Source organism: Spermophilus citellus, assembly GCF_964194105.1.
Source record: "Spermophilus citellus genome assembly, chromosome: 17".
NCBI lineage: Eukaryota > Metazoa > Chordata > Mammalia > Rodentia > Sciuridae > Spermophilus > Spermophilus citellus.
In genome coordinates this window covers 78,709,139-78,770,086 of record NC_138199.1, presented here as the reverse complement: position 1 = coordinate 78,770,086, position 60,948 = coordinate 78,709,139, and the positions used below count along the sequence as shown (strand labels likewise).

Below are 60,948 nucleotides of genomic sequence, written 5' to 3'. Positions count from 1 at the left end.
AGCAGGGTGAGGGGGCATTCACAAGTATAGTATAAATGTCATATTAGTATTAAAGGCCTACAGGGCAGCTATCATATTAGTTTTACAAGATGTAGTAGGATAGTATACTAGAATAAAAGGCCACAAGGCAGTTGTTATTTCTGTTTCAAGGCCACATTATTAATATTATATTAATATTAAACACACAGAACACCTATTATATTAGCTTTAGTTGCTATAGTATGGATATTACAGTCATATTAAAGATCACAGGGCAAGTATTATACTGGTTTTGGATGCTATAGTATTAACATCATCTTAGTATTTAAGGTCACAGGGCTGCTATTGTATTAGTGTTAGATACTATAGCATGATATTAATGTTAAAGGCCACAGGGAAGCTCTTATATAAGTTTTAAATACTATAGTATGGATATCACATTAGTATTCATTTCCACAGGGCAGCTATTATATTAGTTTCAGATGGAGTGCTACGGATATAATATTAGTGTTAAAAGCCATGATCAGCTTTTATATTAGTTTTAGATGGCATGTTTGAATATCATAATAGTATTGGAGGCCAAGGGCATATATTACATTAGTTTAAGATGTAATAATATGATATCTCTTCCTCTCCAGCTCATGGCCTGGTTGGTGGGGTCCCAAAGGCTCAACATGCATATCAATAAGTGTTATTTCTGTTCAGGGCCCATCTACCCTGTCCATGGCATGATGCTCATATTCAGTTATTGCAAGATATTCAGATCCTGTAAATCCAAATGTCCTAAGAACTTTTAAAAGAAGCATAATCCTCACAAGGCCAGGTGGACTAAAGCATTCAGGAAAGCAGTAAGTCAAGAGCTTACAGTGGATAATTCATTTGAATTTGAAAAATGTAGAAATTAACCTGTCAAATGCCAGTGAGAACTATGGAATAAAAGTATTGATGCAATGAAGAGAGTTGAAGAGATCAAACAGAAATGCCAAGCTAAATTTATAGTGAACAGATTGAAGAAAAATAGAGCTACAGAAAGTTCAGGACATTAAAGAAGTCAAGCAAAACTTCCATCTTATCTGAACCCCTCTTTCAGGCAAAGGAAAGAAGCTGGAATAAAAAAAAATAGTACAGCAGTTACAACAGGATGTAGACATGTGGACATGTTTCTTAAAAATCTTGCTCTCTGTAACCATTTCTTTTTTTTTTTTTTAAAGAGAGAGTGAGAGAGGGAGGGGGAGAGAGAGAGAGAGAGAGAGAGAGAGAGAGAGAGAGAGAGAGAGAGAGAGAGAATTTTAATATTTATTTTTTAGTTCTCGGCGGACACAACATCTTTGTTTGTATATGGTGCTGAGGATCGAACCCAGGCCGCACGCATGCCAGGCGAGCACGCTACCGCTTGAGCCACAGCCCCAGCCCTCTGTAACCATTTCTATATGTACATTTGAAAATCTCCTTTGGAAACTGAGAATTTAATTCTAAATTATTGATTTTTATATAAGGTCACTGAAGCAAAAGATGATTACAAATAATTTTCTCCTGCATTGCTATCTGCAAAGCATCAGATTATGGATATTAGATTGCACCTCACTGTAACACCTTCACTGATAGAAGTGCTTATGTAAATCATGAAAATTCTGTTTATAAATGCACAAGTGGATTGTGGGCAGAATAATGGCACTAGGCAGCATTTACGTAATAACCAATTACAAAAATTTATGGCTAGTGATATATAAAATAAAATGTTTTTGCAGTTAAAAAAAAGAAGATACAGGAGCTGGGGTTGTAGCTCAATGGTACAGTGCTTGCCTAGCATGTGTGAGGCATTAGGTTTGATTCTCAGCACTGCATATAAATAGATAAAATAAAGGTTCACTAACAACTAAAAAAATTTTTTTAAAAGATGCAATAATATAAATATTACATTAGGTTAAAGGCAAAGGGAATATTCTTATTATTTTTAGATGCTAAAGTATGGATATTAAATTAATATTAAAGAGATGATAAAAGACCATAGAAAGCCTCTATTTTATTAGTTAAGGTACTATATTATGAATATTACATTAGCATTAAAGGCCACAGTGCAGTTTTTATATTAGCTTGAGATGGTGTAGTATGAATATCATATTACTCCAAAAAGCTACCGGGAGTTATCATATTAATTTTGGATAATATAATTTGGATATTATATTAATGTTAAATGCAACAGGGCAGCTATTATGTTATTTTAGGTGCCATAGCATGGATATCACAGAAATATTAAAGGCCACAGAAAAGTTACTATGTTTATTTTAGATGCTCTTATAGAGCTATTAAGTTAATATAAAAGGTCACAAGGCAACTAAAGTATTAAATTTAGATGCTATGCTATGGATATTTTGTTACTATTAAAGGCCACAGGGTAGGTATTACATCAGTTTTTAGATGCTATATTTTGGAAATTATATTAGTAAAAAAGTGACAGGGCAGTGCAGTACTATAATTTACAGTACTTTAATTTATGTACAGTAGTATAATATTATATTAGTATTGATATCCACATGGCAGTTGTTTATTAGTTTTATATGCCATAAGATAGATATCCTGTTAGTATAAAGCCACATGGCAGCTATTATATTAATATTAGGTGGTACAATATGAATATCACAATAATACTAAAGGTCATAGAATATATAATAGTTATATATGCCATAGCATGGATAGTACACAGAACAGTTTTTATTAGTTTTAGATGTGGTTCTATGGATGTCACAATAACATTAAAGTCCACTGGCTGCTATTCTATTTTATTTGAGTGCTATATTATGAATGTCATATTAGTATTAATTGCCCCAGGGAAAGTATTATATTAGTTTCAGATGCTATAGTTTTGAGATCTCATTAGTATTAAAGGTCACAGGGCACCTATTTATTTAAACATCATGCTATGGGGGCTGGGATTGTGGCTCAGTAGTAGAACGCTTGCCTAGCACGTGCGAGGCCCTGGGTTCAATCCTCAGCACCACATAAAAATAAATAAATAAAATAAAGGTATTAGGTCCAACTACAACTAAAAAATAAATTTAAAAAAAAGATATCATGCTATGGATATTATAATAGTTTTAAAGACCACAGTGCGGGCTGGGGATGTGGCTCAAGCCGTAGCGCGCTCGCCTTGCATGCGTGCGGCCTGGGTTCGATCCTCAGCACCACATACCAACAAAGATGTTGTGTCCGCCGAGAACTAAAAAATAATAAATATTAAAAATTTTTCTCTCTCTCTCTCTCCTCTTTCACTCTCTCTTTAAAAAAAAAAAGACCACAGTGCAGCTATTGTATTAGTTTTAGATGCTGTATGCAGATATCATATTAGCATGAAAAGTGAAATTAAAGCAATTACATTAGTTCTGGAGGCCACACTATGGGTATTATATTAATGTTAGAGCTCACAGGATAGGTATTGTTAATATAATACAAAGGGGGCTGAGAAAGGAGGTGGTAGAGGAATATACAGGAGATTAGAACAGTTGGTGAAGGAAAACATGGGAGTTGAGAGGTGTTGAGTTGAGAGGCCTGTTTTATAGGCCACAGTATGGATATTGTATTAATAATAACAGGGCAGTTATATAAATTTTTGTTACTATAATATCTCCATCATATTAATATTAAAGATGTTATATCAGTATAAAAGACACAGGGCATTAATATATCAGTTTTCTTTTTGCTACTGTACGGATATTGTATTAGTATTAAATGTCATAAGGCAGCTATTCTATTTGTTTTAGATGCTATAGTATGGATATTATATTAAAATCAAAGGCCTCAAAGCACTATCACATTAGTTGTAGATTGTACAGTATGGACATTATAATCGTGTTTAAGGCTACAGGGCACAACTGCATTAGTTTTAGAATCTCTAATATGGGGAATATATTAATTATAATTACCAGAGTGCAGCTATTACATTAATTTTAGATACCACATTATGGATGTCGGATTAGTACTAAAGGAACAGAGCAACGACTATATCAGTTTTAGATAATATAAGATAGATATCATATTAGTTATAAAGGTCACTAGGCAGCTTTTGTTTGTCGGTTTGTTTAGAAGCTATAGTGTTGATATGAATATTAAAGGCCACAGGCAACTATTATATCAGTCTCAGATGCGCTAATGTGGATTCACATCAGTATTTAAGGTCATAGGGCACCTATTACATTAGTTTTAGATGCAGAAGTGTTACTAGTAAAGGCCACAGGGCTGCTATTGTATTAATTTTACATGCTATAGTATGACTATTATATTAGTGATGAAGTCCACAGTCAGCTGTTTCAGATGCAATAATATGGATATTATACTAATGTTCAGGGACACAGGATAGCTATTACATGAGTATTAGAAATTCACTATAAATATTATGTTAGAATTAAAGACCACAGGGAAGTTATCAGTTTTAGATACTAAACTACAGATTTTGATTATTAAAGCCACCGAGCATCTATTATATTAGTATTAGATAGTACAGTATGGAATTCATATTAGCATTAAAGGCCAGACTGTAGCTATTGTATTAGTTTTATACATTATAATATGGATATTATGTGGGTTAAAAGTGAAGCTTTATACTAGTGTTAGACACTATAGCATAGTTATTATTAAATTTACACTGAAGGCCACAGGGCAGTTACTGAATTAATGTAAGATAGTATGGATATTACATCAGTGATGAAGGCAAAACAAAGTTCAGCTGTTATTTTAGTTTTAGAAGCTATAGTATGATATCATAGTAATATTAAAGTCCATAGGACAGCTATTGTATTAGTATTAGATGATATACTAATAATGATATATTAATATTAAAAGCCACAGGGAATTAATATATCAGTTTCCAATTCTATCATATGGATGTCATGTTAGTTAAATGTCACAGGTCAGCTATTATGTTAGTGTTAGGTGCAATAATATGGTATTGTGGGCTGGGGATGTGGCTCAAGTGGTAGCACGCTCGCCTGGTATGCGTGCGGCCCGGGTTCGATCCTCAACATCATGTACAAACAAAGATGTTGTGTCTGCCGAAAACTAAAATAAATAAATAAGTAAATATTTTAAAATATATATATGGTATTGTATTAAAATTAAAGGCCACGGGGTACCTATTACATTAGTTTTAGAAAAAAATATATATATATATATATAATTTATTTATTTATTTTTTGGTACCAGGGGTACCTAACCACTGAGCAACATCCCCAGTTCTTTTTTATATTTTATTTAGAAATGGGGTCTTGCTGAGTTGCTAAGTGCCTCACTAAGTTGCTGTGGCTGGCTTGAACTCATGATTCTCCTGCCTCAGCCTTATGAGTTGCTGGGATTACAGGCATGCACCACTGCACTTGGCTAGAATCTATATTACTGATATTATATCAATTATAAATGCCACAGGGCAACCATTATATTAGTATTGGAAGCTATAATATAAATATCATGTCAGTATTAAAGGGCACAGGGCACATATTATATTAGTTTTATTATTAAAGGCCACAAGACAAATATTATATCAGTTTGAGATGCTATATTTTGGCTATTATATTAATATAAATGGCCACAGGGCAGCTATTCTTTTAGTTTTAGATGCTATAGAATGGATATTATATTAGTAATAAAGGATACATGGAAGCTATTACACTAGTTTTAGAGTACACAGTAGGGATATCATATTAATATTAAAGACCACATTATATTAGTTTTAAATGTGCAGTATGAATATCATCATGTTAGTATTAAATACCTCAGTACCGCTTTGATACCAATTTTCAATTTATGGTCTATAAATCATATTAATATTGAAGGCCACAGCTATTATCACATATCCATGCTCTAAAATAAATATCATATTAGTAATAAAGGCCACAAGGGCTACTCTGATATTTTAGAGGTCACAGTATAAATATTATAAACTATTATATTAGGATTTGAGGCCAGAGTATGGATATTACATAAATATCAAAGGCCACAGGGGAGATATTTTATTAATTTTAGGTGCTATAATATGGATATCAGATTAATATTAAAAGCCAAAAGTCAGTTATTATATCAGTTTAAGATGTGTTGGTCTGATTTTACATTAATAATAAAGGTCACAAGGCAATTATCACATTACTTTTAGATGCTATAGTATGAATATTATAATAATATTAAAGGCCACAGGGTAGCTATTATATTAATTTTAGGTTGCATAGCATAAATATCTTATTAGTATTAGAGATCACAAGCCAAATATTATTTTAATTTTAGATGCTAACATTTGGATATCATATTAGAATTAAACAGCCTCAGGGCCATTGTGATTTCAGTTTTGAAGGCCACAATACTGATATTATATTAATATTTAAGCTGCAGAGCAATTGCTATACTATGTGTGTATGGTACAGTACAGATATCCTATTAGTGCTACAGGCCAGCGACACAGCTTCCCAGCTGCCAAGCCATGCAGCTGGCACACTGGTCTCTGTTGAGAAGCAGCAGCCAAGCAGCAGAGCAAAGCAGAGGAGCAACAACCTGGGCAGACTGGAGCACAGGTGCCAAGCATGGGCCACAGCCTCAAAGAGTCTGCCAAGCTGGCATTGGGAGCCTGAGGTGGGGTGGATCACTGCCACAAGCAGGCCATCGCTGAGGGCCACAGCCGCCCTCAACAGGCCATGGTGCACTGACCTGTCATTCCAGAGGAGCAGGGAGATAAAGGAAGTAGGGCAAACCTGAATGGAATTCAGGGCTAACAAATAGTGTTAGTGCATTTCCAAACCTTAATTAGCATAATGTTTGGACCAACAGCATTGGTACTTTTTTCAAATGCTGATTAGCATAAGTTTGGACCCATAGTGTGGACCCAAGTGCTGTATAAACCTAGACTGGCACAATCAGATGGCAACCCTTTTTAGGGCTCCTCTTGCACTGCTCACACTACAGGAGTCCTGTTTCTATGCTCATGTGAATAAATCCTGCTCTCACACTCACGCATCCTGGTCTGTGATTTCATTCTTCAAATTCACAAGACAAGAACCCAGAAAGAAGAAGAAACTGACAGTGAGCTGCTGGGGTCTGCTGTGTCACTGGAGGGCATGGCCACCATTGAGAGCTGCAACACTTCTCAGCTTCAGAAGGCTGCAGCTTGTGCAGACCCCTCTGCCAGTAGAAGCAAGAAACAAGGCAGTAATTATATTAGTTTTAGATGCAATCGTGTGGATACTATATTAAATGCTACAGTGCAGCTATTATATTAATTTTAGATGCTATATTATGGATATCACATTAGCAATAAATGCTACATAGCCACTATTATATTAGTTTAACAGTTTATAGTATTAATATTACATTGATGTTAAGTGCCACAGAACAGCTATAACATTAGCTTTAGAGCTACAGTATGGATATCATATTAGTGTTAAAGGCCTCAAGGAATCTCTTATATTAGTATTGATGCTAAAATATGGATCTCATTTTAGTAATAAAGGCCATAGGACACATATTACATTACTTTAATGTGCTTTAATATGTATATTACATTATATTAAATAATGCAGGGCAAATTTTATATTAGTTTTAGTATAGAATGCATATTACACTAACATTAAAGGCCACGGAGCATATATTATATGTTTAAGGTGATATATGTTAAAGGTGATATAACTAGTAATAAAGGCCACAGTGCAATTATCATATTAACTTGAGATGCTATAGTATAGATATCATTTTACTACAAAAGGCCATAGGACAGTTATTATATTAGTTTTGAATGATAATAGCTACAAAGCCACTATTATATTAATATTAGATACTATCATATGGATATCATGATAGTATTAAAGACTCAGGAAGCATTATATTAGGTTTAGATGCCATAATACAAATATTACATGCATATAAATGGCCACAGCACAACTATTATATTTAGATATGAGTATCAAAGGTCACAGGACAACTGTCATGTCAGTTTTATAAGCTATACTACATATATTAGCAGTAAAAGCCACAGGGCAGATGCTGCACTTTGTATATTTCATTAGTAAAGAAGGCACAGGAAAGCTATTGTGTTAGTTTTAGATACTAAAGTATGGATATTACATTAATATTAAAGACCAAGGGGAAGTTCTTTTGTTATATTTAGGTGGTATAGTAAGGACATCATGTTAGTATTAAAGGCTACAGGGCAGCCATTATATTTATTTTAGATGCTAAATATGGATATTACATTAACATTAAAGGCCATAGGGCAGCTTATATATTACTTTTAGATTATATAACATGAAATATTATATTCATATTAAAGGCCATAGGACAGCTAATATGCTAGTCTCAGATGCTACAGTAAGGACAGCCCATCCATTACAGGTAAAAGTGCAGCTATTATTTGCTTCTAATGTTCTAGTAGAATATCACAGTAATATTAAAGTCCATAGGAGAAGTATGATGTTAGCTTTACATATCATATTGTGGACATCATATCAGTATTAATTGACACAGGGCAAGTATTATATTAGTTTCAGATGCTATATTATTGAAATCTCATTAGTATTAAAGGCTACAGCATGCTTTTTTAAAAAAAAATATTTATTTATTTATTTTGGTATCAGGGATTGGGCATGGGGTGGTTAACCACTAAGTCACATTCCCAGCCCTTTTTATTATTTTTTAATATGTATTTTTTAGTTGTAGGTGGATATAATACCTCTATTTTATTTTTATGTGGTGCTGAGGATCAAACCCAGTTCCTTACATGTGCCAGGTGAGCATGCTACCACTGAGCCTCAGCCCCAGCCCTTTATTTTTATTTTAAGTCAGGGTCTTGCTAAGTTGCTTAGGGCCTTGCTAAGTTGTTGAGTCTGGCTTTTAGTTTGTGATGCTCCTGCCTTATCCTCCCAAGTCACTGAGATGACAATTGTGTGTCTCTGCACCCAACTATTTATTTAATTTGAGATGTCATGCTATGAATACTATAATATTTTAAAGGCAACAGGAAAGCTATTGTATTATTTTAGATACTATATTACAGACATCATATTATCATGAAAGGCAATATTTAAGCTATTACTAGTTTCAGAGGCCACACTACATTACAAAAATGTTAAAGGCCACAGGATATGTATTACTTTTCCAGGCTACACTACTGATATTATTAATAATAAAGGAAACAGGGCTGTTATTGTATTAATTTTCATTGCTACAATATCAATATAATATTAACATTTAAGGACACAGGGCAGTAGTATATCTGTATTATATTCTGTATTAATGATGTTATATTAACAGTAAAAGATGAAGGGCACTAATATATTGATTTTCAATGCTTTTGTACAGATATCATGTTAATATTAAAGGTCAGGTATTATATTACTTTTAGGTGCTATAGTATGGATATTATATGGAAATTAAAGGTCAAAGAGTACCTATAATGTTAATTTTAAAATCTATAATGCTGATACTATATTAATCATAAACATCACAGAGCAGCTATAATATTAGTATGGGATGCTATAGCATAAATATTTTATTAAAATTAAATGCCACAGAGAACATATTATATTAGTTTTAGATGCTATCACAGGATATTATATTAATATTAAAGGGCAGAGGGAAGCTATAGGATGGATATAATATCAGTATTGGAATGCCACAGGACAAGCTTTTTATTAATTTCAAGGGCCATGGTTTTTTAATATTTATTTTTTTAGTTTTAGGTGGACACAACATCTTTACTTTATTTTTATATGGTGCTGAGGATTAAACCCAATGCCTCATGCATACAAGACAAGCGCTCTACCACTTGAGCCACAACCCCAGCCCAGGGTGGGACCATAGTTTTTATATTAAATTTATGTTAAAGGCCACAGCATAGGGGCTGGGGTTCTGGCTCAGTGGTAGAGTACTTGCCTGGTGTGCATGAGGGAGTGGGTTCAATCCTCAGTTCCACATAAAAATAAATAAATAAAATAAAGGTATTGAGTCCATCTATAACTTAAGAAAATATTTTAAAAAGGCCATTGGGCAGTATTAGATTTAGATGATAAATTATGGATATTATGTTAATATTAAAGGTCACAGGCACTTATTGTATTTACTTTATTTTAAATGCTATACTATAGATATCATTAGTATTAAAGACCACAGGGCAGATATTATAAAATTTTAGGTACCAGAATTTATAATATGTCAGTATTGAAGGCCACAGGAAGCTATTATATTAGAGTCCATAGTATGGATATTATGTTAGTATGAAAGGCCACAGTGCCAATATAATATCAGTTTTTGATGCTGTATTATGGATTTTATATTACAATTAAAGGCCACAGGGCAACTATTATATCAATTTTAGAGGCTGTAGTATAGACATCACATTTGAATTAAAGAGCACAGGTCAGCAATTATATTAGCATTAGGTGCTATAGTATGGACATCATTTTAGTAATAGAGGCAAAGGTACAAGTACATTAATATTAAGACACAGGAGAGCTATTATATTAGATGAGACAGTATGTATGTTACATACTAGTATGAAAGACTACCAGACAGCTATTATGTTAGATTGGGATGTTTTGCTATGGATATCATATTACTGTAAAAGACCAAAAAGCAGTTATTATATTAGTATTAGATGTTATATTGTGCATCTAATTATTATGTCCAAATTATATTAGTATTAGAGACCAAAGGTCAGCTATTACATTTGTTTTAGATGTACTTTGGATATAATATCAATATGAAAGACCACAAGACTGCTAATATCTTAGTATAAGATGGTATACTATGGGTGTTACATTGCTATTAAAGGTTTCAGGGCAACTACTATATGTTTTAGGTGCTTGAGTATGAAAATTACATAAGTATTAAAGGCCACAGCTTAGGTATTACATTATTTTTAGATGCAACAGTATCGATATTATGGGGAGCCACTCCAAATGCCCACACCTTTAAGTCTGATGCACCATGGGGATCTGAAAGATCACTGTAGTCTAGCGCAATAGTGCCATGTGACTCAGGCGTTTCCCTCACTGGGATAATAAGGTGTGGCCCTGGAAGTGGCCCTAGCAGTAGGCAGCACCCAGAGGGGTTGGGCTACACTCTCCTGTTCCCTTGTAATCCTACTCCTTGCCTCATTTGAAGAGTTCCTTCCCAATAAAAGGGTTCAGCATGTGCTCCTATCCCTCTCCCTCCCTCCTTCCCTCCTCCCTCCCCTCTCTCTCTCTCTCTCTCTCTCTCTCTCTCTCCCCCTCCCTCCCTCTCTCCCTTCCTCCCTCCCTCTTTCTCTTTACACAGACCTCTAAGGTCAGAGAAGTCATCACAGGACCCCCCAAAAAGATCTTTCTCTGTCTCTGTGTGATTATTTCATGCCAGCCCAGTTCACCTGGAGTGACCCTGAGTGTTTAGTCATGAAACATGACAGTAAAGGGTGAAGGCAGAATGATCTATGACATAATGGATCAGAATCCACTGACTGCGATAAACTCATGTTTATCTTAGTACAAACACAGATGGTTCCACATAAACATAATTATAATTAGGGGGTATAGATTAGAGCACACACACACTTATTTGCATTGTCTTTTGTGAGGGTAAAGATGTCATGGGCACATTTAGCTACCAGATGAAAGTTTTAATACCACTCTAATACAAGGAGCCAGAGCTCTATGAAGAAGTGGCTGATACTAGGACCAAGATAGTAAATATATGAGTCAGGATAATCTTTAAGTATTAGAAGGAAAGAACTTTAGAACAAAACCAGAAAACACGTTAAAGGACAACAGGAGATAATGGAAAGAGCTCCTGAAAGAAAGAACTCCAATGGCTAAAGCAGAAATGGATTGAGCAACAAGACACTATAGAATTAGATAACAAAGAGCAGCTCAAAGTAACTATCCAATGTCCACACTTGTACAAATAAAAGAATGAATACATAAACATTTGGGGTCAAATAGAAACCTCTAGTGTAGAAAAATTCCAGATAACTGAGGCAGACACGGTCATCAAGGAGGGAGCTAACTCCTTGCTCCTTAAGTGTGGGCTCTGCCTAGTGAGTTCCTCCAAAAGAACACAGACAATGTGGACATGCAGAGAACAGTAACTTCACAGTGAGAAACCTGAAAGGTGCTACCAGGGGTGAAGGCAAAATGAGCCTTCAGCCAGGTGAGCACAGTCAGTACTAACATGACAATTTACCTCGAGGGCCTGAGATGACAGAGCAGCTCTCTACCTGTTACCTGCCTCCCCAAGACTCACAGCCCCAGGCTAAGTAAGAGAAAAACCAGGAAACCTGAAAGGCACTGCCTCAGCCAGGTGAGCACAGTCAGTACTAACATGACATTCACCTTGAGGGCCTGACAGTACAGGCCTCCACCTGTGTGACCTGCTTCCCCCAGACCCATAGCCCCAGTCTAAATATGAGAAAAAAAAAACAAGTAAACCCCAAAGAAGAATAATCTATAAAATACCTGACAGGTCCTCCTCACAGTGTAGAGGTCATTGGAACAAGAAAGGTCAGAGAAACTGTCACCCCCAAAGGAGTCTATGGATACATGATGACTGGATGTCATTTGGGGTCCTGGATGGGGTCCTGGAACAGGATGAGGGAGAACAGAGAATACAAAGGAAACCGAACTTCAGTTAATTATAGCACACCAGTATCTGCTCTCCATGATAAATGGTCTAAGATATTGACACATCTGAGACGGTGCACACAAATCATACATAACAAAGGAAAAACCAGGTCGAGGCTACCTGAGAAATCTCTGAACTTTCTTTGCAATTTCTGTATAAAGATAAAACTACTCATATAAAACCTTAAACAGGCTATTTTTTCAGAAACCCTGCTTACTAGTTATTTATACAGTTAATTATTGGTTATGTAAACTCTTAGCTATTCTATATTTATTATGAACACAAACTTTCTTATGACAGAAAAATCAAGTAATTCAAGCTAATATTTAATTCAAGATAAGTGCCTCTTTCATATGTTCTATGTTGAAGTAAAAACACACATGTAAACTTTTTATGCTGTTATGAGGTCCTGGGTTTGCCTTCTAAAAACTTCATCACTTTAGACGAGAGGAAAAACGACATTTTAGAGACTCTATTTCAACTCTTATCTGAACTATCTCAAAAGCATGGCTTTGTAAAAATATATGAGTCAGGATATGTTCCAATAGCAAATTGACTCACTTTGACTTTGGATCACTTATCCCAAAGAATTCTTGCCTTGATTTTGTTTCTAGGCATATTCTTTAGCAGTAATAGAATTAAAATATTTGCCCTGGACAAATAGTCAAAGAAAAGAAAAAGGTAACAGAATTGGTGACCATGACGAGTGATGCCTTCTGGGCGAAAGAGTGTAAAAGGACACCAGCATCCACATTCTCCGTGGTGCTCTGCAGGAAGTGGTGAGCTGAGAGAAAGACAAATGGCCGTCAGTCCAGGAGTTGACCTTAGATGCTGCTGTGTTGTGAGAAAACACTCTAACTTTTAGAAATCACAAAGAATTACTGGATGCCCAAACTCTTGAATGGTTCCAAATTCAGTAGCACTTCTACATATTTCATTATCCCTCTAGCTAGTCATGAAGCTAATGATAACTACAGGATCTATGGAGCTGGCAATGCAGCTCAGTGGAAGAGCACTTGCCCAGCATACAGGAGGCCATGGGTTCAACCCCCAGCACCACAGAAGGGAAAAAAAAAGAATTTGTGTCTTATTCATGTAATCAAATAGAAAATGAGTAATCACTGCTCCTAGGAAAATATGCTGGACCTGAAACACAACTTGGACTCTCAGAATCAAAATGCTCTCCTTACAGTGCATTGCGTAAGTAGGCTATCATGAACAGCAGTGTCACATCATAGAGCATGTTCATGCTAAGCATAAAACAACAAAAAGGTTTTACTGCTGAGAAGAAAAATGAACATGATATATCTTAGGAAATTATTAACACATAGGAAATATGTGATACTGACATCAAAATCCTCCAGCTATTTGGGAGGCTGAGGCAAGAGGATCATAAATTTGAGCCTACCTGGGCAATATAGCAAGACCCTGTATCAAACAAAATTTTAAAAGGGCTGGGGTGTACGTAGCTAAGTGTTTGCTGAGCACATACAAGGCTCTGAGTTCAATCCCCAGTGGGAAAATATTCTCCAGGCCAGACAACCAACCATAGCAGAAGCAGAACAGAGAGAAATCATTATGTCAACCTCCCAAAAAAGATTAAACTAAACCTGCACTTTGTCCAGCTCACAAGACTAACATGTCTAACCTCTGTTTCTACTAATTCAAGTATGATAAGCTTTCAAATATAATAAAAAGTGGGCTGGGGACATAGCTCAAATGGTAGAGTGCTCGCCTTGCATGCATAAGGCCCTGGATTCAATCCCCAGCACCCCCCCCACACACACACACACACACATACACATGCACAAAGTGTATATACTTTTCTAATGAATCCAATAGATATAAGATATACTGAACTCTACTCTAAAAGCCACCTTATAAGCACATAGGGGGTGCCAACATTAAGATAAAATGTCATTATGGACTTCACATGAAATAACCCTCAATACTAACAAATTCACAATCTCAAAAGAAGAAATTCAAGTTTCTGAACTCAAAATTACAATGGTATATGTTTAAGTGATACTTTGAACAGATGCAAAACACTAATAGAGGTCTCTAACAAGAATTCCTGGTAATATATAAGGCATCATGCTCATCAGAAAGCCCAATCCCTTGCTTGCAAGAAATAAGAGAACTAACTTTCTATGAATGTAGAACATTAATAAGACATAGGTATGTGCTTTCCAAAATGATAAGTACAAAAGAAAATGTCTGTCTAAAAAAGTTTATTTTTAGTAAACGTATCTGAATTATAAAAAGCAGCTACTGATTTTCTTGCACATTGTAATGATTTGAGTTAAGTTTCATCTACAGCAGTTTAAATATCATGCAAGACAATAGTTAACATCAAAATGTACTCCTACAATAATTTCATACAAATCTGGAACAGGTATACTGTGACATATGTGTATATGTGTAAATACATGATTTTTTAAAACATATCTCTGGACACCTCTGATGCTTGAGTCCTGTCAAAGACATCTGTATGTGTGGGTGGTACTGGGATGGAATCCCAGGGTCTCTAGCATGCTAGGCAAGTGCTCTTCCACCAGGCTGCACACCCAGGCCCCAAAGACATCTTAATAAGCAGAAATTAATTAAAATCATTTAAGATTATCATGAGAATTTTCAAACAAGACAATTCTCTCAATCAAAAATAAAGCAAGCTAAAAGTATATTTTTAAAATATTGCTGATGAAAAACAGCAGAAGTTCACAAGATTAAGAATTCTGTAGAAAACTAGAAAAATAAGAAATTAAAAATTGAATAGGAGAAACCTACTACACAGAATTGGCAACCTAGAGGACATGGGGCATTTCCTAGTAAATACAGACATTGCAAAGTAACTCTAAAATAAGAAAACTAAATCAAACTACTTTTCCAACAAGGGATTAATATCCAGGATATATAAAGAACTCAAAACACTAATGACAGAAAAATGAATAGCTCAATCAAAAATGGGGGAAGGAATTAAATAGACATTTCTCAAAAGAAGAAATACAAATGGCTAACAAATACATGGTATAAAAAAAGTGCAACATTCCTGGCAATCAGAGAAATGCAAATCAAAACTACATTAAGGTTTCATCTCCAGTTAGAATAACAAACATCAAGAATATGAAAAATAACAAACTTTGGCAAGGATGTGGAGAAAGGTACATATTTTGGTGGGACTGCAGGCTAGTACAACCATTCTGAAAAACAACATGGAGATTCCTCAAGAAAAAAAAACTAGAAATAAATCCATCATACGATCCAGCTGTCCCACTCCCTGGTATTTATCCAAAAGAACAATAATCACCATGATATAAAGGCATATCAATGTTTAAAGGAACACAATTCACAATTCACAGTAGCCAAGCTATGGAACAGGTGTTCATCAACAGACGAACAGATAAAGAAAACATGGTATATACGCACAACAGTGTTTTACTTATCCATAAAGAAGAATGAAGTTACAGCATCTGCTGGTAACTGCATGAAACAACATGCTAAGTGAAATAAGCCAGATTCAGAAAACCAGGGTCAAATGCTTTATCTTATATGCAGAAACTAGAGCTAAATAAAGGAATAAAAAAAAGGGGGTGATCCCATGAAGATGGAAGGCAGGTCAATGGAATAGAATGAGATATAGAGTGAGAGAGCAGGAATGGAAAAAGGGGAGGAACTGCAGAATGAAATTGACCAAATGATGTATATACATATATAAATACACCACAGTGAATCCCACCTTGATGTTTATCTATAAACCACCAATTTGACAAAACAATGAATCAATAGAAGGAAGACCAGTAGAGGACAGGGAGGAGGGGGAGCGAAGAAGGAAGAAAAAGTAGAAGTGCTGGGGTGAAATGGATCAAATCATATTCCATGCATGTCTGCATACGTCAAAATGGACCCCACTAGTATGTATAACTAAAATGCACTAATAAAAACATTTTCAAAAGAGGGAAAATACACATAAACTGACAATTAACCTGGAACCTTCTCAACCAAAAAAAAAAAAAAGTGTGGTTTAGTTTAGTTTAGTTCTATGAAAGCCCTGGAATAAATTTTTAATAAATACATTGGTTAGAAATATCAAAACTTAAATGTACTTTTCCATTTTTCAATATTTTTTCTACTACTTTAACATTGTAAGAAAAATAACAATTAAAACAACAAGGAAAGCAAGTAATGGAGCGCACTGGGGCCCCATGCCCCCTGGGCTCAGGATCCTCCCTCAGTGTTCCTCCTTCATCCCTGCCAGGTTCCACCCAGGGTCACTGTGTTAAGATGATGCGGGTCACAGCCTCAGGAGGAGCACAGTTACACAGCCTGTGAAATCGTGACGGAGAGAGCAGGGCTCTCAGCCAGGCTCAGGCCCAGGATGGGGCTTGTTCCTCACCCTCCTACTTTCCCCTCACCCTCCCTACTTTCCCCTCACCTGCTGCCAGTCCTTCCAGAAGATTCTGAGGCTGCTCCAAGGAGAAGGGAACCCCAGGCGTCCCCGAGTCAGACAACTCTCTCTGGCTGCTCTGAGGAGGGGGTTCCAGACATCCCTAAGAACATGACCCAGAGTTGGGGTTGTGGCTCAGTGGTAGGGTGCTTGCCTAGCAAGTGTGAGGCCCTGGGTTTGAGGTGCTGAGGAGCACAACATAAAAATAAAAAAAAATAAATATAAATATATGTATCCATCCACAGTTAAAAAAAAATGACCAACAGTGTCCCCAACTCAGGTGTCTCCCTGATGCTGCACTGAGAGTCCATAGAAACTTGACCCAAAAGAGTCCCTAAACCAGGCATTCCCTCAAGCTGCCCTGAGGATAAGAGCACTCCAGGCATCCCTAGAACGTGGCGCATGGTATCCCCAAGCCAGGCATCTCCCTCAGGCAGCTCTGAGGAGAAGGGAGCTCCCGGCCTCCCTAGAGACATGACCCAAGAGGGTCCCCACGCCAGGTGTCTCCCTCAGGCAGCTCTGAGGAGAAGGGAGCTCCCGGCCTCCCTAGAGACAGGACCCAAGAGGGTCCCCACGCCAGGTGTCTCCCTCAGGCAGCTCTGAGGAGAAGGGAGCTCCCGGCCTCCCTAGAGACATGACCCAAGAGGGTCCCCACGCCAGGTGTCTCCCTCAGGCAGCTCTGAGGAGAAGGGAGCTCCCGGCCTCCCTAGAGACAGGACCCAAGAGGGTCCCCACGCCAGGTGTCTCCCTCAGGCAGCTCTGAGAAGGGAGCTCCAGGCGTCCCTAGAGACATGACCCACGAGGGTCCCCACGCCAGGTGTCTCCCTCAGGCAGCTCTGAGGAGAAGGGAGCTCCCGGCCTCCCTAGAGACATGACCCAAGAGGGTCCCCACGCCAGGTGTCTCCCTCAGGCAGCTCTGAGGAGAAGGGAGCTCCCGGCCTCCCTAGAGACAGGACCCATGAGGGTCCTCACGCCAGGTGTCTCCCTCAGGCAGCTCTGAGGAGAAGGGAGCTCCCGGCCTCCCTAGAGACAGGACCCATGAGGGTCCCCAAGCCAGGTGTCTCCCTCAGGCAGCTCTGAGAAGGGAGCTCCAGGCGTCCCTAGAGACAGGACCCAAAGGGTCCCCAAGTCATGCGTACCCTCAGGCAGCTGAAGAGACAGGAGCTCCAGGCATCCCCAGAGTCATGACCCATGAAGTTATCCAAGTCAGAAGTCTCCCTCAGGCTGCTCTGAGCAGAAGGGAGTCTAGAGACATGACCCCAGAGGTCTCAAGCCAGGTGCCTCCCTCAGAGAGCTCAAGGCCACTCCAGAGACATGATTCATGAGATTCTCCAAGCAAGGCATCTGCCTGAGGCTGCTCTGAGGAGAAGGGAGCTCCAGGCCTGCCCAGAGACATGACCCACGAGGGTCCCCACGCCAGGTGTCTCCCTCAGTCTGCCCTGAGAAGGGAGCTCCAGGCCTCCCTAGAGACAGGACCCACGAGGGTCCCCACGCCAGGTGTCTCCCTCAGGCAGCTCTGAGAAGGGAGCTCCCGGCGTCCCTAGAGACAGGACCCACGAGGGTCCCCACGCCAGGTGTCGCCCTCAGTCTGCCCTGAGAAGGGAGCTCCAGGCGTCCCTAGAGACAGGACCCACGAGGGTCCCCACGCCAGGTGTCTCCCTCAGGCAGCTCTGAGAAGGGAGCTCCCGGCCTCCCTAGAGACAGGACCCACGAGGGTCCCCACGCCAGGTGTCTCCCTCAGGCAGCTCTGAGGAGAAGGGAGTTCCAGGCCTCCCTAGAGACAGGACCCATGAGGGTCCCCAAGCCAGGTGTCTCCCTCAGGCAGCTCTGAGGAGAAGGGAGTTCCAGGCCTCCCTAGAGACAGCACCCGTGAGGGTCCCCACGCCAGGTGTCTCCCTCAGGCAGCTCTGAGGAGAAGGGAGCTCCCGGCCTCCCTAGAGACAGGACCCACGAGGGTCCCCACGCCAGGTGTCTCCCTCAGGCAGCTCTGAGGAGAAGGGAGTTCCAGGCCTCCCTAGAGACAGCACCCGTGAGGGTCCCCACGCCAGGTGTCTCCCTCAGGCAGCTCTGAGGAGAAGGGAGCTCCCGGCCTCCCTAGAGACAGGACCCATGAGGGTCCCCACGCCAGGTGTCTCCCTCAGGCAGCTCTGAGGAGAAGGGAGCTCCCGGCCTCCCTAGAGACAGGACCCACGAGGGTCCCCACGCCAGGTGTCTCCCTCAGGCAGCTCTGAGGAGAAGGGAGTTCCAGGCCTCCCTAGAGACAGGACCCATGAGGGTCCCCAAGCCAGGTGTCTCCCTCAGGCAGCTCTGAGGAGAAGGGAGTTCCAGGCCTCCCTAGAGACAGCACCCGTGAGGGTCCCCACGCCAGGTGTCTCCCTCAGGCAGCTCTGAGGAGAAGGGAGTTCCAGGCCTCCCTAGAGACAGGACCCATGAGGGTCCCCACGCCAGGTGTCTCCCTCAGGCAGCTCTGAGAAGGGAGCTCCCGGCCTCCCTAGAGACATGACCCCAAAGGGTCCCCAAGTCATGCGTACCCTCAGGCAGCTGAAGAGACAGGAGCTCCAGGCATCCCCAGAGTCATGACCCATGAAGTTATCCAAGTCAGAAGTCTCCCTCAGGCTGCTCTGAGCAGAAGGGAGTCTAGAGACATGACCCCAGAGGTCTCAAGCCAGGTGCCTCCCTCAGAGAGCTCAAGGCCACTCCAGAGACATGATTCATGAGATTCTCCAAGCAAGGCATCTGCCTGAGGCTGCTCTGAGGAGAAGGGAGCTCCAGGTCTGCCCAGAGACATGACCCACGAGGGTCCCCACGCCAGGTGTCTCCCTCAGGCAGCTCTGAGAAGGGAGCTCCAGGCCTGCCCAGAGACATGACCCACGAGGGTCCCCACGCCAGGTGTCTCCCTCAGTCTGCCCTGAGAAGGGAGCTCCCGGCGTCCCTAGAGACAGGACCCACGAGGGTCCCCACGCCAGGTGTCGCCCTCAGTCTGCCCTGAGAAGGGAGCTCCAGGCGTCCCTAGAGACAGGACCCACGAGGGTCCCCACGCCAGGTGTCGCCCTCAGTCTGCCCTGAGAAGGGAGCTCCAGGCGTCCCTAGAGACAGGACCCACGAGGGTCCCCACGCCAGGTGTCTCCCTCAGGCAGCTCTGAGAAGGGAGCTCCCGGCCTCCCTAGAGACAGGACCCACGAGGGTCCCCACGCCAGGTGTCTCCCTCAGGCAGCTCTGAGGAGAAGGGAGTTCCAGGCCTCCCTAGAGACAGCACCCGTGAGGGTCCCCACGCCAGGTGTCTCCCTCAGGCAGCTCTGAGGAGAAGGGAGTTCCAGGCCTCCCTAGAGACAGGACCCATGAGGGTCCCCACGCCAGGTGTCTCCCTCAGGCAGCTCTGAGGAGAAGGGAGTTCCAGGCCTCCCTAGAGACAGCACCCGTGAGGGTCCCCACGCCAGGTGTCTCCCTCAGGCAGCTCTGAGGAGAAGGGAGTTCCAGGCCTCCCTAGAGACAGCACCCGTGAGGGTCCCCACGCCAGGTGTCTCCCTCAGGCAGCTCTGAGGAGAAGGGAGCTCCCGGCCTCCCTAGAGACAGGACCCATGAGGGTCCCCACGCCAGGTGTCTCCCTCAGGCAGCTCTGAGAAGGGAGCTCCAGGCGTCCCTAGAGACATGACCCATGAGGGTCCCCAAGACAGGTGTCTCCCTCAGGCAGCTCTGAGGAGAAGGGAGCTCCCGGCCTCCCTAGAGACAGGACCCAAGAGGGTCCCCACGCCAGGTGTCTCCCTCAGGCAGCTCTGAGAAGGGAGCTCCAGGCGTCCCTAGAGACATGACCCATGAGGGTCCCCACGCCAGGTGTCGCCCTCAGGCAGCTCTGAGGAGAAGGGAGCTCCCGGCCTCCCTAGAGACAGGACCCATGAGGGTCCCCAAGCCAGGTGTCTCCCTCAGGCAGCTCTGAGAAGGGAGCTCCAGGCGTCCCTAGAGACATGACCCACGAGGGTCCCCACGCCAGGTGTCTCCCTCAGGCAGCTCTGAGGAGAAGGGAGCTCCCGGCCTCCCTAGAGACAGGACCCATGAGGGTCCCCACGCCAGGTGTCTCCCTCAGGCAGCTCTGAGGAGAAGGGAGCTCCCGGCCTCCCTAGAGACAGGACCCATGAGGGTCCCCAAGCCAGGTGTCTCCCTCAGGCAGCTCTGAGGAGAAGGGAGCTCCCGGCCTCCCTAGAGACAGGACCCATGAGGGTCCCCACGCCAGGTGTCTCCCTCAGGCAGCTCTGAGGAGAAGGGAGCTCCCGGCCTCCCTAGAGACAGGACCCGTGAGGGTCCCCACGCCAGGTGTCTCCCTCAGGCAGCTCTGAGGAGAAGGGAGCTCCAGGCGTCCCTAGAGACATGACCCATGAGGGTCCCCACGCCAGGTGTCTCCCTCAGGCAGCTCTGAGGAGAAGGGAGCTCCCGGCCTCCCTAGAGACATGACCCACGAGGGTCCCCACGCCAGGTGTCTCCCTCAGGCAGCTCTGAGGAGAAGGGAGCTCCCGGCCTCCCTAGAGACAGGACCCGTGAGGGTCCCCACGCCAGGTGTCGCCCTCAGGCAGCTCTGAGGAGAAGGGAGCTCCAGGCGTCCCTAGAGACAGGACCCAGGAGAGTCACCAAGCCAGGTGTCCCCTCAGGCTGCTCTGATAACGCAGCTCTGCCCCTCCCTGCGGGTGATGCACAGTGTCCTGCAGCCAACCTCTCCCCAGGGTCCTGAGAAGAAAGCTCATGTCCACACCCTGAAGGAGGCGGGACTGTAAGGAAGATGGCGTCACAAGGCCCCGCCCCTTCTGGCCACGCCCAGCAGAGGAGGCTGCGCAAAGCTCAGAGGTGGTGCTACTCCTGACTTCCTTCTGGGTGCGTCTCAGCCCTTCTTCCTCCACCTTCAGCTGTTACTGAATAAAATCTGCTCCCACGCTGTAACTAGGTTTGGCTGTGTTACCTGTGGCATTATGGAGTGGAATCTCAGGAGAGGAGAAAAGGGAGTCCAGGATACCCTGTCCCTGCACCCCTGCCCTGCCCTCTGCCAGGCCAAGTGCTGCAGCAGCCAGAGGCCAGGCAAGCAGATGGGGCAGACATACAGTAGCTGCGGGGAGCCCCTGCACACTTTACTCATGTGACCAGCAGCAGAAGGCCAGAAACAGGCCACTACAGAGATCTCTGGGAAGTGTGGTCTTCGAGACAGAGTGACTTAGCCAGAGACTGCCTCATTTTAGGATCATGGGTTTTAAGAAAAGCAGTTAAGGCTGGGCGCAGTGGTGCCTGTAGTCCCAGTGGCTCTGGAGGATGAGGCAGGAAGATCAGAAGTTCAAGGCCAGCCTCAGCAATTTAGTAAGACCCTAAGAAACTTAGCAAGACCCTGTCTCAAAATAAAAAATAAAATAAAAAGAGCTGGGATGTATCCCTCTCCTCGGTCTATACCCAAAGGACTTAAAAACAGCATACTACAGGGACACAGCCACATCAGTGTTTATAACATCACATTCACAGTAGCTAAACTGTGGAACCAACCTAGATGCCCTTCAGTAGATTAATGGCTTAAAAATGTGGCATATATACACAATAGAATATTACTTAGCAATAAAAGAGAATAAAATCATGGCATTTGCAGGTAAATGGATGCAGTTGGAGAAGATAATGCTAAGTGAAGTTAGCCAATACCAAAAAACAAATGGCAAATGTTTTCTTTGATGTAAGGTGACTGACTCATAATGGGGTAGGGAGAGGGAGCATGGGAAGAATAGACAAATTCTAGATAGGACAGAGGAGTGGGAAGGGAGGGGCAGGGTTTAGCAATGATGGTGGAATGTGATGGATATCATTATCCAAAGTACATGTATGAAGACATGAATTGGTGCAAACATACTTTACATATAAACAGAGATATGAAAAATTGTGTTCTATATGTGTAATAAGAATTGGGATGCATTCTGCTGTCATGTATTTAAAAAATAAAAGCAATTAAAAAAAATAAAGATAAAAAAAGGAAAAAAAGAGCTGGGGATGTGTCTCAGTAAGTACCCTTGTGTTCAATCCCTGGTGCAAAAAAAAAAAAAAAAGTGAAATCCCAGCCTATGGTTGCCACTGTCAAGTTGAGGAGAACCTAACTGCCTGAGGCTGGCCAAAACCTGTGGTGGCCTCTGAGAGCTGCCAGCCTCACCCCGCTGCCCTGGGGCATTCTAGATAATTCAGATAATTCTTTCTAGATAATTAAGCTCTCACCTTGGATGCCTCTGGAGCTGCAGGCTAACATTCAATCAGAATTCCCAGGGATTCTGGACTGTGTAATCTGGTGTCCTGGTCATGCAGGACCCTGGGGGCTGGGTGCCACAAGCTGGCCCAGGCACCCTGGGGGACTCAGTGTAGTCTCACATTCTGCCATGCAGCGCTCACCCCAGGAGCCTATGGAGGCTGGGCGATGCCGTCCAGCATTCTGCCCACAAGACTCTCAATGTATGGCCCAGAGGGGCTGCAGGACACATGCTGCCCTGGTCCCCCAGGAGACTATCCCTACTGCCATCGTGACTGTGGCCCCTGAGACTTGCCAGAGGCCCCACCCCCACTGTGAACAGACTCACACAGCAAACCTCAGCATCGTCAGATTTCCTCTAAAACATTGTAGTCATAATGGAAAGAACTCTTTAATACAATTGAAAATAATCATGAAAATTTCTTAATATCAAATTCCCAATTAATATACAGATTTCTCCAGGTATTTCAACTAAATTTTATAGTTAGACAAAAGCAAATCAGGTTCAAATTAGGAGGATTCATTGCATTTGACGAATATGTCCTAAGTCTTCCTTTTTGGGTCACCTACTTAATGACAAAAGTAATTAATTTATGCGATAGGATCTCCCAAGTCTGTATTTTGCTTGTTTGTTTTGTTTTCTCTTGCAGTGCCTGGAATTGATCCCAGGTCCTCACCGGTGCTAGGCACCACTCCACCTAATCCCACCCACAAGGTTCTTCTTGTAACAGACACAAACACAATATTCATACTTAAACTAACTTTGAGTTTTAACACATCAACTTCTCAATAATTCTAAAATACTTTAACACTATGAGAAAATGAATCATTAAAACATGAATAAAAGCAAGCAATGAGGTGCACAGTAACACTTCCCCTCAGGCCCCAGTGAGACTCCAGGTGCTGAGCCCTCCCTGTACCATCTAGAAATAGCCACAGAAGAGATGTGGCCTGCATGCAGATTCTCCATGTGGAGTCTCCCAGGATCTACAGACCACACACGCACCCTAAGGTATGGTAAATAAGCATACAACAACACTGGGCATGGTGGCACACGCCTGTAATCCCAGCGACTCGAGAGGCTGAGGCAGGAGGATCACAAGTCCAAAGCCAGCCTCAGCAATGGCAAGGCACTAAGCAACTCAGTGAGACCCCTTCTCTAAATAAAATACAAAATAGGGATGGGGATGTGTCTCAGTGGTCGAATGCCCCGAGTTCCATTGCTGGTACAAAAGGAGGAGGAGGAGGAGGAGGAGGAGGAGGAGGAGGAGGAGGAGGAGGAGGAGGAGAAAACACATAAGTAAGAGCAGACTAAAAGAATAAAAGGACAGTCATGCACTGCATAACCATATTCTGGTTAATGATAGACGACAAATGATGGTGGTTTCACAAGACCCTACGCTGGGAAGCGCCTATGCCTTTTGATGTCATAGCTGTCACAGCAGCTTTGTGAGGATGCTGGTGTGAACAACCCTATAGCGCTTCCAGTCATGTGAAAGCAGTCATGCACTCCACCACATTCACATAAAGATAAAAATCACTCAATGGGGCCTCTCTCTGAACACATCACTATCAAGTGACACATGATGGTAGTTCACAAAATTGTAGCATTGTCAGGACTGCTCTAAAATGTGAAAATGCTGATGTCTGACCAAGACAGAAGTGGTCCCAAATGCTCTTTCACACTGGTCACATTTAAAGGGTCTCTCTCCAGTGTGAATTCTCTGGCTGAGTAAGGTGAGTACTCTGGCTGAAAGCTTTCCCACATTTGTCACATTCATAGGGTTTTTCTCCAGAGTGGACTCTCTGGTGCTTAGTAAGGGATGAGTTTCCAGAGAAGCCCTGGCCACATTCGCTGCACATGTCGGGCTTTTCCCCAGTGTGAATTCTTGGGTGTTGTATAAAGGCTGAGTGGGAAGTGAATACTCTTCCACATCCATGACACTCATAGGGCTTCTCCCCATGTGAGTCGTCTGGTGTGGAGCTGGGTGTGTGCTCCGTCTGAATGCTTTCCCACAGTCATGACATTTATGGGGCTTCTCTCCACTATGGGTGGAGAGACGTCTGTGAAGGCCTTCCCATAGTCAGAACCATCACAGGGCTTCTTTCCAAGGTGAACTCTGATGCGGAGTAAAGGGTGAGTACTCACTGAGGGCTTTTCACATTTTCTGCATTTGTAAGGTGTGTGATCTCTGATGTTGAATGGGAGATGAATTTCCAGTGAACGCTTTTCCACAACATTACGTCCACAAGGTTTCTCTCCATTATGAGTTCTCTAGTGTTCAGTGAGAGATGAACTCTGGTTGAAGGCCTTTCCACCATCGTCACATCTATAAGATTTCTCTCCAGTGTGAATTCTCTGATGATGAATAAAGTTTTAATGGTCACTGAAATTTTTTCCACATTGACTACACGTATAAGTTTTCTTTCTAAAATGTCTTTGCCCTTTATTGGAGATAAATTTCATTTGATACCTTTTTCAAATTGGCCAAATATATATGGTTTCTCACTTGAATTAATAATACACTGTGGAATAAGTATAGATCTTAGATCAAAACTTCTCTCAAATTCATTCAAATCATGTCTCTCCAAAAGGTATTTCTTCAAGGGCATAAGATGCACAGACAACAGTCATGGCTGTGTTCCATCCAAAAGATGGTGTATGGCCATCAAACCTGGAACTTTATATCATCTTCATGAAGTAATATTGTTTTTTTCTTCAACCATTTAAAAATGTGAAACCATTCTTAACTCAGAGGCCATACAAAAACAAAAGGAAGGCCAGATTTGACCCCTGCTCTGTTTCTCTCTCCATGGACGATGCCATGTTGTCTCAGTCAAGGAAGCTGTACAATTCAATATCAAGTATCTTCTCCTTGTGTGTGCCTTTTTCAAGGGCCATTTCTTGGTCTTATACATTTCCATATAAACTTTAGAAATGGTTTGCTGATTTATTCCCAAAAAAAGGCATTCTAGAATTGTAATGCGGAAGCTGCTGCTGGAAGAGGAATTGGGGGGGAAGCAAGATCTGCTTGGAAGTGGATGTTCAACGGGGTTCCATTGTCTCCCCAAAACCTGTAAAAATGTAAAACTCACCAGACCTTTGGGGGTGAGTCCATTTTGAAGGCTTAAAGAACAGAGGCACCCAGGGCACCTAAGCTGTGTGCAGGGCACTGAAGTCACTGTCCACTCTGCTGCTGGCAGGTGACAGCCCCAAAGTGGGTGGGAATATTCCTGTTCTTGGACTTCCCAAGTCATAGTGCTGGGCTTAGCCTCCCCACCCTGTAGCCCAGAGGCCAAGGCTGATCCTAGGAATGTGGGGCTCTGCACCCGCTCTCTCCCCACAAGATCAGGTAAGTTGAGCCCTGAGCCCCCCCCCCCCCGCTCCAAAGCAGTTAGGGACACCACTGGTCCCTGCTGGGGCCAGTTGTCACTCTGCTCTCTAAATGGCAAGTCTTCAGCCTCACTCCCACCCAGGGAACAGCTTCTCCTCAGGCAGCGGCTCTAGTCTGGGGCTGGCTATCCACTAACATTGGGGTTCTCCTGTGTAACCTCTGACCCACCCAGTGGCCTCCCACACCTAGGGCCTCAGAAGCAACACAGCCCTCCACATTAAGCAGATTCTGAAAGGATCATTTGACTCGAAACACACAGCTGGGCTGAAGGAAATTATGTGGTAGTTTCTCTGTGTAAGCGCTGGGTGGCAGCAAAGTCAAAAGCAACACTCAGAATCTCAGCACAGCCTCCCTTGTGGGACACAAATCAACTTTGAGATCAGTTTGGTTTGGGTTAGTTTCTCCAAGGGTGTGCTCCTCCAGGAAAGGCTTCAAACTACAGTGGGAAGCTTTGTGAAGCGCTCTGAGAGTGGAAACGAGACCCAGACGACCAGGGGTGTGAATAGGCCCAGGATCTCAGTCAAGTTACCTCATGTCCCCCAGCTAGTGTTTCCTGAGAAGTGGGCTCCTGGTCCCTAACAAGCCGGAGTGGGACAAGCATAGCACTCCCAGTGCATCCTGATGATTGCCCTGAACTCCTTCTTTGTCCACCTGCATTGTGGCAGCACGCAGAGACCTGCAGGAGCTCCTACTTAGGAGCTTGGAGCTCTGGGTGCAGTGGGCAGAGGAACGGGCATCTGGAATGTATGGTGAAAGTGGCACCATCAGGAAATCAAGACGGGATTGAGGTTTGTGAGAAAGAGCCCAGTTGAGCATGGTGCTACTAGGACAAGAAGATGGGGTCCACTTTGGACGTAACGCACATGAGATGCCACTGGGTCCGTATGGAGACTGCCAGGTAAGGAGTTCCAAACTGTTGGTGGAGAAACAGCTTCAAGTGTTGGGGAGACTGCTCAAGGAGGCGAGCCCAGGGCACCCTGACTGAAGGTACCAGGTGGGAACTGAGGGCACCTCAAGAAGGAGCATTCAAGGAAAAGGAGACTCTGAGACCCTGCAGAAGAAGCATCTGGGGCTAATGCTGAGCCATCAGCTCAAAGCCCCAGAACTGTGGCCTTCCACCCTCTTCTCTGCCCCACTGGCCTGCATCTCTGCCCCATGCACAGGCAGCAGTGATGGCCATCAGCCTCCAAAGATGATGCAGGGAAGCAGACCCCTTCACAGCCAGGCCTGGGTCTTGGTTTGTCTCCTCTCCCTCCTCCCCCTCCTCCTTTTCCTCCCTCTCCCCCTCCTGCAGGTTGGGTTCCTGGCTGCCTCCTCCAACTGCCCAAACAGGACAGGCAGGAAAAACTGGCTGGTTCTGGGAAGCAGTTTCGGGCCTTGGGAAATTCACTGGCCACACATCAGGGCCTTCTCTCTGGGGGGAGAGTTTCAGGAGATTAACCCCACTGACTCTGACAGCCTTGGTCTGAGGTGGAGACAGCTGGGGCAGCTCCCTCCAAAGCCCCTACTGCTCTGCTATGGTGGAAAGGCTCAGATCTGCACCATCTAGGAAGAGAGGTTTGTTCTGGTGTTTGTATTTTTCTTTCTTTTAAGAAAGAAGAGGAGATAAGGAACTGTGCTCATCTCTTGTAAAAACATGCATACTCAAATGTGCTCCACAGTACAACCTCACCTGGGTGACAGAGTCTAGGCTGTGGCCAGCAAGGACAGAGTAGGAAGGAGAAGGAGCATCACACCTCCATGGAGCAGAGCAGAGGCCGGTCTGAGGGAAACAAGCCAAGAATGGTGATAGACGCGGGTGGGGAAGGAGGCTCACAGACCTGCAGACATGGAGCCCAAGAGACATTCTGGGGAAGAGATGCCATGCTGAGTTTCTAAAAACAAGTCTTCAAGTCTCCATAATCCCTTGCTTTGGATCCCTGAGCCAGCATTTCCTGCTTTGGGCAAGCATCCTGACCTGTCTGAGCCTCTGCTTCTTTGGTCATGAGCTGAGCCATTTCAGGGTGACAGAGGGCTCCCTCCTGACCACTTGTGCAGGCTCCTGTGGACCTCTCCCTGGTACTTAGTCCCCACTACCTCCCAGCTCTCTTGATGATCTCCCACCCTCCCTTTATTCTGCCCACCTGCCTGCTGTGTTCAGGCTCTCCCCCTGGCCATGGCTTTGAGTGATCTCTCTTGCCATTGGAACAAGCGCTGTGACAGCTTCCTCCAGGCTGATACGTGAGAACACAGTGAGTACTCTCAGTGGCCTGGCACTCGTGGGCTCAGACACTCCTGGGCTGACCAGTCCTGCTGTCTACTGGGTGTGCTTGGTGCACTATCCCTGCATCTCGGTGACTCTGGCTCCAGAGAGGCAAATGTAGGCAGGGACCTTCAAGTGAAGGGCCCCTGTGGACCAGTACTCTCAGAGTGACAGCAGAGAGCAAATCCCAGGACATTGGCAGAAATATCACTGAGACCACAGTGGTCCAGGTTTTAGACACCAGCAGTGTTCTCTGAACATCAATATCACCTCTCCATACAAATCTTGTGGGCCAGGAACCAATAAGTTGAGGGCCAGAACTTGCTCCTCCAAAGAAGAAATAAGGAACTCTTGAAACTGATGTGCACTGAAAGTGGGCCCTTCGCCCCTCCTGAGGCTGCCTCCACCAGCACTTGGGGTGTTACTTTCTTTCTTTCTTTATTTTTTAGGTGTAGATGGACACAACACAATGCCTTTATTTTTATGTGGTGCTGAGGATCGAACCTGGGTCCCACCCGTGCTAGGCGAGCGCCCTACCGCTGAGCCACAGTCCCAGCCCCATGGGGTGTCACTTTCAGCAGACCCACCTCTGACCTCAGCACTTGCTGAGGATAATCTGGGGGCTGCAAGGGCATTCGACATGCTGTTCACCCAGCTGACCCTCTGCCCCAAAGATCAGAGTGCAGATGAGGTCACCAAGAACCACCACAGCAGCCAATGTCCAGTGTACAGGCTGTGGGTATGTAACATATCCAAAATTCAAAATCTAGTCATTGAAATCTCCAGGCCTAATTACCAATGATTGCAAACACCTCAGGTTAATTAGAAATCCTACAGCCAAGGATGGCGAGACGAAACACAATGGTCTGTACTGGTGAAACAAGAGCAGCCCAGGTGCAAGTGCAGCCAGAACTCCTGGCAGGATGCGGAAAGGAGAATGTGACAAGTGCTTTCTGAATTCAGTCACAATGAGCAGCCAGTGGGAAGTCCTGGGTTCAGAGAGATACAAAGATGACAGACAGTCCACCATTTGTTCACAAGAAATAAAGACCCAGATTTATACCTCATGTTTCCTAGGAGGATCTAAGGTGATATTTGTGAATAAATAAATGATAAAATATCTCTGCATCCTGGCAGAGCACAGGGCTGCAGCCTGCGCTGAGAAGCTTAGCCAAGGTTGCTGGACCTGCTTGTGCAAGAAGGAGTGATGTCAGATGTAAGGTACAGAAGCCTCCAAAACAGTTTCCCATTCAGAAATCATCTGATGTTCAGGGAGAAAGAGGACAAAGGAAAACCACCTCAAGGAAGGAGACCCATGAGGTCCGAGTCCCCAGGCCTGAGGTGTCCAGCCCTGATGAGCTACTCCAACCCAGGAAGGCTGAGCCCCACCAGCCATGGGACCAGAGCCTCTGTCATTCCACCCTGGGGCAGATCTGATCACAGCCGGGACATGAGGAGGCAGCTGCAGACTATCTGAGGAGCCCAGAGATTGGCACTCCATTCTCAGCAAGGAGCTGGTCTTTCTGGATGAGTCTTTCTTCTGTCAGGTCAGCAACTTCAGCGGGACACTCCCTCAACCCCACAGCCCTGAGCCAGGCAGTGGCCAGCACCAGCAGAGGCCGTGAGGCCTGGACAGGGTAGGGTGGCCCTGCCAGGGGTTTCTGTGAGCCTGAGGCTGAGGAATAAGCCAGCTCTACCCCTTCTGATGTAGCCCCCAGCCTGCACGGTCTCAACTTATCAGTTGCCCAGGGCACCCCCCCCCCAGGTGGGCAGCGCCAGAGGAGGGCACCCAGGACTGGTGTCTTCATACACAAGCTTCTCTCCTCATTTGCTTCCTTGGCCAGAGGCTGGCTGACATCCCAAACCTGGAGAGCACCCAGTCATCTCTTTTTTGTCCTTTCTGTACCCTTTCTACAAAGGGTACAGAAGGGACTGTGCCTTTTGGTACAGTCTGGTGACAGGCACACAACCCTGAGAAGTGGGCATGAGCTGGGGAGGTGGACACCTGGAGTCTAGAGTGAAGTTCCACACTTCCCACACAGCTGGAACCCTGTGGGAACATGCATCACTCCCAGGTGTCAGCCCCAAATTAGGCTCCTGGAGCAGAGGCAACCAGGGATGTCCAGAAATGGCCATGAGGGCCACTGCTGTACCAGCAGGGAGAGGCCCAGCCAGGCCAACACAGACAGGCCCGTGTGTGGTTCAGAGGTGAGGCATCCCCTAAAGGCTTCTGTATTCATGCGGGACTCTTCATGGGCGAGGTGACTGGACTGTGAGAGCTGTGACCCAACTCGAGGTGGTAACTGTGGGCGTGGCTGGATAAGATGGTCATGGGGGTTGCCTCCTCTCTTTTCCCTCTCTCTCTCTCTGTGTATCCTGACCTCCACGAGCTGAGCAGCTTTTCTCTGCTGGGCCCTTCTCCCATGATGTGCTGGGAGATCATTTGATGGGATGTAGAAAACAAGGAGCTTATGACATCCAGAATGTCACTGAGACAAGTCATGGTTCACTGACAGGGCCTCTGGTGTTTTCTGCTGGGTTTCTGGACCTTGTAGACAAAACAGACCCCGCACCTGACTGACCTCCTGGCTGTGATGATGCATTTCCATTGTGCAGAGGCCCAGGAAGGGCCTTCGTGGCCTGAGCCATTGCTGCATGTTGACCCTTCAATACTGAAATGAAATACAGCTCGCTGGAGCCCAGAAATCACAGAAATCAGTTCCCAGCACAAGTTGCAGCTGGACCAGCTCCCAGGAGGGATAAGTGTGGCTGCCACAGCACCCCAGGACCAGACTGCGGCACAGGGAGGTGGGGCCTCCTCCCAGGAGTCAGTTTTGGGTGCAGATCACACCCCTCACTAGTCCTGCACCTCACCTGTCCACACCAGCTGGGGCCAGAACTTGCTGACACGTCCACCAGTGTCATGGAGGAGACCAGGAGACAGTCAGGCTGACTATCCCACCAAGGAGCCAGGCCTCTTGCTCTCCTCCGTCTCTGGCACCAATGACCTGCCTAAAGCCTGGGTGCCTCCCATCCTGGGTTCCTCATAGGAACTCCAGAGAGCTTCAGGCCTCCCGGGTTGGGTCAAGAGGACATGGAGGTTGAGTGAGATCTTAGGTGAAAATTGCCCAGAGTCGAGTCCAGGGCCAGGTGAAGTTAGGTAGGGAGAGTGGCCTGGTCTAATGCTTAATGGAATGGAGTCCTTGGGAACTGTGTCCTGCCTGCCCCAGGGGCCTCGGCTCCTCCCTATCCAGCAGATTGTCTCCCAACACGCCACCAGCAGCTCCTGACTGCAAGTGAGTAGGCAAGGCATGGCATGCACTTCATGAGGTGAGTGAGCTGCTTCTCCAGGGGACCAGCAAGCCAGAGCAGTCAGCACCAGTCTGTGGCCAGCAAGCATCTTGGTGAATGAAAGGGAAGTGACCACAACACTCAGAGCAACCAAGAGATCTTCATTGCAGCAGTGAAACAGAGGAGAAGGGGGGGGGGGAGCGCATGCAAGAGAGAGACAGAGAAAGCAAGAGAGAGAGCAAGAGAGACAGAGAGAGCAAGAGAGAGGGGCCCGGCAGGAGGGAGTTTCTATAGCCCAAATCTAATGGGGTCTCTGGGTCTGCAAGCTGCCTTGTTGGCACAAGGGGGTTAAGTGTTCGGCCTTGAGTGGCGGGCTGAGTGTTCAGCCTTGAGCGGGGGCTGGGGCGTTTGGGCTTGAAGCAAACAGGTGATAAAGAACCAGACAGAGGGTTTGAGTGGCCAGGTCATCCTGCAGCTAACTTCGTTTGGCATGCCCTGCAGACAACTTACTCAGCCTGTCCTGCATCTAACAGTGAAAGGCTATAGGGCAAAGACCCTGGGTGAGTAAGTGTGAGAATGTGAAAAATAAATAAATAAAATAAAGGTATTGTATCTATCTATAACTAAGAAATTAACAAACAAACAAACAAAAGACCTCCTTGTTACTGTCCTAGAGCTAAGACCTTCACACTGTCTTCAGCAAGGTCTAGCATTTATAGTGCTCCTGCTGCCCAAGAACATCCCAGAATGCTCTAGAAGAGGATCACCAGGTCTGGAAGGGCTGATCTGAGAGGGGACAAGGGTCAGGTAGGGGAGATGCAAAGAACCAGGGTGGACATGGCAGCTTGGGATGGAGGCAGTGCACATCCCAAGTGAGGGGCAGCCATTGAGGCAAGTGTCCAGCCCTCCCGTGCTTACCCACCTCCAGGGGCCTCTGCACCTCCTGCTCTCTAGTAGCCAGAGGCCATGCTCTGGCCCTGGCAGCCTTGTACCTACCCCCATGCCATCACAAATTTCAGCTTACTAAACGCAGAGAGCTGGAGCCACCTGATCTTGGGGCTCCACAGAGATGGGGCAAATGTAGGGATGGTGTCCCCTAGGTGGGATGGGAGCCCTGGGCCTGGGAAGATGAGGGTGCCAGGCTTCCTGTGACCAGCAGGTGGCACTGCAGCAATGCTCTAGGGGCCAAGGCAGGCTCTCCCAGGGGCCCTCCCTCTCTCTGCAGCCCCACCATCCTGAGACTTCCTCGTGGCACACAGGTTTGGGCTCAAGGCCAGTGTCGGGCGACACACAGGGAGCGGTGGGGCCATGGGAGGGCGTCAGGGGAGGCTGGAACTTGGGCCCACTCTCCACCACCCACCTACCACTTCCCCAGTTTTCTTTTCCTTCATGCACATTAAGGGCTGATGCTTCTGGTGGGTCAACTCAGGCTCCCTGGTAGGCCTCTGATGCTGGCTTCATGACCAAGAAGCAGAAGCTGAGCTAGGAGTGGGATCAGGGCACATACCGCTCAGCACAGGAGGCCCTTGCAGGTAGGGTGCATCCACTGGGATTCACTGATGATCTTCCTGTCAATTCTGCTCCCATCTCATGGTCTCAGTTTCCCTGGAGTCTTGATCTTTTGCCCACCCGCCAACCAAGGCTGTGTGCAGAATAAGGGCGTGTATCTACCAGTAAGCATGTGAACACTGCAGGTGATGTACCATGTTTGTGTGAACACTGTGTATGATGTCGTGTGTTCTCTGATGAGCAAAGTGCCATGTGGCGTGTTTTCTGGTGAGCACTGAGTATGATGTGACATGTGATGTGTGCAAGCACTGTGTATGATGTGGTGCATTCTCTGGTGAGCATTGCATGTCATATGGCATGTGCGGTGTGTGAGCATCTTGCTGCTGAGTTTGCTGAGGCGTCCCACTGAGTGTCTGGATGCCTTGTGTTCCTGCATCTCTCTGAGCCAGCGGCTTCATCTCTCCCCTAGGTTCTGACATTTAGGCAGATACCACCTGGTTTCAGGCATTTTCCCTGCCCAGGGGAAACACCAAGCATCTGCACACAGGGGTGTCACGGCCCCTGATGGACCATGGAGCTGCCCTCAGACAGAACTCCATCCTGTCCTACTGAACCAGTGACATGTGGAGGAGGGCCTGGTGGCTGAGGCCATCTGTCCCATGGCAGGGCCCTGGCTGGTGGGCTTCACCACCACCCAGCCAAGGACACACTTCCTGGTGAAGGTGAAGGGGCTCCTCTGACCTCAGGATCATTTTCGACATGGAAGTCCTAGTACCTAACCTTCCTTCCCCCACCTTCTGGCTCATTCCTGAGCTAGGATGAGAGTCCACATGTTGGGAGGCCAAGGTGCCATGACACATGAACACTGGCAGCAGTTCCAGAAGACATTGGAGCTGACCACGGGGACAAGAGCTGATTTCTTCTCAGATGAAGTAAAGGTCATCATCCTTGCCACAGTGGGCAACCAGCACCACCCCAGACTCCACAGGAGAGAGGAAATGAGCTGGCCACAGGTTTCCTGGGGGTCCTCAATGGACAAGGGGCCTCTCAGGATAGGGCTTCTGCATCTGCTGAGAAGGGTGATGACTCCAAGGAGGAACCAGGGTGAGATGGGTCCAAGCTGGGGAGAGGAACCTGAGGGTTCTCCCTCCTGGGGCAGGCCCCTCCTCATGGCCCCTAGCCCCGCTGTCCTTAGGATGTCTCACCTGGGGAGCTGAGGTGGTGTCCCCGCCCATGTCCTTAGGACACCTCACCTAGGGAGCTGAGATGGTGTCCCATGTCTGTTAACCCCTCCATCCTGAGGACATCTCACCTAGGGGGCTGAGGTGGTGTCCCCTCCTCATGTCTCTTAACCCCTCCATCCTGAGGTCATCTCACCTAGGGGGCTGAGGTGGTGTCCCCTCCCCATGTCTGTTAACCCCTCCATCCTGAGGACATCTCACCTAGGGGGCTGAGGTGGTGTCCCCTCCTCATGTCTCTTAACCCCTCCATCCTGAGGTCATCTCACCTAGGGAGCTGAGGTGGTGTCCCATGTCTGTTAACCCCTCCATCCTGAGGACATCTCACCTAGGGGGCTGAGGTGGTGTCCCCTCCCCATGTCTGTTAACCCCTCCATCCTGAGGACACCTCACCTAGGGGGCTGAGGTGGTGTCCCCTCCCCATGTCTGTTAACCCCTCCATCCTGAGGTCGTCTCACCTAGGGAGCTGAGATGGTGTCCCCTCCCCACGTCTCTCAGCTGATGTCTTCTTAGGACATCTCACCTAGATATGAGGTCATGCCCCTCTTCCCTTATTCTTCTCTGCCCTTCTCTCCTGAGGACTTCATACCTGGGCCTTCCATGCCAATCCTGCCCATCCCCGGATACCCAGAGTTTGGACCCAAAAGCTCCTTCACTTTCAGGGCAGCATTAGACATCTCACCTAGGGAGCTGAGGTGGTTCTCATTCAGTGGAACCTCCATGTTTCTTCCAACGTGGAAGCATGTGGCCAAGCTCCCTCCAGCCAGGATAACTCAACCCAAGAGGCTCCATATCCTCCCCGCTCAGCCCTGGTTCTCAGAGGGTTGCCACATTGAGGCTTTGCCCATGCTGCGGGCAAGCCAGCCCTGCGCCCCACAGGCAGATCTGATCCCTCAAGCCTCTCTTTTTGAGCTGACAAGGGGCTAGCTCCTAGAACCCCACCTCGTCTGTCCTCCTTGGGACATGTCGCCTCCAGCCTGTAGGATATGCTCGTACTTTAAGACTTGAGCTTATAAGCCCCATCAGGAGAGTTTAGCACAGGGTGATCCCTGGCCACAGTGGCTCAGCCACCCTCCCCCCACAGACAGTGTGAGAAGTGGTGACCACAGAGCATTCTGGGTGTGTTGCGGGAAGCATAGGAATATGGGCACTCGCAGGCCATGGATGGTGCATGAAGTGGCTCCAAGCCAGACCAAGGTGGGCCCTGACACACAACTGTCATGCCTACAACTATTCCTGGGAGCAGGAACTGAGCCACAGGCCCTGTGATGTCAGACTTGTATTTAAAATCAGATCAGATGGGAGGTGTGGGGCAGAGGTCCCCTGTAGGACCCTGCTGTGATAGAGAAACCCTGGTGTGATTTACAAACAGAGACAAGTCTGGGTGCAGAGCAGGCTGTGAGCAGAACCTGAGCAGCTCCCAGCCCCACTGGAGAGTCCCAGAAGGCTAAATTCGGCAGGAAGCCTGCAAGTGTGCTCCAAATATACCCAGTGGACAACAAGTTGACCCCAGCCCGACCATCTGCTGTGGAAGACCTTCTCAGACCTTGGATCTATGTGTTCTCAGGGATGAGCATGGCCTGCTTGCTCTGTTTATGCCAGGAGAAAGTCCAGGCTCCTATAGGCAGATGTGAGTGAGGAGGCGTAACCCACCTGACCCTCCATCACTTGATCCCTTTTCCTCCTAGACACTCCCCATACTTTCCCGGAAGATTCTCCCCATCTGCTCCCCATCAGGTTAACAGAAGCCAGTAGCCACTTGGCCTGACCTTCTGTAGAAGGTGGGTAGGGTGTTGGTAGGACATGCAACACTGATTTCTATTAAAGGCTGTCAGTCAAAATGAGTTTGGCAGAAGCCAAGTCTCACTGGACCTTGTTATAGTGCAGAGAGACTCCCTAGAGGACCTCACCTCAAGACCTCTGCACCCAGGTAACCAGAAGGGGGTTGGCACCACTATGTTCTTGCTCTGGGAGTTCCCAGGCACGTCTGAAGTGCTCTCAGAATGCTGAGCCAGTACGACCACAGAGGAGGCCCACAGAGGAGGTCAGGTTAGTGGAGCCAGCCCTACTCCTTGGGGACTGTACAGAGCCCACAATGAAAGCTCTCAGAAGGCAGAGGAGGGTTTGTGGCTCAGCCTCAGCTGAGGCAGCTGCTAACCACTAAAGGTTAGCCCCAGGCTCCCCCACCACTCCTACCTTGAGCTGCTGGAGGCTCCAGTCTAGGTCCTTTTTGTTGACAAGTAGCCTTCCCCCTTGAAGGGACCTAATCCAGCACCAATTAGAGGGAGACAAATGTTGTCTGAATGCCCAGTTGTCAGCAGGGCCTGGGATCATGCTTACCCACTGACAGCCCTGCACAGAGGTGTCGATAGCTGCAGTCACTTCAGACAGAAGCCAGACTGTGCAGAGGGTCACCTCCACAGGCTCCAGTGTGCCCTAAGCAGAGTAAGGTGCCAGAAGGACAGTGGCCCAGTTCTTCATCTGTACAATGGATGTCACCAGGCCTGATGCCCCAGACCTTTCCAAAGTCAGGCAGGAACAGGCCTCATGTCTTCCTCTGCTGGAGATGTCGCCCTGCAGGGGTCAGAGTGGATGGCAGCCTGTGTGACCACAGATCTGCACTGGAGACAGCACACTCAGTTACTGGAGATGCCTTCTGTGTCCAGGGGCCTGGGTTTGGGAGGATCTGGGGAGGGATATGAGAGCAGAAAACAGTGTCAGCACCCCAATGTCCACAACCTTGAGTGCTGGGATGTCTGTTTACTCTTTTGTTCATGACACTCCTGACACCAAGTGTCACATCAGCAGCCAGTTCTCCAAGTCTCTGTTCACCAATTGGAGTCCTACGACGTCGTCAGGAATTTATCCACGGAACAGCCAGATAGAAGAGATGTCAGGAGCAAGCAGGGAGTGTCAGCAAGAGGAGGGCAGGAGGAGGGATGGTGGGTCTGGGCAGAGAGAGGGTGGGAGTGGAGGGCGTGGTCAGAGGTCGGGAGGGGTGGGGGAGTGGGCGTGGCCATGGAGCTGTGCGAGGAGGGGGTGGGGTGGGGGTGGTCAGAGAGGGCGTGGTCGGGGAGGAGAACCAGGGAGCCAGAGGACAGGTCTGATGAAGGGTTGGGTCCGGGAGTGGGAGGTAGAGAGCAGAGCCACTGCCTGAGATCCTGGCTGCACCTGTACACTTGGGAAATAGTTGAATCTCTCTGCCGAGTAGGGACAGTAAGTCCATCCATACCGCTTTGGGGGGCTGTGTGAAAGGGTCTAGCATCAAGAAGGGACCCAGGAGTCATCCATAGGCAGAGCCCCTCCTAATCGACCATCCATCCCCATCATGCTGGCTCCATCCCCTCTCTGCCCACGCAGAGCTCTGGCCTGTCTTTAGGCCATGCTGAGTTAATTCATCTATGCCACCATTAGCCAGGGCACACCTTCTGGGTCCCAAGGCCAGGTGAGAGGAACATGAAGGCAGTGGCCTCAAGCCATGTGTGTGGATGTCAGAAGGAGCATGTGGAGCATTGTGTACACACATGTATGCCTGTGCACAGAGGAAAGCATGTGTGCATGCATGTGGGTTGTGTGAGTGTGTGAGCACAGAGCACCTGGGGCTAGGCTCCCTCGGCCAGGCTGAGTGAACAGGGCAGGCTCTTCTCTCACCCTCTGGGAACCTCGCCCCAGGAAAAGGGTCTGGAACTTCTGTTCTTGTACCCATCAGATCCTACAGCTCAAGGCACCAGGTTGGCAAGCTTCTAGGGACCTATGAAAATATTGAAACTGGGGGTAAATAACTTTCATTGGCTCCAATATGTAAAAAGGAACGCACTTTTGAGTATCTGTAAAATCCCACCAGGCTTTCGTTTGGGGGGTTTCCTGGAAAGGGCACAGTCTCTCCCCAAACTAGTTTACTTCTGCTCACCACAGGCAACCTGCCCAGCCAGGAGGGACCCATGGGCAAGGCAGGAAGTCCAGCCTAGGGCAAACTCCTCAGGGAGGTGCCCTGGCCTGGGCAGCCTTCCTCAGTGGTTGCTGGCAGCCTGGCAGGTCCCGCAGGGGCCTTGTGCTAGTTTTCCAGTGCTGACATTTACATCCTGACTCCACAGATAACTGGCTGTCTTGAGCTGCACTTACCCTCTCTGGGCTCTTCCCCACCTCCTACTCTAGCAACAGAAACCTGAGATCAGGTAGTGCTAAGGATATTCATGTGGAAACGCATGACTTGCCTTGCACCCATGGACCTGAACCCCAAAATCAGGGGAGGCTGCTGGTGCACATCCCTTGGAAACTGTGCCAGCATCTAGGACCCAGTCCCTCCCTGTGGTAACTGAATGATGCCAAGGGGCCTGCTGCACTCAGTCCTCCCGGAGCCTCTGAGGCTGTTCTGGGTTGCGTCGGCCTTGACTCCTGCTCTGCTGAGTCAGAATGAACCCCAGCAGCTCCTAAACATGTAAACTGTGAACACTGAGTCTTGGCCACCATATATGATGGGTGTGAAATTTCTGTGACCACATAGGTCTTGATTCTTCACAAGAAAAAGAGACTGTGCTGTGCCCAATTCTCCAGGCAACACCTACCACTTCCTGCCAGGGTGAGGCTGGACACAGGCCCATAAGCAAGCCAGCCCGCAAGCTTTCTGTGCTTCCCCAGATGGCCTAAGTGGAGGAGCTGCCACTGAGCTTTCCTTGGAGCCAGCTCTCTGGTTGGCAAGAAGGTCTTTATCTCTTCCCCAGGGTCTTTGCTGGGGCTGGGGCTGGGCCTGGGGGTATGGTGGGGGTCCATCTGGCCCAAGCCACCCAGGATGAGTCCAAAGACCATTGGTTATCCCCACATTGCCGCGTCTGAGGATGAAGATGACTCACATGTTTCCTGTGACAGCTGGGGCAGCATCACATCCGATCTGAGAGCTATTTTTAGCTGAATTATATATTTCTCATACGAGGAAGGCATCAGCTCAGTGCAGGAAGGTGTTACAAGTGCCCAGCTCAGCAGAACTGGCCTCCAGAGTCTGTGGGAGTCAGTGAGGTTGGAAGTGCAAGTCAGGCTGAAATGCACTCACTCTGAAAGAGTGGAGACTCCAAGCTTAGGCCCTTCTGGAGAATCAGCAAACCCATAGTGAGAAAGCACACTGTCTCTTTAACACTCACCACCCCCCCACCCCCCACCCCCACCCTGGAAATGCTGGAGGGAAGTGTTTTGTGCTGGCACTAATCTCTGTGCCTGTCTCCTAGCGGTGGCTGCCCTCTGGAAGAGCCAGCAGCTGACGTCACTGTGGGCGTGGGCAGGCCTGCTAGCCACAGGGACGGCCTCTCCTAGGACCCCAGCGGGTCATCCTCCACTGGCAGTATTGAGGGCAGTAGGCTGCTAGGGTGGGGTGTGCAGCCAGGCTGCCCTGTGCCTCCTGGTCGAGGCTGCAGTGGGGGCCAGGAGGCAGCAGGACCCATCCCTGGCCTGGTCAGCAGCACCACGTCCATAGCACCCACTCAGGGCCAGCCCAGAGTGATCTTGCTTTTCTTAAATTAGCAACCATTACTTACCAACTGCCAGGATCATGGCGGCTACCTTCAGCCCAGTGGTTATCACAGCTGGAGCAGGACAGGGCAGGGACAGGGCCAATGGAGGGGCTTCATGAGCATCAGGACTAGCGCTGAGGGAGGACCGTTTGGAGGCAGCCCCACAGATCTGGGAGGGACAGGGCAAGGAGAAGGAAGGGCTGCAGAGACAGGGCCCACCCAGCTGAGGGCCTCCTTTCAGGTGTCCCTTGGAGTTAGAGCTGGGAAAGGTAGCCAGGCAGTGCCTCCAGCCCCCAGCATCAGCCTCCTGGGGAAAGCAGGCGTGGTTGGCTTTTCCTTCTCCGGCCCAGAGAAGGAAGGTGGGCGCTCTGGGCCCCACTTCACAGGGAAGAAAGTTGCAAGCTATGCCACTCATCTCTGCCCCTGCCCCATGCCCTCTCGTTGACAGTCTGGCTGGACATGGCCACACTAAGACTGTCTTCCCAGAAGCCTAGGCAGCCAAGGGTTGTCTTCATCCCAGGGCGCCAGAGTGAACGAGTGCTGAGCAGAGTGCTGGTCACCTGAAGGCTTTGAGGATTGGGTTCCTTCCCCTGGGGACCTACCCTGACCCCCCTCTCTGCTAGAGGGGACCAGGAACTGGCTGGAGGAGGACCCCCAGCCTGCTGCATTCCTAGGGCTACAACAGGTCTGTGTGTACAGCAAGGTGTTCTCCTCTGCACACCATCCATTTGGAGAAGAATAAACGGAGGGTCAGCAACCAAGGAACAGCCGGACATGAGGGCGGGGCTGGACTCCAGCCCAGGAAGCTGGCTCCAGAGTCCTCCAGGCCCCTAGGCTATAATTTGTGTCCTCCAGGGCTCAAGATATCTAAGGTTTAATGTGGGAAAATGGTTCCATTCTGTCTCACCCCATCACAGAAATAAACTTGGATAGATTAAGGACAAAAAGCAAAAATTATAAAAGCACTAGGAGACCAGCACAGATCTGAGCACTCTTGGGAGGCAGGCAGGATGCAAGATACAAAGCCCTAAGGGAACCATTGACAGGGTGAAACCTAAAGACTTCTAGTGGTGTAAAAAGTAGCATTTGAAGGTAAAATAGTATTTGCATATAAATGCAAAGCAATAAAGCTCATCACCTCCCACAAGTCATAAGCAAAAACAGACAACCTAGTAGAAAAGTGGCCACAGATAAGAAGAGAAAAAGGTATCAAAACAAACTAGAGAACACAACAAAGTATCCAGCCTCCCCATTAAGCACTGAAATGGGAAGTGACAAACCCTGGTGTGGGTTGGTGAGGGAAGGCCACTCCCACACCTGTGCGGAGATGTGCACAGAGGCAGCCTTTTGAAAGGTGAATGAGAGTCTGTCGGGTTTGGTGCAGGTGTCCTGAGACCCCAGCCCTGCCTAGAGACATCCTGTGAAGTCCGTGGCTCACATCTGGTATGAGAAGTAGGCCCAGTCACCCAGCCCCTGGAGTTCCCCCATCTGGAGCACCAGTCCTCACAGGGAAGGCGGTGGCCTAGAAGGCCATCCAGCCTGCAGACCTTGTGCCAGCTGCTCCAAGGGGCTGTGTGTGGGGGGAATTGGTGAAGCTGTCTGGCCTGGACCCAACATGGGCCCCACAGCCTGGTGGAGAACAGGGTGCTGGGGGAGGTTGGGAGATCTGCTCCTCTCTGTGGCACCTCCCACTCTCTATCACAGCCCATTCCTGCTTTGTTTCAGGGTCGCCCCCAACCCTGGATTTCACCACTGGCTCCTCCCCCACCCATTCAGACTCCAGCTTCCTGCGCGTGGGCAGCGTTGTCTCCCAGTGAGCTACAGCCCCCTGCAAACATTGTCTTGGAATGAGTCGCAGTGGCCTCTGCCTTCTGGAGAGCTCAGCCTCTAATTTCATATGCGATAGGAGCTGGTTATTTGATCCAGATGCCTGTAAAATTTGCAGAGGGATCATTTGGGGGTAGATGGTGGGCAGCTGGGTGGGGCTCCTGTCTCAAGAATCAGCAAGTGAGGTCTAGGGGGGCCCCTCCCTGGGAAACAATAAGGAGCTTGTTCCACATTTCCACCCTCGCACCACGGGGCCCTCTTGGGCTGGAGCCACGCCTGGAAGGGAGCATGGGCTGCACTGGGAGGCAGAGGGTGCTGTTCTACAGTGAGGCCATCCCGCTACCCCCGTGCTGGCCTCCTCACCACACCATAGGATTGGGAGGCTAGGAAGGACCCTGGGCCTCCTGAGCTCATGTGACAGTGGGAGGAATCCTCCTCCTCCCCCAGCTCCCAGCTAGACCAAGGACACTTCTGGAAGCTGTCCCCTGCCACTGACCCCACATGCAGCCACAGAATTGCTGTGGACACCCAGCCACTGCCCGGCTCCCATGTCGCCTGGAACCACTCGCCCTATGGCCCAGTGGCCTCATGAAACCCACCCACAACCCTCAACTTGGTCACAGAGGTCCCAAGGCCACATCAAGGCCTTGACTAGGGACCGACCCCACAAAGGCCACACACCCCACTGCCCGGCCCCACCCTGATGTTTTCTCACAAAGCGTTTCTCCTCTTCTTCCCAGACAAGACACGATGTACCGACAGAGTGTGTTCACTGCTTGCTTTTCATGGCGTCCCCACCAGGTAGGCGTCCTCCCCCAGGACCTGACCTGTACCTCATGCCGGTACCCATGAGCATTAGCTGCAGCACCATGTGGCTGGAGCTATGGCCTCCTGCAAGGCACTAGGTCTGTTGGGGACCTCTCCCTGGCATCCTGACCTCATGCTGAGGTTTCCTTGTCCCCACCTGCCTGGATGCCCCTTGAGGGTACAGCAGCAGGTGGGACCGAGCCCCCTTGGCCCTGGGGCAAAGCTGGTGTTTGGGCCAGGCCCAGGGCTCTGAGCACTCAGCCCAGCCTGAGGCTGGGTGGGGATGGGGGGGGATAAGGTCAGAAGGAACCACAAATGCGGGAGGGGGCACTGAGTGAGGGCATCACCTCCCAGGTTCACAGGAGGAGGCCTGTTCTTTCCCACAGGCCCCTCAGCACTCTTCCTGCAGCTCAGCAGGTGTGTGTGTAGGGTGTGCCCAGGGTGCCTCACTGGAATGTTCTCAGAAGGGAAGCCCTGAATCTCAGAGCCACCCTAGGCAGGCAGGAGCCGAGCTCAGCCTCAAATATGACTCTGGAATTTATAGAACAGAACACTATTTAGGTTAATATGGGCCTGAGCCCATTCTCCTCCCTAAACCAAGGCCCAGGGAGAGCTCTCATCCCTAGCAGGGGACATGTCTACCAAGGATGACCACAAATTGGAGTCATTTCCAAAAGATACACTCCCCAGTTCCCCCAGGGCCAAGACCAAGGGGCAGTAAGGAGCTGGGAGATCCAAGGTATGAGATCAGGAATGTACCCCAGGCCAGCAGCCAGGCCAGGAACCTGCTGGGTGGGAGCAGAGGGCCCCAGAGCCCAGGCTCTGTCCTGTGGCATCACCAGCCATGGGAGCCTCTGCCCTATGGCCCAAATGGGAGCCAGGCTCGGGCAGCCCTCCAGCCAACCCTGGCCTGCCATGCCCTACAGGAGGAGCCTGCTGGCAGCCCTGTTCCTGGATCCAAGCCTCCCTGTGGTGCGGCCAGCACCAGCCCACTGCCTGGAATTCCAACAAACAGACTCCAGCTGAATCCAAATTTACCCAAGTTCCTACACAGAGTATACCTCAAATTCCAGGGCCCAGAGGGCCAGGGGACCCCTTGCCTGGTGAAGCACTGTCAGGGTAGTAGCTCCTCCAGGCCCTGGTGTGTGAGCATAGCTCGGCCACCTACCTCGAACACCTGGGTCCCTCCCATCCTCAGCTCCCAGGGCTTAGTGACCCACCACCAGGCAAGTTTCTCAGCTCCCCAGATGCAGCCTAAATTGGAGCTGGGGTCTCCACACATAGCCATGCCTGTCCCAGGAGGTGGATCTTCCCCCAACTCAGGGAACAGCCCCTTTTAATGCTTGGTGTTGGGTGCAGAGCAGGCTGAACTGTGTTGTCTGCAGGGCAGGCTGAACAGATGTTGGCTGCAAGATAGCCCACACACTCAAACCCCCCTCTATCTGGTCCTTTATCACCTGTTTGTGTCAAGTCCCGCTCAAGGCTGAGCACTCAACCCCACTTGGGCCAACAAGGCAGCCTGCAGACCCAGAGGCCCCATTAGATTTGGGCTATAAAAACTCCCTCCTGCCAGGCCCCTCTCTCTCTTGCTCTCTCTCTCTCTCTTGCTCTTTCTCTCTTGCTCTCTCTCTCTCTCTCTTGCTCTCTCTCTCTCTCTCTCTCTCTCTCTCTCTCTCTCTCTCTCTCTCTTGCTCTTTTTATCTTTCTTGCACGCGCTCTCTGTCTCTCTCTTGCTCTTGCTCTCTCCTTGTTCATCTCTTCTCTTCTCTCTCTCTCTCTCTCTTTCCTTCCTTCTTTTCTCTTTGTTGCACTGCTGCAATAAAGATCTTTTGGTCACTCCGAGTGTTGTGGTCACTTTCCTTTCACTTGGGGTCTTTGTGGACTTCAACCTTGGCCCATTCCTCAGTCTCAAATCTCCTCCCTGCTAGTACCCAGTTCAATAAGGCCTGCTGATGCTCCGGGCCTGCTGATGCTCCCAGCCTGCTGCCCCCAAACTGGCTGTGATCAGCAACCCAGAAATGGAAAGCTTGCACACCTTGCAGCTCTGTGCTCCAGTGGGCACAGTGACAGCAGCAGGAAGAAGGTGGCATCAGTGTTCTTGTGGGATCCTGGAGCCACCTTGGCGACCCCTTTGTCCTTGAACCTGGCCCCAAAATGGGTCTCAGCCAGTGGCAGCAAGACCTGTGAAGGGCTGAGCCCTCTTGGGTCAGCACAGAAATACTCACTGTCCTTAGAGGACAGCCCCTCCAGGGGACTAAGAGGGGGTTAGGGAGCCCACTCCTGTTCTGGGCTCACCCTGGAGGGGACCTCCCACAAGGAATAACTGGCAGAGCACAGGCAGACTTCTGGGGGCATCACTGGACCTGCAGGGGCACAAGACCCCCTTCCTGGGCTTTGGTGTCACACGCATAGAGGCAGAGCCCACTGGCATGCTCCCATAACCAGGGAGGGCCCCCTGTCTCCCAGCACAGGCCTCTGGGAAAGAGTGTCAGCCCCAGTAAACTGGCTTGTTCTCAGATGGAACCCAAGTGTTTTCACTGTGTTAGACACAAAAAAAGTCTGTGAGAAACAGCCCCCACTCGAGGACCAAAGCTCCTACCCACCTCCACACAGCCCCACTGGAGGGGGCAGCCACAGCCCATGTCCTGTCCACCTCTCTCCTTCTGGGATGCTTTTCTCTGAAGCATCTTGAGGAACACACACACGAGTTATCAACTGTGTGTCCTGGCTAAGCCTGCTCCCCCTCTGCTCCCAGCTCCGGAGGACAGGGCAGGTGACAAATGTAGAGGGGAGGAGCTGCTCTGGGGCCGCTGCTCCCCAAATCAGCAGGATAGACCCAGTGCTGGGCCTGCCCAGAACAGAGGCATCAGTGTTCCACCACTAAACTGTACCCCAAGCCCTTTTTATTTTATTTTTTTAGTTGTAATTGGACACAATACCTTTATTTATGTATTTTTATGTGCTGAGGATCAAATCCAGGGCCTTGCACAGACCAGGAGAGCACTCTACTGCTGAGCGACAGCCCCAGACCAGCCCTTTTTATTTTAGAGACAAGGTCTCACTAAGTTGCTGAGGCTAGCCTGGAACTTACAATCTTCCTGCCTCAGCCTCCTGAGTTGCTGAAATGACAGACTCCGTTGTCTGTCCCACTCTTGAGCCAAGTACTTGTCGCCTGATGGGGGAACACCATCCAGAACATTCTGTCTCCAGTGAGACCATTTAGTCCTGGGTGTAACTGTGGAATCGAGGTTCGTCATGAATGTTCGCGAGCTGACGTCACTGGGCCGGGCATGCTCCTCTGCTGCCTGGAGGTGCTGGCAGCAGGGCCAGAGGCCTCTTTCTGGGGTCACATTCTCAGAATGAACAGGCAGGGCTGCCCCTCTGGCCCAAACCCCCTTGGCCCCGTGGTCTATCCCTCCCTGACTCTGTGAGGCTATGGTATGGGGCCGGCTGGGGGCAGCTCCTCGTGGCCTGGGTGCCGAGGTCTATGGGAAGGAGACCACCCCAGCCAGGCTGTGGCCCAGGAACAAGCACCAAGGCCTCCTGCTTCCAAATAGACACCCATAAGGTGCTTGACCCCCCCTCCAGTCCCACACGGGCTGTCCACTGTCCTGCCTCAGAGGCAGCTGCCTGGCAAGGAGGTGAAGATGGCGCCTGGCATAGTGAGGCTGGCTCAGCTTGCGGGTTCCACCGTCACTACTGACCACATCTTCACCCACTGGTGCCCCACATGGGTCACTCTCTCCGGGCCTCCCACCACCCTAGTTAGGGAGCAGAAGCAAGGGTCTGGCCCCCCAGCAGTGTAGCTCCACCTCCCTGCAGATACGCAGCAGGCTATGAGGACCACTCCATTTATGCCAGGGAGGCCCTAACCCCAGAGGGCACCCCGCAGGGGGCAGAAACATGGAAAGGCCAGACAAGCAGAGGTGGGACTGAGGGGCCAGAGGGGTCAAGGTGAGCAAGGCCTGTAGGTCAGACAGACACAGCACTGCCAGGGACTGAGGGCATGTGTGTGAGTATCTCACCAAATGAAGGGTGGACAGCTGGACAGATGGACAATGGGTGGACCGCAGGACAGATGTGCTAAGGTGCTATAGACTCGAAGAACTGTTTCACTGTGACTGAAAACAGGGCCTGATTCTGCTAGGTATCAGCCGTGGCCAACACCAGACTTCTGTTTCCTAGCTTCCAAGGTGAGACGGAATGAGGTTCTTGAGGTCAGTGAGTGTTCCTTGGCCCTCCTTCTCACCCATGTGGACCATCATGCTAGGCCTGCAGATGCGTCCAGAGCCGTGGACAGAGTCTTGCCCCTCAGGAAACCAAGAGGCCTGCAGTGCAGTACGGGGCAGAGCTCAGACCAGGGCAAGTAGGTCAACAGAGCTGCCTGTGGGAGGGGCCTAGGCAGCCTGGGAGGAGGGGACCCTGGGAGAGGCCAGGCAGCACCCTCCCAAAGCCTGAGCATCACATTCCCAACACCCCAGAAGAAGTGGGATTCTAAACTGGCCTCAGATGGATTCAAGGAATAGAACAGTGCTGTGAGTTGCCTCGCCCACGGGGGTGTGGAATGTGACTCATGGTGGGTGGAAGAGTTGGCTTTGATGTGCACGGGGGCACCAGGAGAGAAGTGAGACAGGCCTCAGTGGACAGACAGACCAGAGAGGCACGGGGCATCTGGCCCTCACAGCTGGCCTCAGGGATAAGCTCCTGGGGAGCCTCGGCCCTTGTTCTCAGTCTGGCTGTGCCTCGTACGGGCAGGTGGCAATGTGATCTGGGGTCTGGTCAGGGCTGGCAGTGACTCATGCATCACCAGGTCTATGGGGCGCAAGGCCCTCTCAGGGCAGTAAGCGAAACAGCCTAACTTACTTTCCACCAGCACCAGGAGATGTTTAGACAGGAATCACTGGCCCTGGAGCAGCTCCAGGGAGCAACTTGCCCATGGCCCTGCTCCGCCCTTCACACTTCAGGAATGTGAAACAGAGCTGACCTCAGCACTGAGAGCCCCCCAGACAGCCTTGGGCCGACCCTCCAGCAGCAGGTGGGCTCTGGGTGTTTGTCTAATTTAAAATAAACTAGGGGGGTGTATACCATTTCTCTGACCAAACACTGCTGAAGCTGCATGTGGGATGTTCTCCTGCTCTCCGCCTCCATGCCTCCCTTCAGCCTGCTCAGCACTTTTCCCAAGTGAAAAATACAATCGTCTTCCATTTCACTGAGAAAACAGAAGCAATCAGAAAAGAATTTCCACGTGCTCCCTCCAGGCACCGCCCACCCTGGCCCTCTGCAGAGACAGCTGGACCTGGCCCCCACTGCAGGACTAGAACCCTGGTCCTCTCCTGGCAGATAATCTTGCAACCTCCACCCTCCTCCTCATCTTCCCTGACTTCATCTGCCCTATGTCACAGAAATGCCCTTGCTAAGGCCTCCAGTGGCCTCCAAGTGGCCTGGTCTGGGCAGTGGTTCCCAGCTCTGTCTGCTGCTGGATTCAATTGCATCTTCATCACACACCCTGTGTTACTTTTTCATTGTTGCTTTAACAAGCACCACAGATTTTGTGTTTTAAAACAACACAAATCTTGCTGGACACAGTGCTCCAGCCTGTAGCTACAGCACCTTAGGAGGCTGAGGCAGGAGGATCCCAGGTTCAAAGCCATCCGGGGCAACTTGGTGAGACCCTGTCTCAAAAAACTGAATAAGGGGTGGGGTTCAGCTCAGTAGTAGAGCACTTATCTAGCATGTGCAAGGCCCTGGGTTTCATCCCAAGAACCAAACAAACAAATTTAAAAAAAAAAAAAGTACAAGTCTGTGGTCTTACCATTCTGGAGATCAGAAGTCCAAAATGGGTCTCACTGAACTAACTGGAGGTATCAGCAGCCTTGTCTACCTCCAGCAGCTCCGGGGCCAAAGCTACTTCCTGGCCTCTCCTTGAGGCTGCCCACATTTCTGCCTCCTGGCCCCTCCCTCCTCCACTTTACAGACCCCTGTGTCATTATTTAACCTCTTCTCCTGCCACCATGCCACAACTCAGACACCGAAGGGCTGCCCCTTCCTGTGAGGGTCTCATGATTGACCGGACCCAGCTGGAGACCTCCCCACCTCAAGGACCTTACCCTGCAGACCCCTGTGACATACCATGAAGTCCGTTGTCAGGTTGATGTAGGCGACTAAGGAGCGAAGCACCCAGCAACCCTCACGCATAAAAGAAACACCAATCAGGCACTGATGGTGTCAATCGGCCAAGTCTCCTGGCCAGTCCTGGATCTTAGCGAGCTCCCCTGGACCAACTCCAGTAGGACAAGGGACTCTAAAAACCCCCTTTTCTGTCCCCAGCCCTCCCTTCCTGCCCTAAGCCCCACCAAAATTCCAGTCTGGTCAAGCCCCACATGCTTCTCCTCAGACCCTCTTCTTACCCACTCTGCTGGTCTCAGGGTTCCTCCCAGGAGCAAAATCTCAATAAAGCCTCGTTCACCAGGCTTTTTAAATCTGCCGCCTTTTGGTCACTGCTGCCCGACCTTAAATCTGGTGCCAAAACCCGGGAGGGATTTTCGGGCTTCTCCCAAAAGGGATTGAGACCCACCCTCCAACCTTCAAATGAATCGGGAAATTCCCAAGCTGCTCTTTTTTTCCCTCTCCCTTCATCCGGGCCAACAGGAGTGGGGTAAGTCCCCATTTCCCCTGAACCTCCAGCCCCTTTCTGTCCGTGAGGTCTATATGTAAGTCACGCGTGCCATAGACCCCCATCCATTCCACTCAAGGCTCCGGGAACTGTGGAGATGTCCCAGTCCTCCTGTGAGCCACTCCAATACATTTGGGCCCCTGGTGGGTTGCAGGGATGCCTCAACCCCCGCCCAGCCCTTATCCGTTCCTTGGGTGAGTGTGAAAAGAATTTGGGATGCCTTTTTCTACTCCCACTCACCCCCGAGGGTGCCAGAAGGTCATGTGAAACACCACATCCTCCTGAGACCCCCAAACTCCTCTGGGATGTTTATACTCAAATTTTGCCAAACTAGGACTCCCTCGAGACCTACACCATAGACACCTGGTCTTTTACTCCACTGTGGCGTGGCCCCAATATAAACTGGAGAGTGGGTCAAAATGGTCCCCAGAAGGAACTTTTGACTTCCAAGTCCTCACTGATTTGGATAGTTTCTGCCACCGGGCAGGGAAGTGGGTACAAGTCCCTTACATTCAGGCTTTTGGGGATGTTCGCTCTGTTCTATCTGTTCTATGGCTCAAGTCTTCCTTGCCAGGGAAAATCCCAAAACCCTCTCCATTGTTCTTTAACCTCTCCTTCCATATTCTCAGATCCACCCAAGCTGCTCTCGGCCACACATTCCCAAATTCCCCCTCCCTACCCAGGCCAATCCTCTCCCTCCTCCCCTCCCCCACCTGCACCCTCATCTCCCCCTCCTCCTGCGACCACAGCTCCTCCTCCCCCATTCCAGGACCTGCCCCTCCTCTTCTCCCTCCTCTCCTGCAGCCATGATGACCTCCGCCCACTCACCCCTCTCTTCTCCTGTCAGTGCCCACACCCAGTCCCACCAGACCCTCTTGCTAGATAACCCAAAGCTCCTTTGTCCTCTCAGGGAAGTGGCTGGTGCTGAAGGGATTGTCCAAGTACAGGTCCCATTCTCACTTCAAGATCTTTCCCAGATTGAAAAGCACCTGGGTTCTTCTCTGCTGACTCTTCCACTTATATTAAGGCATTCCAATACCTCTCCCAGACTTACGATCTTACCTGGCATGATGTCTATGTCATTCTGCCCTCCACCCTGACCCCCAATAAGCCAGCCTGCATCCAGCAGGCTGCACGAGATCATGCTGATCAAATTCATCTAACAGACATGACTCTCTCCACAGGTGAAGCAGCCGTTCCCCTAACGGAACCCAACTGGGACTATCAAGATGGCCAACAAGGTCGCCGTCACTGCGTTCGCACGGTTCAATATCTTGTAGTGGGCATGCAGGTAGTTTCCAATAAGGTGGTTAACTTTGATAAGCTAAGAGAAATCACCCAGGATCCAGCTGAGAATCCAGACTTATTTCTCAACTGCCTTCCTGAGTCTCCCTCCAGGGCTACAGTGTTAGTAACCCATTTCATTACTCAGTTGGCCCATGATATTAGAAAAAAAACTCAGACCCCTATCCAAGATCTGGTGAAAATGGCCTTTAAAGTTTATAATGCCTGGGAGGAATCCACTGAACTAGCCAGTCAGGCTCAATTGCAGAAAAGGGTAACACTCCAAACCAGGCCTTGGCAGTGGCCCTGAGGCCTGCGGCTCAAGCGAGAGCTTCCCAGGGGACCCAGCATTCCTCTCCGCCAGGGTCTTACTTCAAATGTGGATGTGAAGGTCACTGGGCTCACCCATGCCCAAAACCATGGCCTCCTTCCAGGCCATGCCCCACCTGTAAGCAGATAAGACATTGGAAGAGTGACTGTCCCATGGCTGGCCCTTCCTAGGCGCCTCCACATGGGGGTATGACCAGCCAGGTGGTCCCTTCTCTTGAACTATTGGGGTTCACAGAAGACTGAAGAAGCCCAACTCAAGGACCCATATCACCCATGCCGAGCCCAGGGTAACACTCCAGGTAGCCAGTAGTCCATAACTTTCCTTGTGGACGTGGGGGTACCTATTCTGTCTTGCCTACCCACTCTGGGCCTCTGTTTCCTTTCCAGGTCTCAGTTATGGGGATTGATGGCAAACCCTCCTCCCCAAACTGAACTGCTAACTGGCCTGTGCCCTGGAGGGACACCTTTTCACACTCTTTTCTGGTCATTCCGTCCTGTCTGGTTCCTCTCCTAGGCAGAGATGTTCTCCAACTACTAGGAGCCATCCTCCAACTACACTCCAAGAATACTACCACCCATCTTCTTCTGCCTCTAATCCTTTCCTCTCTAAAAACATGAGAGTACCTACTGTGCCAATGCCCCCTGACCTAGTCGGTCCCCAGGTCTGGGACATCTCCAAGCTGGTCATAGCCTCCCACCACAAGCCAGTCCGTATCCAGCTGAAACCCCAAACTAAATTTCCTTCGCATTCCCAATTTCCCATCTCCAAAACCCACAAGGAGGGACTTAAACCCATCACAGACCGTTCACTTTCCCAGGGACTCATCCCTACTGACTCCCCCTCAACACTCCCATATTGCCGGTACACAGACCTATTGCTTAGTCCAGGACCTCTGCCTATTAATGAGGTGGTTATTCCCTCCACCTGGTGGTTCCCAACTCTTACATTCTTCTTTTGCATATTCCTACTTCAACCACCCACTTTACTGTCCTGGATCTTAAAGCTGCCTTCTTTACAGTGCCCCTCCATCCCGACTCTTATTACCTCTTTGCCTTCACATGGGAAGACCCTGCGTCCTTTACATCTCAACAGCTGACATGGACAGTCCTACCTCCAGGGTTCAGGGACAGTCCCCACCTCCTTGGGCAAGCCTTGGCACAGGATCTAACTGCTTGTGACTTGGGGAATAGCACTCTCTTACAGTTGGATAGAAGCTTTCCCTACCTCCAGAGAAACTGCTGACACGGTTGCCTCCATCCTCATCCAGCAGATCATTCCTAGGTTCGGACTTCCCGCCTCCATCCACTCAGACAATGGTCCAGCCTTCACTTCTCAGGTTGTTCAATAGTCTCCAAAGGCCTCAACATCACTTGGAGGCTCCACATCCCCCACCAACCCCCATCCTCGGGTAAGGCTGAGAGGCCTAACGGCATTCTCCAGGATCATCTCACTAAACTTGATATTGAACTCAGGCTCTTCTGGCCCCATCTCCTGTCATTGGCCCTCCCCTGAATTCGGGCAACCCCTAGAGCCCCCTCAGACGTTAGCCCCTTTGAGCAACTCTATGGGTGCCCTGTCTTAACCACCCAAAGCTTTCCGGTCACTCCCCCCCCCACCCCCCGTGTCCTACCTGCTCTATCTCACACGTCCACACAAACTCCTAAGGGAACACACAGGCGGGTGTCTTCCTGGGTCATCCATTTCCTCAATCCCAGCACAACCACACACTGAATCAGACCCTCTTCAACCAGGTGATACAGTCTTACTTCAAGAGCTGTATCCTCAATCATTGGCACCTCACTGGACAGGACCCCATAGCATCATACTTACTACCCACGGCGGCCAAGCTTTTGGGCCACTTCCCCTGGTACCATCTCTCCTGCTTTAAAAAAGCACCTGTTCCAAATGTCCAGTTCTGGACTTCCACCATGCTGGGGACCACCAAACTCAAGATTTCTCACCAACCCTCTTCTTCTTTTACTAATCATTAATCTCTCTCAAGTTTCTATTCCAACTCACAGATGGCACTTCTATATCCAAGAGACATGGCAACAGGATGGCACCACCCGCTCTCAGTTTATGGGTCAAGGCGATTGTCTTTCCACTGGCTGCAATCAGACAGTCACTCTTAACAGTACTGGATTCAACCGGGCCACCTCGACTTACCTATGCTCAGCAAAGCTATGCTTCATATCAGACCAAACTGAGGAACCTTGTAAGCACTGACCTAACACCTATTGCGAGTGCCCTTATAATTCATGCAAGAATTGCTTTTCAGGGCTGGGGATGTGGCTCAAGCGGTAGCGCGCTTGCCTGGCATGCATGCAGCCCGGGTTCGATCCTCAGCACCACATACAAACAAAGATGTTGTGTCCGCCAAGAACTGAAAAATAAATATTAAAAAATTCTCTCTCTCTCTCTCTCTCTCTCAAAAAAAATTGCTTTCCAGATAAGCCTTGCTATGAAAATCGAGCATACACCAAATAAACTATTTGGGACCCATGGGACCCGAAATGGCTTCTGGTGTTGATGGTTAATTTTATTCTTGGGGTTTTGCCAAGCACCCTTCAGCCTCTATCAGAATCTGGAGAACTTATATACAAGTGTTCCCTCAAATTCACATAACCATCCAGGAATAAGAGAAAGAACTCCAACACCAGTTGGATGCAGTTGCCCATCCTAAAGCTGACCCTTTCTCATGGGTGGCCCTAATACATCAGGGCCTTCAGCTTCTTAGTTTATCCAAAGTTAATAACATTTCAGACTGTTTCCTCTGCATAGGTTTGGATCATACTCCATTAACTGTGATTCCCATTGAGGAAGTACCTCTTTCTCGTAACTCTTCAGGGAGTTTCCCCTGCTGCTACACTTCCTCTGGTTCAGCACCCTGTGACCATATTTTTGAGTTTCTTCCCCAACCTTTGCTCTGCCTGGGTTCTTTTTCTGGTGCAATGGTACCCTAACAAAAAGTCTAAGCCTCAATATGCCCTTTGCTTTTTGTGTTCCTTCCATCTTGGTCCCTCAATTAACTCTGTCCAGTGAGGCTGAATTAGCATGGCTTGTCACCACCTCCCTTCCCAGGACAAGATGGGCGACTTCCTACCAGTAGTAAGTAGTTGGACTCCCCCTGGCCTCCTCACTCGCTGCCTCTGGACTGGGGGCAGGAGGACTTGGTTATGCAGTAACCGCTACTCAGAAGCTTCAACAACAACTTCGGGAAGCAATAGAGGCATCGGCCGCCTCTCTCGCTTCCCTACAAAGACAAATAACATCTATTGCCCAAGTTTCATTACAGAACTGTTGAGCCCTAGATCTTCTGATGACAGACAAAGGAGGAACCTGTCTCTTTCTGAAAGAAGAATGCTGCTACTATATCAATGAAACTGGATTGGTCGAAAAAAAATGTTGATATCCTTCATCGTTTGGGTGAAAGGCTTAAACAGCAACCATCAAATGACCCTTGGCCTGGCGGCTAAACTCAACCCTCATTATATGGCTGACTCCCATTCTCACTCCTGTATTAGTAATAGAACTTCTATTAATGATGCTTCTCAGGTTCGCCTGAAGCGCCTGGGTAAAGTTGCCAGAGTGACCTATAACCAGATGTTCCTACACCCCTACAGGCGCCTCCCCAGCGAACCCACCCCAGAGCCACCCACTTCCCCATAGTGCCCCTAGCCAGCAGGAAGTAGCCAGATGAAATCAGCCGCCCTATATCATCAAAAAGGCTGGGATGTTAGGTAGATGGAGGTGACTAAGGAACAAAGCAACAAGAAATCTCCACGTACAAAAGAAACACCCACCAGGCCTGATGGAACCACCTGTCAATCAGCGAGGTCCCCCAGGACCAACTCCAGTAAAACAAGGGACTTTGAAAACCTCTTTTCCTGTCCCCAGCCCTCCCTTCCTGCCCTAAGCCCCATCAAATTCCAGTCTGGTCAAGCCCCACTTTCTTCTCCTCAGACCCTCTTCTTACCCACTCTGCTGGTCTCAGGGTTCCTCCCAGCAGTGAAATCTCAATAAAGCCTCGTTCAGCAGCCTTTTAAAATCTGCCTCCTTTGGGTTACCACTGCCTGACCTTACAGATGTCACTGGTGCTGGGGATCAGGATGTGGACTCCTTTGGGGGTCATGGTTCTGCTGGCCACAGTCTGCCCTTTGGCTTTCAAAAATTCACAGGCAAAATACTCCATCCTGACATCTAAAAAGTCAGACCCCTGACAGCCTTAAATAAAGCCCCCATCAATCATGTGAGACTGATCATTCAGAAGTTCTATCAGAGCCTCAGTCAGGAAGGCGGAGACTCTGGGTGTGACCCATCCTGGTGCAAGTTCCTCTCTGGACAGACCTGCCTGCTCGGAAAGAGAGAATATGGAAGGGAAAAGGGGGAACCTTAGCAGGGAAGGCCGTAGGTCACCACTCACCTCTGCCCAGAAGCTCTCCTCTACTCCTCTGTCCTCTCCAGAAAAGGGGCTACCACGTGGCCAGGCACAGCAGGTCCTGGGTCTCTGCCCACTGGGGGCCCCTGGCTCCCAGCCCAGCAAGGCCCAGCCCCCCATGGCACCTCATGGTCTCCTCCAGCTACTGAAAGTCACAGAATTTGGTGGTCTTGGTGCTCAGACAGGACCACAGGGGGAGGGCCTTCCTGTCAACTCCAGGCAAGCAGGCACCACGAGGCTGGGCCCCGTGTCAGCCGAACCCAGAGAGCCCCAGGCGTGGGGGCCTGAGACTCCAGTTTCCCTGAGGACCAGAAGCCAACTCAGCAAATCCACTTCTACCCTTCACTCAGTAGCCCTCGGAGGCATCCCACCAGCCTCCTCACTCCTCCTCAGAGAACACACCATCACCACTCTCCACTAACCTGCTCTGCCTGTGGGTTGATTCAAGGCCCAGGCTCCTGCTGTGAAAGTGGATAGATTCTGCTTACAGCATTAGCAGCCACAAGGGTCATATTACCTAAATGCTGGGCCTTGGTTTATCCACCTGTAGAATGGGTATCAAGGATCTGCCACATGGAATTTCCTAATGCAAATAAATGCCCTGGCCTGTGGCTGCATGCCCAGGCTCTGCCTCTGTGGTCCACTCCTCATCTCTTCCCCTCTGTCTTTCATCGGGACACTTATCATGGGAATGGGGCCATCCAGACAACCCAGACTGACCTCCTTATGTCTGTGCCCTAATTTATACCTGCCAAGACCCCCTTGTCTAAATAAGGTCACTTTCTGGAGGTTAACACATGGACACGTGTCTGGGCACTGGCGCCAGCCCACGATAGATACTGGACCCCAGGGGCAGTGAAGGTGTGCTCATGGCTGAAGTGGGATTGTCTCTGGGGCCACAAGCTCCAGGGGCTGGGACACCTCACCTCTGCCCTCCCCAAGTCTAGAGCTGAATGGAGCAGCAGGCAGACGCCTCTGCTTTGGGGGCTGTGGCTGTGGGCTGAGCCCCTCTTCTTGTAGCCAGGTGGGAGGTGGTGACTGTCCGAATCTCAGAGCCATCTCTCCCCCTCAGGCTGCATGCCTGAGCACCTTGGAGGGCAACCAGGCAGTTGGCAGAGTGTGAGGGGCAGCTGCTGACCTCTGAGTCCTGTCCTGTCTGCATAGCAAGGGCTTCAGAGGGATGGACGACTCATCTCACCTCCACCTCATCTAGTCCTCCAGCAGCCCACAGCAAGTCGTCCACCATCCTCCCTCCCTTCCTGGCCTACATGCCACCTGGCTTTGGCAGGGATGTGGACCTGCTGTGGACACTGGAAGGTGGCCTGAGGAATGGGGGAGTGTTGAGCAACTGTCTCTAAAGTGGGCTCTCCTGGCCTTCACGCCATCCAGCCTGGGCAGGGGCCAGAGAGCTCTGCCTCTCCACAGGTCTCAGAAGGAGCCACATGGGAAGGCTCTGAACAGCACTGCAGCCTGAGGCCCAGGTGCGGGAGGGAGGGACTAGTACGATTCTAAGCAGGGGCATTAGCAGGATTGTCTGCTACCTGGCATTATCCTAGCAGTAACTCAGAGAATTTGGTGTCGAGAATCAAGAAATGGCAACTTGTGTTAATTAATGGTAAACCACAAAAGTCCCAGAATTGTCTCCTGCAGTAACTTAGAAACAGGAACTGCACCTAACGTGATCCTGGCTGTGGGCAAAGAGCTTTCCAAGCAAAATATCAGAGTGGATTAGTTGTTTCTATTACACTGGACAAAGTACCTTGAGCAAAAACAACCTCAGAAAAGCACTGTGGGCCTGCAGCAGAAGGAGGAGAGCTCGGCCACCTCAGGAAATCTCGCCTTCACGAGCCACAAGCCACGTGGTGATGGAGGGCATCCTGGGCCCCAGCACATATCCTGCCCACCAGGCATGCTTGGGGCACTTCCAGGTGCCCCATCCCCATCCAGGGTCATGGAGTGGACACCTGCCTTGAAGCCTGTGGGGTGTGTCTGCCACACACAGCCCCTGATGGCTACACCATCTGCCTTCCTGTTATGAAGGAAACATGGTGGGAAGGGAGTGCGACCGACAGCAGGATGAGCCAAGAGGGGTCACCCTACCAGGGACACCAAAGTCACCACTGTCTCCGGGTCCCTGACCCCAGCCAGCCCTGGCTGTGCCTTGGGCCTGTGCCAACAAGTGTCTCGACCTTGACCAAGCCAGCCAGGTGGCCTAGAACAGGGTGGACAGAGCTCATTTGCTCTGGCCAGGGCCTTGGCCCTGCTCTTGCAGTGAGTCCGCTGAGGCTTCCATCCCAGGCCCTGCCGGGATCCCGCCAACCTGGATGTTTGCGTGGCCACTTCAGAAAAGGGCTTCCCTTGGAAAGAAGGCACTTTGAAGCTGGGTCAGTGCTTTTAATCTGCAGAAGGCTTTAGCAAGCAGAAGAACATCCAGGATTTGAAGTCAGACCTGGCCCACATCCTGGCTCTGCTGCTTCGTAGCTGTGTGCCCCTGAGCAAGCTGCATAGTCTCTCTGAGTCTCAGTATCCACACCTCTGGTCCAGACACACGGCTGTGAAGAGGGACATGTAGAGGGGACACATACTCTAGAGGACTGCCTGGCAACAGCAGGCTTCCTGAAAGTCTCACGGTGGCAATGGTGGGAGCAGACTAATGATAGGGACAGTGCTGTTGAGGAGCTGAGACCAGCAGTGGGCGCAGAACTCTGCTTCTCACGAGAGTGTGAGGTGTGGACTGGAGGTGTCGCCCTGGCCCCACACAGCTCTTCAACCTGCTGGAACCCTAACCAGCGGTGGTACCATCAGGGTCCCTATGTGCTCTAGGAAAGGTGGCCAGGTCCAGCTCAACTGGAAGATGGGGCAGGAGAATGTGAGGCAGAAGCAGTGAGTGTCCAGGTCTGGAAAGCACTGGAGGGGACCCGACTGCCTGCTTCTGGGGACAGCAGCACCGGGGCCTGCCTGCCAGAACACCCTGCTTCTCCCAGGCCTCACGGCCTCACGGGTGGGCCAGCTGCAGGTTGGCCTGGGTGTTGGGGACAGCTTTTAGCACTCCTGCTTTGCCCGGCTGGCCTGTGCTCTGCTCCTGGTAACCCATGCAGAAACACACTCCAACACACTTAATTCTCAATCATCTCAAACTCCAGGGGATCAGGTGGGATCTTCTGTCTCAGGCATTACCTTCTCAATCCATGCCTGAGTTTCCCTCCCCTCCACTCAACTGTGACTTCCCTCTGGGACCAGGGCCTTCTCAGGGGTTTAGAAATGGAACCCGTGCCACACAGAGGCTGGCCTGGCCCTGTCCCAGGTAGGCCCATGGTTTCCTGTCTGTGGTCAAAGCCAGACCTCAACAACACCTGTGCTGAGGCCTGACCTGGGAGACTAAAGCCACTTCCTAGACCTCCACACGTGCTCCGAACTGCTCAAGGGAGGCCCACCTCTGCCAAGCTGAGGACCCCAGGGCTTCAAGAACTCTTGCCTGATGCCACCAGTTGAACAATGGACCACGATCCTGGTGCTCTGGCACCGCTGTCCCTGGTGGTCTCATCTCTGGCCCACTACCTGGTGAAGAACAAGTCACCTGAGACAATCTGCACCAGGCCCAGGTTGCTCCCTCTTGCTGGCTCCGTGCCCTGGAGCTAAGGCCCCCAGAGCTCTCCATGTCATTCCTCCACAGTGGTTGACAGACTAGTTCTGTCCCAGCCATGGCTCCCGAGTCCTCCTCTGTCTACTCCTCACAAACCCCAGCCTACAGCGGCCACTCATGTGGCTTCCTGGAAGAATCCACATCTTGAAACTGTCCTCAGTGCTGTGCCTGGAACCCAGGCAAATGGGCAGCTGCACTGGGAGACATGTGGGCCAGAGAGATGCTCCCTACCTTTGGAGGTACCCAGCCCTCTCCAGGGTGCTACAGAGGGGCATCTGGGTGTTGGCCCCACCAGGCACCCGGAGCTGGGCTCGGGACATTGGGTGGGGAGTGTGCAGCTCAGACACAGCCAGGTCAGTTCTGGATGCATCGGTCTTCAGCGCGCAGGTGAGGGCCCAACCTCCCACTCCAAGCAGAGCCTGGGGCTCCTCCTTGGAGGCTGTATGGGGCCTGCAAATGGTAGCCTTGGCTCCTGGATGGGGTGTCAGCAAGCCCCAGCACAGGGGGCAAGTAGAGACCCCAGGGGAGGTCGCTGGGACGCAGAACCAGGGGATAGGACCAGGGCCGCTTGCTGGCAGACTGGCCTGGGGCAGCTTTCCCAGGAGGTATGTCTCCAGTTGGGGAGAGGCACAGAGCCAGCCAGGCCACCACCTAGGCATGAAACCCCTCCCCAGAGCTGTCCATCAGGTCATTCCCACCTTATCCTCACCCCACACGAGCCACCCCAAGCTCGTCCTGCCCCTCTCTCAGTCCTCCGCAGCCCAGATGAGCTCAGGCCATGGCCCCACTCACTGCACCGTGGCTGCCCACCACCTGTGGGAGGAGATCAGGTGCTCTCTTCTCATCCCCCACAATTTAGGCCCTTCTTAGAACCAGCTAAGCTCCAGCCTCACAGCTGCTCACACCAAGACCAGCCCCTTCCCACCTGGTCCTGCTGGGGCGGGAGGCCAGGAGCTCATGGGCCACTGTGGATCAGGGTGGTCAGTGTGGCCTGGTCACCCTCTCCCATGTCGGATCTCCTCCCACCTGGAGGCAGCTCTTCTGACCTGTTTGTGAAACATGACCAGCTGCTCTGAGTGTGAGTTTTCAAGGATGCAGGTGTCAGACTCCACCTTCTTAGTCAGCATCCCCACGTCCCCAGGTGCCATGGGAGACTGGCAGCTCCCAACTTCAAAGTCCAGCCTGTTCTGACCCCTGCCCAGGCGGTACTGCCTCAGTCCTCCCCTGCGCCGGGCAGTCCTGGTCCATCTTCTTCACTCGCTGCCAGGGACTGCTGCCTAGTGCTCAGTGTCGAGAGCCCGGGTCCCCCATGTCTGTTGTCCACTGCAGCTTGCCGTGGACAGCACACGGCAGTCAGCTCAGTCCTGTCCAATGGGTGGGGCCACCCTCATGCAGCCCAGCATTTCCCGGCCCCAGGAGTCACACCCCAGCCATGGTGTCTCACTGTCCCGTGCTGAAGCTCCTCTGACTTC

The 60,948-nt window shown here is 49.3% G+C and overlaps 1 pseudogene across 1 annotated transcript; it reads left to right on the top strand.

Moving 5' to 3' along the window:
• Positions 1-653: 653 nt before the first annotated feature.
• LOC308636387 (putative ribosome biogenesis protein RLP24) lies at positions 654-27,479 on the top strand (annotated as a pseudogene). The gene is made up of 2 exons: positions 654-1,138; positions 27,358-27,479. The product of its transcript is annotated as a putative ribosome biogenesis protein RLP24 (transcript).
• Positions 27,480-60,948: the final 33,469 nt, after the last annotated feature.